General features: G+C 32.0%; 9 protein-coding genes across 11 annotated transcripts; all 9 read right to left on the bottom strand.

The window, feature by feature from the left end:
- Positions 1–704: 704 nt before the first annotated feature.
- Positions 705–4,639, bottom strand: LOC109809216 (Protein phosphatase 2C family protein). The gene is made up of 4 exons (XM_020372464.3): positions 3,949–4,639; positions 2,803–3,173; positions 1,788–2,024; positions 705–1,178 (listed from the first exon to the last, which is right to left on the bottom strand). The coding sequence occupies exons 1-4, from the start codon at positions 4,256–4,258 to the stop codon at positions 966–968; spliced, it is 1,131 nt and encodes a 376-aa protein (XP_020228053.1). The 5' UTR covers positions 4,259–4,639; the 3' UTR covers positions 705–965.
- An 11,655-nt stretch (positions 4,640–16,294) lies between these two features.
- LOC109807566 (peroxidase superfamily protein) lies at positions 16,295–18,091 on the bottom strand. Its single transcript, XM_020370111.3, has 4 exons — positions 17,831–18,091; positions 17,560–17,751; positions 17,060–17,225; positions 16,295–16,941 (listed from the first exon to the last, which is right to left on the bottom strand). The coding sequence occupies exons 1-4, from the start codon at positions 18,074–18,076 to the stop codon at positions 16,547–16,549; spliced, it is 999 nt and encodes a 332-aa protein (XP_020225700.1). The 5' UTR covers positions 18,077–18,091; the 3' UTR covers positions 16,295–16,546.
- Positions 18,092–19,812: 1,721 nt separating this feature from the next.
- On the bottom strand, positions 19,813–20,793 carry LOC109807368 (putative ubiquitin-conjugating enzyme E2 39). Its single transcript, XM_020369886.3, has one exon. It carries the CDS (start codon positions 20,791–20,793, stop codon positions 19,813–19,815), a length of 981 nt encoding a protein of 326 aa, XP_020225475.3.
- A 5,306-nt stretch (positions 20,794–26,099) lies between these two features.
- On the bottom strand, positions 26,100–26,528 carry LOC109807369 (short chain aldehyde dehydrogenase 1). The gene has a single exon (XM_020369887.1). The coding sequence runs from the start codon at positions 26,526–26,528 to the stop codon at positions 26,100–26,102; it is 429 nt and encodes a 142-aa protein (XP_020225476.1).
- A 4,148-nt stretch (positions 26,529–30,676) lies between these two features.
- Positions 30,677–32,220, bottom strand: LOC109807371 (putative ubiquitin-conjugating enzyme E2 38). The gene has a single exon (XM_020369888.3). The coding sequence runs from the start codon at positions 32,061–32,063 to the stop codon at positions 31,002–31,004; it is 1,062 nt and encodes a 353-aa protein (XP_020225477.1). The 5' UTR covers positions 32,064–32,220; the 3' UTR covers positions 30,677–31,001.
- Positions 32,221–37,887: 5,667 nt separating this feature from the next.
- Positions 37,888–40,377, bottom strand: ECHIA (enoyl-CoA hydratase/isomerase A). Its single transcript, XM_020371366.3, has 3 exons — positions 39,817–40,377; positions 39,460–39,742; positions 37,888–38,154 (listed from the first exon to the last, which is right to left on the bottom strand). Exons 1-3 carry the CDS (start codon positions 40,224–40,226, stop codon positions 38,053–38,055), a joined length of 795 nt encoding a protein of 264 aa, XP_020226955.1. The 5' UTR covers positions 40,227–40,377; the 3' UTR covers positions 37,888–38,052.
- Positions 40,378–43,064: 2,687 nt separating this feature from the next.
- LOC109809634 (GDSL esterase/lipase At4g16230) lies at positions 43,065–45,280 on the bottom strand. The gene is made up of 5 exons (XM_020372999.3): positions 44,948–45,280; positions 44,734–44,861; positions 44,313–44,558; positions 43,964–44,219; positions 43,065–43,878 (listed from the first exon to the last, which is right to left on the bottom strand). Exons 1-5 carry the CDS (start codon positions 45,198–45,200, stop codon positions 43,655–43,657), a joined length of 1,107 nt encoding a protein of 368 aa, XP_020228588.1. The 5' UTR covers positions 45,201–45,280; the 3' UTR covers positions 43,065–43,654.
- A 9,167-nt stretch (positions 45,281–54,447) lies between these two features.
- Positions 54,448–55,502, bottom strand: LOC109807372 (uncharacterized). Its single transcript, XM_083075837.1, has one exon. It carries the CDS (start codon positions 55,421–55,423, stop codon positions 54,578–54,580), a length of 846 nt encoding a protein of 281 aa, XP_082931963.1. The 5' UTR covers positions 55,424–55,502; the 3' UTR covers positions 54,448–54,577.
- A 7,735-nt stretch (positions 55,503–63,237) lies between these two features.
- LOC109807789 (uncharacterized) lies at positions 63,238–70,664 on the bottom strand. 3 transcript variants are annotated; one of them, XR_003804955.2, is made up of 13 exons: positions 69,938–70,663; positions 68,995–69,415; positions 68,256–68,913; positions 67,994–68,034; positions 67,604–67,672; positions 66,164–66,264; positions 65,953–66,031; positions 65,571–65,669; positions 65,372–65,440; positions 65,191–65,240; positions 65,004–65,085; positions 64,561–64,666; positions 63,238–63,993 (listed from the first exon to the last, which is right to left on the bottom strand). XR_003804955.2 is itself a non-coding variant. In XM_029273322.2 (13 exons), the coding sequence occupies exons 1-13, from the start codon at positions 70,348–70,350 to the stop codon at positions 63,867–63,869; spliced, it is 2,304 nt and encodes a 767-aa protein (XP_029129155.1). In that variant the 5' UTR covers positions 70,351–70,662; the 3' UTR covers positions 63,238–63,866. The 3 variants fall into 3 exon arrangements, 1 of the variants encoding a protein (XP_029129155.1); XM_029273322.2 differs by having other exon boundaries at positions 64,561–64,655; positions 69,938–70,662; XR_014434244.1 differs by having other exon boundaries at positions 63,950–63,993; positions 64,561–64,849; positions 69,938–70,664.
- Between the last annotated feature and the right edge of the window lie 1,425 nt (positions 70,665–72,089).

Genomic DNA, 72,089 nt, shown 5'->3' on the forward strand with positions numbered 1-72,089 from the left:
AAAATATAATCAAAAGAATACAAAATACCAAACTTGTCCAGATCCAAAATATATCCGAAACTTAATTCGAGAATTCAGTGAAACTAACTTTAAAACTTGGTCAAAACAATATATTAATTTTATGCGAGACCAAGTTAAAGAAACAAATCTTGAGCACCATTCATCAGTTAATTATTAAAAAATAAATATCGTACATAAATATTAAAAAATAAATTTAAATGTAAGATAAGTCCCCGAAACACTCTTTTGAGTGACAAGTCAATTTTACAATATACAAGAATAGATAAATAATAATAATGATGACGAAGAAAATAAGATAAATAGACAATGCATTGTGCCTAGTAAAAAAAAATATATAGATAAAAATTAAGTAAATAAATGAAACTATTTTCAGCACCGTCGTTCGTATGCCGTCCAAAAGTGCCAACTTATTTGTTTGTTAGTCAATGTGCTAACTTTATTTTATATCTTATATTAACAGGCTTGGCAGCACTTGCTAATCACGCAATGTACAATTGAAAATTTATTTTATTTAATTATTTTCGTTGACCCAAATGGCATTTAATTTCAACTAAAAGATGCCTTTTAATTTCGGGTCGAATAACTTGAAGAATATGTTGTGTAATTTGTATTACATATGAAATTTGCATATAATTTGTTGTCAAATAATTTTGAATTGAATAAACATGGTGCTTGATTAGCTATGATCAGCAAAATAAATAAATAAATAAATAAAATCCAGTCTTTCGGGTAAAACTATAAAGTTAGAAAAGGGAACAAGATATTTGATATTTTTATTTTTTCCTCTTCATGAATAAATTTCTAATTTGTTATAACTTAATAAATTCTCGTGCCTGATGTCTGTACCGGAAGCCGAATGTGGCACAGAATGGCATATTGTAGCAAGGCAGGTCCTGCGAATGGCTTATCTTCAAAAACTTGCTTACTATCATCAATCATAAAAGTCAGTGATCGAGTGCGCTTCGAAGTGAAAGTGGAGGGTCTAGCAGTGTGCCTCTGGAAATAAGGTCGTGATTCAAGAATATAACAATAACAGATATATCATCATGAAAATGCCGTCGAACCTTCTTGTCAATCTTGCGCAGGTCTGAATATCGCATTTCTCGTTTTCTTGCTGCTTCGTGGAGGGCAGCCTTGATAAGTCTCTTCGCACTACCCTGCAGTAGCAAGAACAACCAGTTCAATAAAACAAAACCATCGCTGTAGTTCTTCTTATGGATAAGTTCATTCAAACAAAGTCCAAGTATTACGCCTTACGAGGCAAAATTAGCATAAATATTCAAAATCATAACAGGTTACAAAAAGAATAACTTCCTCAAAGGTAAGAATGTAGCAATCAAACTCATCATAGGAATTGTATTAATGAATAAATTACCATATTAAAGGCTACACTGATGATCAAAAGGAACAAAAACAAATAGATATCTGGCAACTTCTTGATAAAGGAACAAACATAACTTGTAAAGTTTATGACTTCAGCAGAAGCACAGACACTACTTACTCCATTCACAAATCATACACTTTACAAACTATCAAATCAACCACAAGCAGTAATGGAATTTTCAAACCTTCTGTGCTGACCAACATTTAAACCACTTAACAAATATTCTAGGTCCTCCACCATATTAATGCAAGAAAACTGGACCAGCCCTCAGCCAATTCCCCCCCCCCCCCCACCTCAAACACAAAAAGAGCCAATCATTTTATGGCCATACGAGGAAAAATAAAACGGGTAACGATACAAACATAGGAAAAAAGAATCTTACTGCATGAGGATTGCTGTTTACGATATCCACAGCCTTTTCATTACTCAGGTGCTCCCATAAACCATCTGATGCAAATATAAGGAAGGAATCATTTGGTTGGAGAGCATGAGAAATTATAGTGGGACTAGCACTCAAGATAGGCATGTTCATAGGTTCAGGAAGTCTGAATTTTGCATTAAGTGGTTCCCGGTTAAATTGTGCATGTTTCAAATATACATCACCTATGGATCTAGAAACCTGCACCAAATACAATCAAGGAAGTATTAATGTGATGTTCTCGTAAATTTGGAGCGGAAGTAAAACAATAATTATAGCATAACCATGGGAGAACTTGTGAACCATTCATTAACAAAATATATGACTTCAACTTTAGTATAAGATGTGTGGAGAATTGAGGGCTACTTTGTATAAACTTCTCTAGAAACATCTATGGGAGAAAAACATACGAAGAAAAATTGACATACACTTCTCCATGAATTAAAATTAGTTTATGCACAAGTTAAAATTAAAATTTTGGAGAAACTAACAAGAGAGAACTTCAACAAATTAGTTGATGCATAAGCTAATTTTTACTTATGGAAAAACTTATTTCATTTTTCCTTTCTATAAGTGTTTATGGAGAAGTTTACTCAGACCCTAAATTGGAAAGCATATATTACAGCATGCATACATATGACGCAATAGAAAATGTACAAGAAACAACTTAAATATATGACTTTGGCTTTACATGTCTTGGGTCTGTTCTGTTGACATATAAATGGATTCAGAAATCATAGACCATGAGTCGCATTAAATTTTAACAGATAGAAGAATGCCCCCTTTCAGAACAGAGTTTAAGTAGATTCCAACACCTCAGTATTAAATAATATATTCATCTCTTCCACATAGCATTTCCAAGAATGGAAGACAATAGAGAATATAATGGACAAATAAATGTTTGGCCACGTTCCTGCAAGCACTGCTTTTCATATGCGGGAGATAAATGTTTCTGAGAGGTCACAAGTATATAAATTACCTGAATAATGCCTTTTACTCTCCACACTCCATGTTTGAGGACAACAATTTGGGGATCATGAGGGTGTAATTCTCTGAGCTCCTGTCTAACAGCCTCAAGATTTGCATTGTGCTCCGTAGACAGCTGAATTGCAGCCATACCTCCAGTGTTGCCTACTCTCTTACCCAATACAACGCGAGAATCACCCGCATTTGCCACAAAGAGTGTCTGCTGAAATATCACTCCAACCAGACAACAGGTCCCAGCACTTGCAATTTGAGGTCGAGCATTCCACAAACTTGACACAAGGGCAGTGTACCCCTCTTCCGTTTGGCGAAACGCCCTTTCAATTGTCTCAGTCGTCACAACCCCGCCTGACTCAGCCAATATTGCTGCACAGACAAGAAATCTAAGACAGCTAGCACAAGAAGCGCCCCTTTAACAAACAGAAAAAGACAACGAGGAACAATCCCCCAACACTCATACCCCATGAAGAAACCAAAATTGAAGATGGAATGCTCCACCAAAAAACAACGAGCCTTCAACACAAAAGTCCACAGTCCAAAACACTTTATTAATTACAACATAATGTGCCAAGGAATCTCAAATCCTCCCCATTAGAGGAAAGCCAATAAAAAGTTACACACAATTCACCTATTAAAATCGATTCATAATTAAAAACCACAACATGGAAAACAAACCAATGTTTAAATCCCCACTCGAAGAGATGTCATATTTAGTGACTTATACAAGATTGCCTCCGCAAGACGAAAGGAACCAGAAAAAAAAAAAAAAAAAAAAAAAAAAAAGAGGAAAAAACAAAAACGAAATTGTACAAACTGTGAGGAGCAGTATCTACCAATTGCCCTGGCATGTTCAACTGTACTGAAAGTCTGAGACTCAAAAGACCAATTAATATAAATAAATAAACAAACAGTAGTTCGAGAAAAAGGTTCACGAAAAGCGAATTGATGAAAGGCACTGATAACAGTTACTACTGCTGCTACTCGTGATTCACGAGTGTGAGTAAACTACGAAGCTAAAAGCGTGGCCGCAATAAATTAAATCCACAACAAGCGGTGAAGATAAATAAAGCAGCGAAAGCATGTATGTGTGTGTGTGTGTGTGTGTATAGAGAGAGAAAGTGAGGGGTTGGGAATGAAGAACCTTGAAAATGGCGAAACAAGTGATCGCAAACGTAGCGGGAGGCGTCGGGGCCTCCGTGACCGTCGTAAATGCCGATGAAGGTGCCGAGAGGACCAGACTCGATCTGGCTCTGGTCTTCGAGGACCTGGTTGGCCTGAACGACGGCCATGGAGAAATCGCCGGAGGCATATTTTCCGACGTCGCGGAACCAGAGCAAGCCGTCCTTGGCGCCGAAGCTGCTTCCGATGACTCCGATAGAGTCGATTCGATCAGCATCGCGGCCAAAGGGCTTCCAACACAGCGAGAAAAGATTCATGAATGCCAGGAGCATACCACATCTCTCGGAAACCCTAACCCTAACGCCCACGACGCCGGAACCGCTCCGATCCTGCGAATCTGAGTGGGAGAGAGGGGAGAGAGAGACGGTTATGAAGGGAGGGGGAAGGAAAAAGAAGGGCGCAGGGTATGGGAAGGGGCGCACGTTAGCGAGAGGTGGTGGCGGGGTGTGTTCGGTGGTAGAGGAACATGGACGGGCTAATTCTCTTGTGGGGAGAGGATGGTGTGGGGAAGACTCTGTTTGCTGATGTTGTTTTCAATGCTTTTCCCTTTTCAAATTATTCACAAACACCTTCTTCACTTTCCTCTCCAGGGGACAATTTTCTTTTCTCTCACCATTTCTTCCATTTTATTTCCTTTCGCCTTAATATTTTAAAACCCTTTTAATTTACTTCTTTTTTTTCATTCTCCTCCTTCTTTTTTTTTAATCATCCTTCTTCTTCTTATAGTATTACTTTTTTAAATTGTAAAAAAAAATTGTCAGGTGTCAAAAAAAATATCACCTTTAAACTCAAAAATGTTTTTTCAATAAATAGTTTTTAGTTTTTTTTTATGTTAATAATTATATATAAATAACGTAAAATAATTTTATAATATCAATTAAGGTATCATAGTTGATATAACTTTTTATTTATGTATTTATTATAAAAACCAATAATTTATATTAAATAATTTGTCACTGGGTAAAAATGTAAATTAATTTAGACTATCACTGGATTTTTTTATTTATTTATGCATGTACTTAAAGATAATTTCGTAATAATTTTACAGTTTTATAAAGATAATAATGACAATATACATTATGTGTAAATAAATTTAAAATATTTAGTACTTATTGAGACCATAAAAATACTTGAACTTTGTTTTTTTTTTTTGTTCTTTCTTCCTTGTACTTATATATATTTTTGGCCTTTCCAATTTATTTATTTATTTTATTGGGGTTTATTTTGCCTACAAGAAAAGGCACTTCTGCCTTTTTTTTCAGCGTTAATAACTGTTGGTGAATAGAGAATGGAAGAGCAGCATCCTCATCCATGTATTGAATTAATTTAGAAAAGGTGGAAACATACAAAGTACTGTAGTATTTAACTTTCATCATTAAGTTTTGCTTGGCTAAAATGATAGTACCAGTAAATGAATTCATTTATTTAGGTTAATGTGTCCTTTACCGTCAATTACAAAAGTTGCAGTATCTTCTATTTGTCACCTTTTTTCTAACTTTTTGTGGGAAAAAAAAAAACTTTATAATGAAATATCTTAAGTACTATGTATCCCTTTAATTTTTTAATATAATATATATTGATAGAAAATAAATAATTTTTTATTAAAATTTATGATGAAAATGTATTAATTAAATTTCTTTAATTTTAATTTATGTCTATTAATGAGATGTATTGGTGATTGTCTTTTTTTTTTTAAGCAAAATTGAATTAAATAAGAGGGAATACAAGGGGTACTTCAACCCATGTACACAATATAACCAAAGTAAGTAGTGGATCTCTGACATCAAGAGATATTTAAAGAAAATAACATAATAAATACATACCTCCTAAAACCAATTTGCAATCATCATATAATAAAAAACCTTACACCAATAGGTGGAACAACCAAACTAGCAATCCAAAAAAAGACTATCAACTACAAAGTGAAACCAATCACCATTTTCAAAAGCATTGCTGCAACTTAGTTAGAATTACACAGTCAGATAGCAATAATCACCATCAAATATCACAATAAAAATTAAGGCATACGAAAGGTGACTCAGCCCAAGAAGAAAATGAGTATGAAAAATAATTATCTCTCGCTTTTAACTATTTTCAAGTGCGCAGTTTTACCATTTCAAGCATATCTAAAGTAGATAGCACCTTGTCAGGAAAAATAAGAACATTTCTTGCTAGTCAAATACTCCAAATTACAGTCAACCAGATCACATGTCATATATACCTCATTTTAGAAGGACAAAGAGGCAACTCAAGAAATTGATCAAAATGAGCAATAAAACTATTGGACAACACAAAAGTGAAACCACACCATTCCAAGAAAAACAGCCAAACATGATATGTAAAAGAGCACTCAAAGAATAGGTGTGAAGAAGTCTTCATCCTATATTGACACCTACTTGGTGATTGTCTTATGCATGATGAAGCTTTCAGAAATTTAGAACTGACTAAAATTCAAATTTTTTTGAAGTGATTTGCTTTCTATTACGAAATATATGCTTACCTAATTAGTTACCTTACCCCTTCTATGGCAATTGGCAAAAAATTTCAATGACATAATTTTAATGTATGGCCTTGGAAATAAATTTATCAAAGGCTCTACATCGATCACAGGAAGTAAGAAGTTCAGTCATAACTGAGAATATGCCTCACACTAGAAAGCTAGTATAGTGTGATAAATTGACTTTTGTTATTTTTAATTTAAAACTTGTGTTAGCCATAAGTGACGATATTATCAGTTACCGGCGCGAAGTCAAAATCTAAAGTCCTCTCTTTTAGAGTGCTAATTGCTAAATACCTCATTCTAATTCCTAATCTAATATTTAAGTGATAAAAACACTTTTCCCAAGCTCATAATGGTTAGTTAGGTATTAAAAAAACAACGTTAAAAGTGTCTTTTTCGTCAATTTTTAGTACAGCTAATTTAGAAAAATCTTGTTTTTTTTACACCATAGAAAATCCTTGTTAAGAATTTGAATGAATAGAAAAAATATCAACATTCTAGCTCAATTATACGAGAAACCAATCTACAAAGTATTTGCCGAATTAGTTATTTTTTCACTGATAAGAAATGAACTGTCCATAAATTTTTAAACTAAAATCTTTAATTAGGCTAAGAAGAAAGTGATTGATTGCATCAGTAAATTATAGCCTACGTTTTCTCTATTAATTGAAATTAGACTTTTTTTCTAACTTATTTTTACTTTAAATTATTATAATAAAAAGTTCAATACAATTAATCTAGGTTACATCTAAATATCTTTAAGAAAGCATGGCAATTATTTTTTAACTAATAGAATCGAACACAAATTACAAGGGACTTTATAACATTAAAACTCATATACTCATATACTATGTTCGACCAATTGAGTAGAAATGATAAAAGAGGTTACAAGTTAAATTGTTTATCCACAAAAAATTGATAGGCCGAATTAGGTATTCGAATAATAATGTATATTTTTACTTATTTTATTAATTGTATGATTTATATGATTAATTGTTATTTTGCTTGTTATTTCTTTTATTTTTAAAGCTCGAGAGTTAAGGGACTCTTGAGAGTTAAGTTGTTTATGAGTTAGTTTTCGTTAGAGTTAAAACAAAGGTATATAAGATTCTTCTTAAGACTTGAACATTATAAATTCATGTTTTAAGAAAAACTACAGATAAACTAGAGAGAAAGTCTTTGGAGCTAGAGAAATCTTTTGTTCCCTCAATCCTCTGATTCTTCCCAAACTCTTCTTACAATTGATCAAAGTTGGTAGATTAGTGATTCAAAGCTTGTTGAGTTGAGAATACCAAGACAGAACCGTGCATATATCGCTTCCTTCTTCCTTTTCTCTTTTCTTCTCTTTTGAGCAACTATAAGTAAGGGAAGTTTTGTGTTTGATTATTGATGAATTGTGGTGCTTAATGGTTACTTATATTCATCACTGGTTGTTTGAGTGGATTCTTGTTGAAATGTTGAGTTACCTGAGTTGGGTTTATGAAAGGTGTCTTAATGTGGAGTATGGTGATCTTGAAGTTTAATGAGTGCATGTTGTTTACGATGATGAAAATGAGTTCTATATGTTGCATATTGTTTTGCATGTTGGGATTTTACTAAGGTTGATTAAGCCAAATGAAGGTTCTACCAAGTGTAGACTTCTTCACCACGTCAGACATGTCTTCATGACACAAATGCGACTCAAATCAAGTGTTCTTAACTTCGATGACGCCAGACGTAGGATTAGTGGTATTAGACTTAGGGAGAGAGAACTATCTTTTACTTAGTCACACGAAACGTGAGTTGAAAGGTGTTGAGCGTGAGGAAAGGGAATCGTCCCTATTTGAATTGGCACTAAACATCAATGGAGTGATGTTGAGTGTGAGTCAAGCAGAGACTCTACCTAAAATGAGATTGAACGTGAATTTTGCTAATGTTAAGTGTGAAAAACTAAGAGACTCTCAGCTTACCCACACTAGATGCAAGTAGATTGGTATCGAACATGGGTAAAACAAAAAAAACTCCTTATCTTAATAGTGTTGGGCACGCAGAGAATGACATCGAGCATGAGTTGTTTGATGAAATGCGATGTTGAGAGTTGATTAATATTTATAGAATGATGATTCAATAATATGATGAATGTCGTATGATGATAACTCATTATGCATTGAGTGGAGATAATGTATGATGATGTTTTTGTTGTCAAGATGTAAGTTGATACACTACAAGAAAAAGTCAAATTTCCGACGGAATTTCCCACGGATTTTTACATGAAGGAATTTCCGACGGAATTTCCGACGGATTTATATCCGTGGGAAATTTCCGACGGAATTTCCCATGGATTTATATCCGTCTGAAATTTCCGACGGAATTTTCGACGGATTTAAATCCGTCTAAAATTTTTGATGAAGTTTCCCACGGATTAAAATCCATCTGAAATTTCTGGCAGAGTTTCCCACGTCTGAAATTATTAAATAAAATTTAAGCCAATTATTTTTCAAATTCAACCAATCCTAATCGCATCAATACACACAACAATGCACTATATAATGTTTTCATTATTATATGGGTGTTTTCAAAATATAAATAAGATAAATATAAATCAAAGTGTGTGAGGTATGACTTATATTACCTATATATAATTATATGTTTAGGTTATTATAAATTATAAACTAATTAGCGTAAATGTGTTTTTTGTTACTTATCTTGAAAAATACCAACACATGATGTTCAAATTTAAGAATAACACACATCTTTTCTTTAATTTTTAAAAATCACTCATCTCTTTAAAAATAACGTTATTAATTAAATAAGGGAGAAAAAGTTAAATTATGTTCTGCAAATCATATATATGTATCTATCATTTATTTCTAAATTACATCCAATACTATGTCATTTTGATGAAAACTTTCATTGATCTTCAATTTTGAAAATAAGATTTTTTTCAATTCATTTTTAAAATTATTACTTAAATTTAATATATTTTTTTAAATCACAGTGTGCATGATATTTAAAATAAATTTCAAAAAAGTTGAAATAATGAAATAAGAGATCAAATCTCATTTAATTATTGATATTTGTATTAATAAATTATTTTCTCTTAATAGTATATAAACAGTATTATCTTATATAAGTAGTTGTATGTGCCTCTTAAATAAATAAATAAGAAAATTAATACTCACTTAAAAATTTGAGAAGAGATATATGTATGACGTTATTGAGAAAAACTTCAAGTAGTGGTTAATGAAATTTTTTCTAGATTAAATCTTCTTTATTTAAAACTTAAAACATTAAAGTTAAAATAATTACACTAAATAATTATTTTTGTTCCTAATAACTGATTGATTTAAAAATCTCTTTAAGTTGTAGTAATTTCTTAAATTTACATTTTATTGATTTCTGAATTTTATATTTAAGTAAATCAGTAAAATATAAAGTAACGAGTATAAATATGAGTATTTAAAACTTCAATGAATCTATATATAGAAAGTAGAGATAAAGACAGAGAAAATGAATAGAAGAAAAATAGTTAAATATATAATTGTTTGATTATCTATAGTAATAGATAAAGGGTAATATACGTCATCTTGTAACTGATTTTGTCTAATTTTATTTGTAATAATATGATTATATATTTAAATAGTTTAATTTTAATAATTTTTTAAGTATATTTTTGTCTTTCACTTAAAATATTTGAATTTCTATATTTTAATTTGAATTATTTTTTAAGTATATTTTTGTCTTTTTGTCTTAAATTTTTGAATTTCTATATTTTAATTTTTAATAATTTATATTTCTATTATTTATTAATTCTTTTCATTTTAAATATTTTATATTAATAAAATTTTATAATTTTAATCTCTCTAATTTTATCTTACTTTTTATTTTATAAATATAATTTAGATTATTCATTTTATAATTAAATTAAATTTTTTAAATTTTTTATGAGTTTACATTCTAAAGAATGTATTGAAATTCCTCAATATTTGATTATTAGATAGCAACAATATAGATATTATGATTATTAGATATTATGTTATAATTCTACTACTGATCGTACTATATGTTATTTTTAAATTTGAACTCCTAAACTTTATTTGTTATGTATGATATTTTATTTTGTATGAATGAATTTGTTTTGATTTACATAATTATGATTGATTTAATATCTTTAAATAGGATAATTATTTAATAAAGTTTTGAATTTAAAAAAAAATAATTTTTCACAGAATTTCCCACGGATTTCCCACGGATTTATCCGTGGGTAATTTCCCACGGACTAATCCGTGGGAAATTACCCACGGATTAGTCCGTGGGAAATTCTGTGAAAAATTATTTTTTTTAAAATTCAAAATTGAGGAGTTTCAATACATTCTTAGAATGTAAACTCATAAAAAATTTAAAAAAATTAATTTAATTATAAAATGAATAATCTAAATTATATTTATAAAATAAAAAGTAAGATAAAATTAGAGAGATTAAAATTATAAAATTTTAATAATGTTATAAAACATTAAAAAAGAAAAGAATTAATAAATAATAGAAATAAAAAATTATTTAAATTACAATATAGAAATTCAAAAATTTAAGACAAAAAGACAAAAATATACTTAAAAAATAATTCAAATTAAAATATGGAAATTCAAATATTTTAAGTGAAAAGACAAAAATATACTTAAAAAATTACTAAAATTAAATTATTTAAATATATAATCATATTATTACAAATAAAATTAGAATATATAAAATAAAAATCAGTTAAGGGTATGATTATCTATTATTTTTTAGACAAAATCAGTTACAAGATGACGTATAACTTTATATTAAATGTTAATTTTGTAAATTCAACCGTTAAATTAAAAATATTTTAGTCTTAAATCATATATACAAAATTTTATATTAATCAAAGATGATTTCTTATAAAACAAAATTAAATCTGTTGAAAAATTTATATTTTCGATGAGAAAATTTTTTGTAGGAAAAACTATATTATTGATGAAATATTTCAGACAAATTTATATTTGTCGAAAATGTAAGAACTGGTTTTAAATTTGATATGAAAATATTAAGATATTATTAGATAAGATTTTAAGTTAGTATTTTATTAATAGTTGATAATTAAAAAATAAAACAAGGATAAATACATTTTTTGAATTTTATATGTTTGATTTAAGATAACTTATAAAATAACTCTTTGGTAAAGTTATTCCGCTCAGTAACTCATGGCGTGTGTTGAAATTTATCGATCTAATTAATTGTTAAATTAAAAGTTACTAAATTTTACTAATAATTAATATAAAAAATTAATTAGTTTTGGAATAAATTATTTGTGAATTAACAATATAATTGAAACATTAATTATTTTAAATTATTTAACTAAAATCTTATTGAAAATTTACTATATGATCTTAATATTTTTGTATAATTAATATCTGGTTTTACTATATGATCTTAATATTTTTGTATAACTAATATCTGATTTTAAATTTGATATGAGAATATTATATATAATTAGATAAGATTTTAAGTTAGTATTTTATTAATAGTTGATAATTAGAAAAAAAAAACAACAAGGATAAATACATTTTTTGAATTTTATATGTTTGATTTAAGGTAACTAAATATATTAAATTAATTAATAATTTTTTTAAAATATTAAAATTTAATTTATAAGTATGTATTAAATAAATATTTATGATTTTTTAAATTATATTATCATTATAAATTATAAAATAAAATAATTTAAATTATAATTTTAAATAAAAATAAGTAGACGTTAATTATAAAAGTAAGTACATATAAATAAATAATAATTAAATATATTATTATTATTAATTATTATTATTTGTAATATAAAATTATTATATATTATTATTATAGTACAAATATGAGATTGTATATTTGAGAATGACTTAAATGAATTAATTTGTACAAGTTATACTGACAACACACATATACATTTCGGTAGCTTACTCATAAGAACTTCACAGTTAAGCGTGCTTGACCTGGAGTAGTACAGGGATGGGTGACCTTCTGGGAAGTTTCCCAGAAATTGCACAAGTAAGGATAAAACACACTAAACAATGAAATATCGTGAAATAGAACCCTTGAGAACCCAAATATAAGGGTTGTTACATTAATAAATTTATTAAAATTAAAAAAAATTATAATTTTTGGGTAATTTCCCACGGATAAATCCGTGGGAAAATCCGTGGGAAAGTTACCCACGGATTAAAATCCGTGGGAAAATTTCAGACGACCAATTTACCGACGGATTAGTGTCCGTCGGTAATCCGTCGGAAATGCCTCATTACCCACGGATTTTGGGCATTTCCCACGGATTTTTGCCGTCTGAAATACCGAATTTTCTTGTAGTGATAATTGATTTAACTGCAAAGTTGTGTGATGTTATTAGTTAAACTACTAGATATATGGTGAAGATACATGTCTTTTTTAATTATTGCATATTAACACATCTTTATTATTATTAAATAAACTTCATGCGTGTCTTATTAAATACAATAAATTAAATTAATGTTTATTGAACCGTATAAAATTCACTCAACAATAAACGTGTTAAAAAAAATTTCTTTCATTTTATACCCTAAGTATATAGGTTGAAGGGGTTAAAAAAGTAAAGATTTTGTTAAGAAAGAGAATTCATCAAATTGGTTATACAAGAATTATTTATTATTATATTGAAAACCTTTTATCTTTTGAGTGAGTGTAAATACAAGGGGCAAAAAGCCCAACTAGAAACCCTAAAAAAATATAACAACAACTGAGTAACCTAGCTAACACCTTTAAGCACATAAAATAAATCATTAAAAAACACAATTAATATTTGAAATTTAATCATTACATAATATCTTAGGTTCAAGTTTTATAAATTAAAAAAAAGCATGATTGAAAAAAAGTCTCACTAAAAATGATTAGATAAAATTTTCACAAAAATTATTGATCAATAATAAATACTCTATACTAGTATTATGTTTATCCAAAGTAGATTATAATGCCAATTCACCAAAAGTTTGTAAAAAATACATATTTATTTGTTACACATTTTAAAACCAAATTTACTTGAATTAATATATTTAGTTTTCATCTATCAATACTCCTATTTTTTTTTCTTGGTATAACTAGAAGATATAACTATTTCTTATTGAACAACCCATTATAAAAATAAAGTGTACTTTTAATTGCAACTTTATATCCAAACATAAAATCGAATTTTGATATTTAGTTAAATGATAGAAATTATTTTTATCGACAATTTTCAATAACACTTCTTCGATCTAAATTAAGAATGATGATGTAAACCTGAATAAGCTAACCTCCATTAGACTCAGAACTCCGGTCCAAGAAATATGTATGGCCATATTTATGGGGATTTGATTGCATGCTGTACTATAAATGTTAGAACAGAAGGTAAATGCTTGTGAAACGTAGGCCTAATATGCATTGGTTAAAAGATGAAAAAGTTCTTCACGTACAGGAGCTGGTTTTGTAGGGTGGTATGGTTCCTATAGGCGGTTTATATATACGAATGGAAGGTTTGATTCTAACTATAGCTAACTGAATTTTGAGACATGATAGCATCCATGTTAATGTTGTGGAGAGAAGCAATGGAACATTTGATGCCAAGTCCCCCACTTGTTACGCATTCACCACTTGGGTTGGTTGCCTGATCATGTTCAGTGGCCATAGAGTATTATTACACGCAATTAATTATACACACAAAACACACCCACACGTACATGTTCCAACTATATAAATATACTAGCTATAAAGCTTAGAGTAGTATGCTTAGAATATATATAGTTACTAATTGTCCTTTTTAACCATTTTTGCTCGATATTGTAAAAAGCTAACAAGGGTGAAAATCAAAAGGAATAATTCATCTAATTAATTAAATGCATTTTGATTTTGAAAATGGGTTATAAACACTCCCTGTTACCCTACAATGACATCCTTTAATTATATTCCTTATATATTATACTAGTGGACATTACATTAATTCCCTTAATTACTTTTTTAAGAAAACCACATTATGACCTTAATTCTACAAGGGAGGTTCAGCTGTAAACATTAAAAAAAAAAATGTATCCATGCAATTTCATGAAATTAAATTTTTTTATATATAGGATTGTATAGCACAATAATTTATAGGCAATTTTGAATATATTAGTAAAGAATAATTTTAACCACTTAATTATAAGTTAATTTTTTCACACACTGTAAATGTAAATTATTTTACACTGTAAATCAATCAAAAATCATTTCAAGTATGGCTTTTAAAATATTATAAAAATCAATATATATATATATATATATATATATATATATATATATATATCATATAGGACAATATACGAGTGAATGTAAAACAATCTTTAAATTATCAGATTTTTATTGAGTTCTATACTTATATATGGAAGAAAAAGATTAAAACAATTTGAAATTAAAATTTTATATTTTAATCTTAATCAATTTAAGTGAAATTTAATAATTAATATTTATTCCTTTTTATTCTTATATATAAAAATACTCCTTTCAAGAAAAAGGATTCTCATATAATCCTTAGACGATTCAATATTATTTTGGTGTATAAAGAGAGCAACAAAATTTAAAAACTTTGCACAAACGACTCAAATTCTTCGCTCTTAAGCTAACCGTAGTGGGTTAGCAATTCAATATTCTAATTGTTTAGGCTTTTGTTTACCGCTAATGTTTTAGACTCCGTTTTTAAGGGGTTCCTTAGGAAACTAATAATGTCTTTATCTATGTGATTTTTATTAATAAAAATGGGATTAAGGTCAATTTTTAGGAATATTCACTTGAAATTTGATCTTTTTTTCACAAATGAAACACGGTTAGTTTGTGCTTCATTTTTTTGGTATTTTACTATTAACTTGTCTGCTCTCATTATTTTTATTCCTGATTTCTACTTTAATTTGGGTAGATGGAGATCCAAATTAATTGAGGACGGTACTTGAATCCCACTGGGCTTGCCAAAGAATCTGGTGAGGCTTCCCCATGGACCTTAGCCTAGCATATTTTTCCCACTCTAGTAAATGAACCAATGGTTCCACCAATTTAACCAGCATCAACTAATTGTAGACCGAAACCATCCACTTTGAAAAGTTCAGCAAAACTATTGTTTTTTGACGACCCCAATAATAAAGGAAAATAAAAGTTTGTTGGGCCTTTGAGCCCCCCTCTTGTACCAAAAAAAAAAAGGAAAAAAAAAAGGTTCAACAATGTTGAAAAACCTAAGGGAACTCTTCTATCAATTTGTTTAAATATAAAACTTATCAGAGTTGACGCTAGTTTAACCTACAAATCAAGTGGGTTAAGATTAATTAAAATATTTGTCTAATTAAACACATGCCTTTTCGGCCTTGTTTGTTTAACTCGCAGGAATAATGAGTTTGGTACACGAATTAATAGGTCAGTCTTTTTTTTTTTTTTTTTTTTTTTTTACATCTATGACATAATTTATGTAGTATCTTAACATTTTAAAGATTATTATGCGTTTGAAAGAAATGATTTCTATTAACTAAATATTATTTTAATATTATGAACAATTCCCATATACTATGGCAAGCCTTACAATATAGGTTAGTGGTGAACTCTCATATACCATAGCAATTAGCAAACCTTACATTATAGGCCGGTCCACATATCAATTATAATGTTTAAATTTTATTTTTATTTTATAACTTATTGGTGTATTTAGATAGTTCTTACGTAGTATTGTTTGATTAGTATATATTGACCCTTTTTCTAGTAACGCGATATTTATTATTTGTTGATGAAAATAGTTAGATAAATTGAATTTTTTAATTTTTATGCTTCATTTAATGGGTTGAGCCTGAGGCGGCACTTACAGACGTGGAGCTCGACGAAGTAATGGCTTTCACCAAATACTTATAAAATTTAACTATGCTCGATTCAAGTAACCAATAGCGTAATAACATAGTTCTTCCTAATAACCGATTATGATGTGATCACCATATTGATTCTACACAGGGCAACATGATCTTGAGAACTAAAATTATTTTGACTTAAAAGGGTAAAATTAGTTAATAGTTCGGCAGTCCCTACGAATCTGGCCATTACTCTTTGGCGATCCCAAGCTTCCCATTTTCAGCATGGAAACCTTGAAGTCCTCGAAGAAAGCTAAGGGATTCTCGACGTAGGTTTCCACAATGTGTCGTGTCTGGTCATTGCCATTAACAAGAGCCTGGTCTGAAGGGAGCAACCCCTCCCCAGAGAGAAGATTAACGAAGTATTGATTATCAAACGTGGCAGGTGTAGCCAGGTCAAGATGTGCAACCGTGTTGCTACCATCGGGTCCCGAGCACAATTGTTGCAACGATGCCAGGAAATCTATGTTGCCACTTTCTGAGTCGCTGTTACTCTGTAAACGAGAGCTGAATGTTCTGCACCGGGCTTTTCCTATTGTGTGGGCACCTGAAAAATAGAGGGTGGCGGAAAACTGGTGTTATTGATTCTCCGTGATGGGAAAGAGAAGAATTACAATGGCACGGGGATAGGGATAGGGATAGGGATAAGGATATTGAATTATGACCTGAAAGGGCAACCATGTCTTTAAGTGTAAGGCCCACGTTCTCGAACTTGGCTAAGAGCACTTCAACAGTGGAGTTTGGGCCTGGGATGTTGTTATTTGCTGCGTCCTTGCTAGCACTCATACCATCTTTTCTTCCCATTTGCACCTCCCAAATTGGACCTCCAGACTGTAACAATGTATTTCAATATGCTTCATGATGTAGTAAGAATAATTCGGGAACAGAAATATAGTTTGTTTAACATAAGAGAGAATTGATTCCACCCCCACAGAATCATAGTGATACTATAGAAAAGTAGAAACAATTAATTGTTATTTTAAAAGTTGACTAATGAAACTGTTACAAACTAGAAATTATCAAGTAATTTAAGATTATTATATGTTTATAGTTTCGATCAATACTTAAATTACATGTCATTAAAGAAATTAGTCAGAGACCACTGATAAGTTTTATGTTCCAAACACACTAATAAAAAGGATCGAGGATGAGAGGAAGGACAAACCAGAAGAACTGAATCTCGAGCAGCAGTAGCCAATATGTCAGCACAGGAAACAGTCTGTGGACACACTACTTCTAGTTCGGATTTGATTTTGTCAATTACTTCGAATCCTCTGAGTGAATTCAAATTTGGAGCAGCAGTTTTCTCACCTACAAAGTCCTGTGTGTCATCTAGCAATACCGAAGCATCGCAACCCTGAAATGGCCACAAAATATTAATTAATGAGATTTTTAGAAAGTTTATAAAAGATAACATCATTTAAAGAATGTCTTGCATTGACAAAGCAATCATGGAAATGTAGCCTAAGCAGTGAGGCTGCCATTCTTGAATCTTCGGAAACTGCTTGCTCCACCCAAGAGAATATGATGGCCTCGGCTTCTGGGCAAGTGTATTGGTATATGTTACTCCCTAATGGACACCCACTATCATCACCATAGCCTTCGTTCAATGTGGTTCTTGCAAGGGATGGAGTGAGATTCAGTATCAGTGCTAGACACAACAGTACTAATTGGGTGCCCATATTGTGAATAATAATAAGGGAACGTTGCATTCTATATATAGGAGCTTAATGGCTTAGTGTTGGGAAAAGACAGGGTCAAGCTTGCATAAGAAGTGGTTAGTAGAGTAAGTAATGTATCACCTAATGCCATGTGCCTTTGTATTCAGTTTAGATTCTTTCCTCTGCTCCAGATATGAACTATGAAGTGGGACTGTGGGAGTAATGTTCAATTAATTACTAATGTTATTTTAATGTGTAAATTAGTAGAGAAAGTAACAATGTATAAACTTATTTTTATCGATCATTGATACTTTTTTTAAAAAAAAAAAACTTATTCTTTTGAAAAAATGTATAAATATTTTTCTATATTAATATTTGTTATCCTCTTTTAATTAGTTTATTATTTTATTTTATTAAATGAACTTATTTTTATTTTACCTAATTGATTTATATTTAATTACATTGACAAAAATTCAATTGATCATATATGTTTTATTTTTGTCAAAGAATTCTAAATTTTATAATCTTAAAAATTTATAGCTTTATTACTCTCTCATATGGTAGTATCTTTTTACTTAACCAATTTATTAAAATTTTCATTAGTAGATTAAATTTGAAAATTTTCACATTACTAATATCTTTGTGTAATTGATTAATAGTTAAATCATGGATAAATATAGTATATGGAAGTGAACTTTTTACATAAGAACACATTTATACTTGAATTACTAAAAAAGTACACTTTATTATTTTTTAATCTTTTTCTAGTTTATTGTTTTAATAATTCAGTATAGATGTAGATATTTTTTTTTCTTTATAGTGTCTTTGCACTCAACGAATATTATATAATTTTTAAACCAAATTTAACTTTTTTACCTAGTTAGTTTATATTTAATTACACGACCCAAATCAAAATGAATTCACATGTTTGACTTCTTTATGTAAAATTAAGTATGGATTACAATTTGCTTTAGTATTTTTATTATTTCTACTTCATTATTATACTAATTTTAATGTATTAAATTTGTATTTTATATCTATTATTCTTCATATGTAAAGAGAATATTATAGACTGCTATATATGTTATTACAACAAATAATTAATTCACTTTCTCATTTAAACTTTTATCTTAGGAAAATCATGTCTTATAAGTGCATATTAGTATTTAAGAATATTGTGTGAATCATGTTTATAAATAAAATAAAAATAAAAATAAAAACAAGGGGTTTGAGACACTACTACTTAGACAAATGATATAATACTACTTAGACAAATAAGGATATATTAGTCTTTAAAATGATATATGTTTAAAATCATTTTTGATTAATTAATAATGCATACAATATTGCTGTCAAAAAATAATAAATCCAATATTTACATTTATCTGAAATTGCAATTTTGACGTTTTACTCAGTTGTTACTCAGAAGAAAAAGGTATAACAAAGATAACTCACTCTATATATATTATAATCCAAGACATGGAATTGTTACTCGGATATTTTCATCCTAAATTTATTCTTATATTCCTCTATCTCATCTATCACATTGTGTATCATTTTTTTTTTCTCTCTTTCCTCCGCCCAATAAAAAAAAAATAGGGTTGAGGTTTACAATTATTCTTCTTGGTTCTTACTTCGATCACGACGTATTTCTTACTTCTATTACACCAATTTATGGGGATACACAACACACTATCGTGAGTACGTAGCAAGTAGCTAGCAACTTCCTCAGGGGACAACAACGTTGATTGACAGCATCATTTTTTTCCCTCAGTCTTCAACTTCAACGTGGAAGCATAAAACTTGCTTATCTTCCTTATCACCTTCCTCGCAATGACCCTGTACTTTTTCTTACCAACATTTTTGGACAACCCACTACACTTCTCCATCTTGAAGCACTCCACATCACTCTCCGAAAGAGCATCGATAGAAAGAAACGTCTCATACAGCTGAGGATACACCTCGCGCATCGACTCCCTGAATTTCCCTGAAACCCTAACCCTAGAAATGGAACCCTCACTGCCTTTCCCAACTCTCACGCGCCCCTCGGCGTAGTCATTACACGCGAGCAGAATCGCGCGCCCCCGGTTCCGAAAATGGCGAACGACGAAGGCGTGGAGGTTCCCCGGCGGTTGGCGGAGCAAGCAGAGCATGGTCTTGCAGTTTAGAATGAAAACGTTGTCGTTGTAGGTCATGGCCATTTTCTCGAAGAGCGCGCGCCCCCCGCGGCCGACAATCTCGGACCAAAAGTCGTTGAAAAACGGCTTGTCGTTTAGGACAAGGGCTTGGAGGGAGAGCAACAACTGAAGAATAGTGGACCCCGCTGGGTCCCACTTTTCATGTTTTCTTCCGACCCACGTGTTGATGAGGCTGAGGCAGACGTTTCCGGTGCTGTAGAGGTTGGGGTTGATCCAGAAGCCGTAGGAGCGATAATGGACCTCGGGGGGTTGGGCCGGGTATTGGGCCGGGAAGGCGATGTCGAAGACGTAGAGACCATCGTGGTAGGGTGTGCCCGCGGCGCCGACGATGACTGCTCTGAGGAGGTCGATGCGGTGCTCGTAGACGCGGACGTAGATATTTGTTTGGGGGAGGTTGTGGTAGAGGATTTTCCACTCTTTCATTATCTTCTTGTACACGTCGCTCCCTGCGTTCGTGAAGCACTCTCGGTACGCGCCTTGGGATTGGAAGTGGTGGTCTGAGTCGTCTGAAACGACGTCGAAGCGTTCCGTCTCTGCCATGTTGAGAATGGATGCATGAGCTTTTCTTTCTTTTGTGTGACTGTGTCTGATCAGTGAGTGAAGCGGTTGTGTTATTATGTATGGGAATGAGACTGGGAGGAAGCGGCGCCGCGTGGCAGTGGATGCGCCATGTGAGGATTGAGTTGAATCAGTCCACATGCCACATGCTCTCTACTAATTAGTAGGATTAGTTGACCAAGTATTTGCTTTAATTTGCTGGGTTTGCAAATTAACTAACTAACTTTTCTTTCGTAAAATGCTTCACTACGAATTTGGTTTCTATGTCTTCAGCCGTCACTCTCCTTTTCCTTGCATGCATTTGAGATGATTGAGCCTTAAATCCCGCTTCTTTCTTTCCTTATCTTATTTATATGTTCCTAATTAGCCAAATCTCCAACGCAATTAATCTCCTGTCTTGCTAATTTACTGTTTCTCTATCTTTCTGATAGTTGTGTATAGTTGTTTTACATAAAATAAATGTTGTTGTTCCTCTGCAGAATCCGAGTGTCGTGCTGTGGAATTAATTCCCTCATTTAGCAAGGAATGAAGGAAAATGTAATTAAGATGTTTCTCGGTGTAAATGAACGTTGGCAGAAATCAAAGTTAATTGGCACATGATTGATGGTCATGCAAAGAATGATGATGATTTAATAACTAATTAATACTCCCCTGAACTTATATATAAATAAATAAAATTAATTTCACACAAATTAAAAAAAATCATTACATATATTTAAATTTTATACTTTTTAAAATATTTTAAATCATATTTATGGTAGATAATACTAATATTTATTATCATAGAAATATTTTTTAATAATGAACATTGGATAGAGTTGACTTTCATAAAATTTGTTTATATTTTAGTGAAAAAATTTAAACATTTTTTGGTTTTATATAAGTTTAGAGGGACTATTAAGTTTTCATTGACTCTCTAATGTCAAAGGTTGTTTTCAACTCCACGTAACTCCTTATTTCCACTTCGTCCCTTGTAAAGCCTACCAGCACACCATTAAAAGGTTGGAGGCAGTCCGAGGGAATTCTCAAACCAACAAATGCATCCCATGATAGGACGGTTGTCAAGCTGCCTTAATCCACCAATACCCTTTTGACATTCCTGCTCATCACCGTAACACAGATTAACATTGAGTCGTCCTATGGGGGATGACCCCTTTGTAATCTTTGTCAAAGCTCTTGATACTCTCGCTGCAACCGCTCATATTCCTATACTCTCCTTTGTGCTTCGTCATTTTCTTGTCTTAATGTTTCTAATGTAGTCGTGATCTCCTATAATGTTGGATCATTATTTGGTGTCTCCAAGTCTTCTCAACGTAGGCACTTTGCTTCATCTGCACTTCGTCGTGCTTCCTCATTCTCACGTCGTAGGGTTTGCATCGCAACCAAAACCTCTTACAATGTTGAACCAATGTCTACAAACCCCACTTGTCATTACCAGCTTCTCCTGCATTGCTCCTTAGTTACCTAGGCATTGTGACCTTCTGATCACACAAGACATCCAAGGTGTGGGATGCAGTTTTACCTGTCCCACGGTGGGCGCCAAAATGTTCCGGTGTTGGAGACCGCTGCCAAAAAATCCTTAGTGATACCATGCTAAGAGAACATGACAGTAGTCTTGACCTAGAACATTTGATGAGAGTAACTTGTCCTCTTAGACCTAATCATTGCTATATATAATGGTGTAGCGTTACAGACATCAATCCCACACTCCTCTTTATGATCCCATAAATCATGCCCGATTATGAACTCGTAACTCTCGATGTTTATGACCGTTATCTTGTTCATCCCACGGATCTTGGAATCTTATTGATTATCTGAGCGAGCAAGTGAATCTTCCCATATTTGGGTCCCTATACGTATAATTCCAAGTCTTGTCGATATACAACATTTCTCATTTATCCAAGAGACATCTTGGTCGATGGGCTCGGCATTTTACCGATGTGCCTCGAGTCGGCCGATGGGAGACCGCCTCAGTACAAAGCCCTCTCGGCTTGAGCGCGATGGAACAGTGTATCAAGTTGGCGTATTGTCGATGTGTCTTGGGTCGGCCAATGGAAGACCATCACGGTACATAACCCTCCATGCTTGAGCACTAAGGTGTGAAGAGCATATCTGATCAACATTTTGCCGACTTGCTTTAGTCGGTCTGTGGGAGACCCTCATGGTACATAGCCCTCCATGATCGAGCACTGAGGTGCGAAGAGCATGTCAGATCGGCATTTTGATAATAACCTACTTTGGGTCGGCTCATGGTAGACCACCACGGTACATAGCCCTCCATGCTCAAGCACGAAGGTGCGAAGAGCATGTCGAATCGGCATTTTGTCGACCTACTTTGGTCGGTCTGTGGGAGACCCTCACGGTACAGTTTTAAACTTGAACAGTCGCTAAGTTATTATATAGAGAAAGTCCTTCATAACAAAATAATTTTAATTAATAATTTGATTAGACAAAAAGATAAATGATATAATAATAAAAATTGAATGATTTATGATTGTTAAAAATATTTATTTATATACTAAATTAGCTCACAAATTAATTCAAAATTCAATACAAGAAAATTGTCATATAGTGACACACACCATATAGTGACATAATACGTGTCACTAAAAATTATTTTTACATACACAATAAATATAATATATGTTGGTATATTGTTAAAAAGTGTAGGTATAGACTATAGTGACTATCGCAACCCGAAAATTTTCGATCTCACGACTAAAGGTTTAGACATCCTTTTAAAGATCTCATTAATTAAGGAATGTCCGGACACCAGACTAATCCTTAATTAATGGTTTTGAAAATAGGTTCATGGAGTCGCCACCAATATTTTACTCAAAACATTGGAAAAAGAAAAGGTTTTTAAAGATCCAACAATGGCCTTGATAACCAGAATTAGGTTCGGGGGTCGGTTACGTGTAGGGAAGGTATTAAGCACCCCTATAACGCCCTCAATCGATACCCTATGATTAAGTTAACATGATAAGAATTAATAAATTAAATATTGAATCCCCTTTATTAATATTTATTTACATATTTAAAATATAAATTAAGCAATTAACCATAAAATATCTACATTATGACGTTTATTATAACAAAAAAGGATAAAGATGAAAAATAAAAGGAAGAGAAGAAGATTGACTGAAATACCTCTTGAACTTTGTGGAGAAGGTACTTTGTGGCGACCTTTCACACTACAGTATGCCTCACAAATCTCAAGAAATACAATAGGAGGGAGAGAGAATATAGAGATGCGACACAAATCTCAAGAAATATAATAAAAGGGAGAGAGATAGAGAATTTTCGTGCTCAAAGGAGTCTTATTCGAAATTTCTCTGGCCGCCTGGAGAACTGTGCCCGAGGCTTCAATTTATAGGGATCAGATGTGGGCCGGAACGGCCCGTGCTGGATTCGGAACGGCCCGTTCCGGATCCGAACGTTATGTTCAGATTATACACCCTGGAACGACCCGTACGTTCTGAAAACGAAACGGCCCGTTCCATAGTAGAAATTAACACATATTTGTCCTTTCTAGAACGGCCCGTTCCAAATTTGACTTGTTTGGAACGACCCGTTCTGGTATTGGAACGACCCGTTCCGGTATTGGATTTTTAGTCGTTTTAGTCACGTTGGAACGACCCGTTTTGATATTGGAACGGCCCGTTCCGAGGTTCGGAACGGCCCGTTCCGATTCTAGAACAGCCCGTTCCGGGCTACTAAAACAACCTTATTTGACCTTTAGGCCTTCTGATATCCTGTCTTGTTATTTGCCTGCTTCGGGAGCTCCTTTCCTTCATGATGTAGGTCCATTTTCTTGTTTGTGTGCCTCCCGGACGAAATTGGGTGTCTAGAGTGACACACAAAATATGTTGTTAAATCTCATTCAAAATCAACACTAAAATTATATGTAGCTATATGTCAAATAGGTATATACCTACATATACTATAGATATAGTGACACTTTTTGTATGTCACTAAATGGAACAATTTTTAGTGCTTCCGAGTATTTAAATCTAATTGATGTATAAATAAATTAAACAAAAATTTTAATGTTAAATTAATAACATTGCTAAAAAATCAAGTGATATATAAGTAGTCTCTCAATTTATTTTAACTCATCAATTCCATATAATAAGTAATTGGCATTGAAATGAATGACTAAATTAATGATGATTATTCAAATATCCATAAGATTGTTTGGAGAGTGAATCCAGTTCAGCATAACTAGTTTTAGAATACAATTTTTATACAAATTAGGAATAATATTCACTATAGAAAGTATAGAGGGTTTGCAATGCTCAATCCTTCTACTTGTTCACAAGAGACACTATTTTTATTTTACCAATCATCTTGTGTATATAAATATATTAATTATGTGTGCATGTATAGTAAATTATCATAATAAATATATACACATTGGGAAATTAGTTTCTATGGTCACTTTCTCTCCTCCTTACATGCATTTGAGATGAACCTTAAATCCAGCCCCTTTGCTGGCCTTCTTTTATGTATCTCCCAAACTAAATCCCCGCCGCAATCTCTTATCAAACGACAAATAGTTAAGACTAGCTAATGTTATATATATCCAAGTGTTGTGCAGAGAATTAATGTGTGGAGCGAAAGATCTATGAATTGTTTTTTTTTGGAGACTCTTTCTCAACAACAATAAGGAACAAAACGGAAAGAAAAAAAAATCCTATCTACCACCAATACAACAGCAAACGCTTTCCCAGACAACATTGCAAAACTAGCTTATACGAATAATATATTGTCCTTTGTGATTGCCTATTTCCACATACAAGTAATAAAGTTGGTTAAAATATTTTTCCAAACATAAAAAATTTCATTTTGGTATCTGTACCGTGGTGGTCTCCCATTGGCCGACCATATTGGCCGACCATAGGCAGGTCGGTAAAATGCCGATCACACATGAGGGACCCAAATATGGGGAGATTAACTGGCTCACTCGGACAATCAATAAGATCCCACGATCCGTGGGAACGGTAATAAATACCGGGAGTTACGAGTCCATAATGGGGCGTGATTTATGGGATCATAAGTGCGATTCATGTCTAGAACGCTACACCGTTATATATAGCAATGATTAGGTCTAAGGCGGCAGGTTATCCTCATCGAATGTTCTAGGTCAATACTGCTGCCAAGCTCTTTTAGCTCGGCTTCGCTAAGGGTTCTTCGGCGGCGGTCTCCAATACCAGAACATTTTGGCGCCCACCGTGGGGCAGGTAAAACTGCGTCCCATACCTTGGTTGCCTTGTGTGATCGGAAGGTCACGATGCATAGGTTACAAAGGAGTAATAAAAAAGATTTTTAGTGGGTGTATTGGTAGTGCTGTAACCCTCGTCCAACACCAAGTTAACTCCACTCACGAACTGGGCCTCGTCGCTGCACAAATAAAGCGACGCACGCGCTGTGTCTTCCACCTCAAGAACACTCCCTTTCAACACCTCAATCTTGCGCAACCCTTCCTGCGTCTCCTTCTTGTTCATCTTCAGCGCCTTGTTCAGCATCGGAGTGGGAACGCCACCTGGACAAACGCAATTCACTCTGATCCCATGCTCCCCCAGTTCCACGCACAGGTTCTTCATCAGCCCCACCACCGCGTGCTTCGAAGTCGCGTAAGCGTGCGTCGTCTCGCCCCCCAGGATCGAGGCAATGCTCGAAGTGAAAAGAATCACCCCACTCTTCGCCGGGATCATAACCCTTGCAATACGATTCAACCAAACTTTAATTCACCGTCTATTTTCCTTAGCTTACCACTACCTGACGCTGACATATCTATTCCAGACATGTCATATTGATACGGCTCTTTGCTAATGATCCACACCGAATGAATCGCGTTCGATTTTCGTTCCAAGAAAGCAAAATCGCGTTCGGAAAATTACTCTGCGTCGTGTTTCGAAATAACAGCTATCTTTGTCTTTGAAAAACAGGAACAGGTAATGGAGAATGCGTGGAGCAACGGCAAGGTGAAGGTCCCGAAGCCGAGGACTTTGAACGAAAACGTTCCTCCGTTGCAAATCGACATGGACGACAAAAGAGGACGCTATCTCCAACCAAACACGATGAATCCGCGGTATCAACCGTACGCCACCGAGAACATCGACATCGGCTCGCCGCTCGCGCGCTAACAAGTATGTATCCAAGACTCTGCGCACTGGTTTACTTTCTTTCTATTTAAAAATTCGTTAGATTTATTGGATTTGAAAAACAACATAAAACACATTGCATACGTCGAATTAAGTGCTCACCACGAATAATCAAAAAAAAAAAAAATCAAATTAAAGCTTATATATGGATTGCATATCAAATAAACGAATCATAAGTGAGAGATGTTAGCTCAATGAAAGCAATTAAGAGATTAGATTATTATACAATTAGGTTGCTTTATATTATGTTTGGCCCTACATGTCCTGCATACAATGTGTTGTAAGCTTGTGGCACAGTTTTAGAAGCAAGCATATGATGTCTGGTTATGAGTATTGTGGCATGTTCAAATCATAAATGCCAATCATTGTATAAATCCCCGTGTAAAGGTGTTTTCCGAGCACCTAGACCCCACATAATGCACCCTCAGAAAATGCATTGTGCAATGCATCGGAATTTTCTACAATCTACACGGTCGGACTTTCTACGAACTACAGCTTGGCGTGAAAAACGCTTTAAGGTCGGCATTTCTACAATCTACACGGTCGGACTTTCTACGAACTACACCTTAGCGTGATAAACGCTTTAAGGTCGGCATTTCTACAGTCTACACGGTCGGACTTTCTACGAACTACACCTTGGCGTGAAAAACGCTTTAAGGTCGACATTTCTACAATCCACACGGTCGGACTTTCTACGAACTACACCTTAGCGTGAAAAACGCTTTAAGGTCGGCATTTCTACAATCTACACGGTCGGACTTTCTACGAACTACACCTTAGCGTGAAGAACGCTTTAAGGTCGGCATTTCTACAATCTACACGGTCGGACTTTCTACGAACTACACCTTGGCGTGAAAAACGCTTTAAGGTCGGCATTTCTACAATCTACACGGTCGAACTTTCTACGAACTACACCTTGGCGTGAAGAACGCTTTAAGGTCGACATTTCTACAATCTACACGGTCGGACTTTCTACGAACTACACCTTGGCGTGAAAAACGCTTTAAGGTCGGGATTTCTACAATCTACACGGTCGGACATTCTACGAACTACACCTTAGCGTGAAAAACGCTTTAAGGTCGGCATTTCTACAGTCTACACGGTCGGACTTTCTACGAACTACACCTTAGCGTGAAAAACGCTTTAAGGTCGGCATTTCTACAGTCTACACGGTCGGACTTTCTACGAACTACACCTTAGCGTGAAAAACGCTTTAAGGTCGGCATTTCTACAATCTACACGGTCGGACTTTCTACGAACTACACCTTGGCGTGAAAAACGCTTTAAGGTCGGCATTTCTACAATCTACACGGTCGGACTTTCTACGAACTACACCTTGGCGTGAAGAACGCTTTAAGGTCGGCATTTCTACAATCTACACGGTCGGACTTTCTACGAACTACACCTTGGCGTGAAGAGCGCTTTAAGGTCGACAATTGAAAGACCCGAACCTTAGTGTAAACTGCGCTTTAAGGTCGGAATTTAGATAACCCAACACTTTAGTTGTGAATAACATTTTAAGGTCGGAAAAAATCAACAAAATGCCTATCTAACATGCTCTTCGCACCTTAGTGCTTGAGCATGGAGGGCTATGTACCGTGGTGGTCTCTCATTGGCCGACCATATTGGCCGATCCAAGACACGTCAGTAAAATACCGATCTAACATGCTCTTCGCACCTTAGTGCTCGAGCATGGAGGGCTATGTACCGTGGTGGTCTCTCATTGGCCGACCATATTGGCTGATCCAAGGCACGTCAGTAAAATACCGATCTAACATGCTCTTCGCACCTTAGTGCTCGAGCATGGAGGGCTATGTACCGTGGTGGTCTCTCATTGGCCGATCCAAGGCACGTCAGTAAAATACCGATCTAACATGCTCTTCGCACCTTAGTGCTCGAGCATGGAGGGCTATGTACCGTGGTGGTCTCCCATTGGCCGACCATATTGGCCGATCCAAGGCACGTCAGTAAAATACCGATCTAACATGTTCTTCGCACCTTAGTGCTCGAGCATGGAGGGCTATGTACCGTGGTGGTCTCCCATTGGCCGACCATATTGGCCAACCATAGGCAGGTCGGTAAAATGCCGATCACACATGAGGGACCCAAATATGGGGAGATTAACTGGCTCACTCGGACAATCAATAAGATCCCACGATCCGTGGGAACGGTAATAAATACCGGGAGTTACGAGTCCATAATGGGGCGTGATTTATGGGATCATAAGTGCGATTCATGTCTAGAACGCTACACCGTTATATATAGCAATGATTAGGTCTAAGGCGGCAGGTTATCCTCATCGAATATTCTAGGTCAAGACTGCTGCCAAGCTCTTTTAGCTCGGCTTCGCTAAGGGTTCTTCGGCGGCGGTCTCCAATACCGGAACAGTATCTTTTATCTTTAGTAATTCATTTTACTCATTTAACTTCTAAATTTAACTTAACCATTTCAAAACAAGTATCATTCGCAATTAATTTGAAAAATATATTGATAAATAATAAAAAAATTAATTAAAATAAATTGATAGATAATTCAAAAGTTATATTTTTTAATATATTGATCTTGCATTCGGTGTGAGCAAGATGGAGGTCCGTTATTAAAGTTACATTCGACACCTTAAAGATGTATTCAACGTAATGGAATACACAACACCCTTCCCCCTAAAAAATAGAAAATTCTTGCATGTATTGCAACATTCTATATGCATACATCTTCCACAACACATTTTTAGTACAAGATAGTACATGTAACAAGACCTATGGTAGAATCATCAAGATCTCTTCAAAATGTTTCAAGCATTCAAAACTCCACATTCATACAATCTAAAAATTTAACTTACACAATCATATCTTGATAGCAATCAAGGGGCAAACAACTCATACATCTCAACCAAAATAAGGTTCTAGCTTCCTTTACCCAAAAAATCTCCAAACTGGGAAGAAGAGGAGGAAGGAAGAAAACAAACTTCGAGCTAACAACGAAGCCCTACACAAGCTCGATTCTCGGTCTCAACAACTTCGGATCACTACACCAAAGATCAACAAGAACCTCCTAAGCCTTCAAGAAAGTTTAGAAAGGAGGAAAGCTTTAGGGTTCCAGAGTGCTACTCTCTAACTTATCATCCTAAGATTCTTAAAAATTGAACTTATGAAACTCACTTCTAAAAAAAAATCTTATATATTCCTTCTTTCAAGGTCAAACTAAATATTTGCCTAAAAAAACTCTCTAAACACCCAAAAAAATTTTAAGAGTTCTTTAACACCCAAAGTCCTTCAACAATATAAACTTCAAAACAACATACACCATATATAATTATTAGTAGAAAAACAATAATTAACAAAAAAGGCATAGTGTTAGATAGTACTTTCTCGAAGATTTAATAATGTTCGAGTAAGGTAGAATAGTTGTAAGTAACAAAACTTTCCATCTAACCCAACACTCAAATTCCATACAATTAAGCATCATCAATCCTTTATCACATGCTTGGTAGTACATAAAAGTTATATTTAAGATAGTTTCAAATTGATTTCCGGTGTAAAATTCTGAGTATGTGAATGGATGCAGGTAAGGACGGTTCCTTTCATTTTCAATGAATAACGCATCTCATTTATGGCGAATTAATACATGGCATAGAGAGATTGAAAAAATAAAAAAGGGAAAATGCTGATAGATGATAGGAATATAATGGGATGAGATAATTAAATTGAAATAAAATAAAAATAACATTATTACTGTTTAAACATTTTATATAACAACACCAAAAACTCTTAAAATTTTGAGACTTCCATATAGAATTTGTCTCATCATGAACTAATCCAGTGGACAGAACAAGAAAAAAGGGAAGCAAGACACTAACCTTATCTTCGTCTCTTCCAATTAATAAAACATCCACTTTTATAAATCGGCCATACTAAACTACGCACCCTACTTGATGAACCATAATAATAATTAAAAAAAAAACGAAAGAACCAACAAAAATTAAAGAGAGACATTGATAGCAAGGTTTATTCCGAATGACATTGATCAAGCCCGCGATATCTCCCCTTCACTCCTCTTATTCTTTCCACGATTTTTCTTCCATCTAAAAGCCTTCTTAATCTTCTCCACAACCTTCTTGAACATCACACTCCCTTTATTGCCTTTCCATTTTCCACTCTTGATATCTTCATATTCCTCCACTTGCACTAAGTTTTGGGACACCTCCCACTTCCAATCCGGGTCCACAACAGAAGCACCGTTCTCTCGAAACGCTTGAACAAGGCGAGGCACAACCCCCATCATCGCCTCTCTAAACCCCTGCGACACTTCAATCTTCGACATCTTGGAACTCTTCGAACTCGAACTCAAATCCGAACCCGACACGCACCCGAAGTAGCCAACCCTCACGCGCCCGTTCATGTACTCGTCGCACGCTTCCATAATCGAGCCCGCACGCTGGCGAAAAAAAGCACTCACGAAATCCTCGAAGTTCCTGGGCGGCTTCCGAAGGAGGTGAGAAGCGATGTCAAGAGTGAAGACAAAGGCGTTGTCGCTGTAGGCACGTGACCTAGTCTCGACGTCGAAAACAAAACGACCGAACGACTCAATCCCAGGCTCGTTATAAAACGGTTTCTCGTTCAGAACGAGTCCCTGGATCGAGAGCAACACCTGAAGAATCGTGGACTCGCAGGGGTCCCACAGCTCCCTCTTCCTCCCGTGCCACGTGTTCAGCAAACTCAGACACACTTTCCCCGTGTTGTACAGGTTCGGGTTGATCCGGTGCCCGAACGAGCGGAAATTCAACTTGGGAGGGTGCTTCGGGTAATCCGAGGGGAACGCGATGTCGAAGAAAAAGAGACCATCGTGGTACGGTGTGCCCGCGGCGCCCACGATCACGGCCCTCATTAAATCAATGCGTTGCTCGTAGACACGCACGTAGATTGATTCGGGTAGGCTTTGTTCGAGAATCTTCCACTCTTTCATGATGGTGCGGTAAACTTCGCCCTTTGTGTTGTTGATGCATTGTCCGTCGTTTAAACCGAGAAAGTCGTGATCTGAGTCGTCCGTGACGACGTCGAAGTTGGCGAATTCGCTGCCACTGTTCATGTGGTTTGAATGCGGGAGAGAGAACTGAGCAAGAGGCTAGGCTAGGGTTGGAAGCTGTGACTTTAGGTTTTCTAATCTATATCAAACTCTTGTAAGGTGTGATTTTAAAAGCAGAATATTTAACAAACAAAATAGAGTAACATTCCACAATCCAGATATCTAGAAAGGACTCCAAAGATTCTATTTGTTATAACAGAACCAATATACGTCGTTGCTGATTTTGTCAAAAAGAAAAAATATAGATTGCTGAAATATAGGTTCCTCATTTAATAATAATAATAATAATAATAATAATAATATATGACAATTCCTTTTGTACAATTTCTATTTGGAGAAAAACTTTACATTAATTACATGTCTTTCACTTATTTCTTTTATTCTCTCTCATAAAAATATTTTTTTTTCTTGTTCTCTTTAACTTTGACGATTTTTAGAAGAAGATTTCAACTTAGATATGAATTTCATTCTTCATTTTTTTATTCATAGAAATCATTTCACCATTCTCTCTCATAAAAGTACCTAGAAGACAAACAATCAATTTCGTCTTCTTTGAAGAGTCATCTTTTTTACCGCTTATAAGACAAATCGTGTTAATTAGCATCTATGAAATTATCATTCTCACAATTTCAGTTACTTCATCCTCTTCATGTTTATGATAACTTCATCTTCTTTACATTTTTCATAAGATCTTCACATTTTTGGGTAACTTCATCTTCTTTGCAAATTTGGTAACTTAATTATCTTCGCGTTTTTGGTATATTCATCCCTTTTGCTAAATGAACTTACTTATAGGGCTTAAGATTTATCATACTTCAATGAATATAAAAATGAACACTTTACATGTTACTCTAATGAATAAAACAAATGAAGAACGAAATTCGAATCTGAATTGAAATCTTCTATTGAAAATTATTGAAATTAGAAAGAACAAGAGAAAGAAATGTTTTTTGAGAGAGAATGGAACTGAAAGGTCAAAAACATGTAAGTAATGTGAAACTATTCTCCAAAATGTAATAAATTAATGAGGAGTTAACCTGCAAAAATTAAAATTTGCTTATAAAATAATAAGTCTGATAAAAATCACACATAACATTATTTAAATGATCCTAGTTAAAAGATGTATTAGTACCCTCTAAATAGAACTTACACCAAAGAAATTGTCATAATATATATTCAAAATTATTACGAGACATAATGGAACAATATGTCAAAACTGAGGGTTAAAGAGTAATTTATACTTACATGTTTCGAGACAGGTTATTATGATGATTTTTTTTTGGTAAGCCAAAGCTAAGAAAACAAACAGAAAAAAAAATGAAGATTACATCCTACGGAACACTGTTCCAGCTGCATCCGCCGTCACAAACGGGTGTAAACCCTCAGGTATGGTATCCAAAACTACTAGGTCAACACCACAATGTGGCCCTAATTTCGACAAAAAATCTGCACTTTGGTTTCCTTCTCGAAAAGAATGGCAAACACAAACACTCCAAGATTGTTGCAGTAACTCCTTAATGTGAGCAATGATAGGAGCATACTTATGCAACACATCCAATGGTCCCAACACCAAATTGACTGCCAGCAACGAATCAGAAACACAAAGTATATTGCGAAAGTTAGCTCTCCACGCCAACTTCATACCATGTAGGATAGCTAATAACTCTGCTTTGAGATTGTCCCCAACTCCAGCATCCCCATAAAAACCCATAAGCCAACGACCAAAGTTGTCTCTACATAAACCTCCATAACCCGCTGGACCCGGGCTACCAAGCGCACTGCCATCCACATGCACCGTGACTTGCCCTTGGCTAGCTTGTAAGCATGTAACGTGACGCTCCTGTCGAGCCACCCTTTCCTGTGGTCCCCATAACGTTCTAAACAGAGATGACATAGCCTAAATACGACCAACCAAAACATGAGGGGGGATATTATACCCGAAAAAACTCGACGGTTGCGTTCCAGCCAAAGTTCCCATAATAAGCTAACAAGCATGACCCCGTACTCGTCAATGTTAGCCTTCAACCATAAGAACCAATTGATTGTACTCCATTGTGGTAGAACCAAACGAGGGAACACAGACTGCCATAGCGACACAGTTACATCACAACCAAAGAAAATATGAAATGCATCCTCAACTGTTTGATGACAACATTGACACAAGGTGTCTAAACCCATGTGACGTGAGACGAGAAACTGAGCAGAAGGGATGCACTCATGGGCTAGCTGCCACAAAAAGAATTTTAGATTCTCTGGTATCTTGAGCCGCCAAATCCAACCCCACACCGAGTCAAGGATGCCATCCTCCCGTGCCAATAGCCACTTATACCCCTCATAAGCCGTATATCTCCCTGACAGTGCTCCGTTCCAGACCCAAACATCCGGTAAGGAATGATGAAGGGTCATGCTAAGCCCTTCAATACGTTGACGTAAAGTATCAGGGATAGGGGTATGAAGAATGTCCAAGTTCCACTTCCCCTGTTGTAATACCTCACATACCTGAAGATTCACATCTCGAAAATGCACATAAGGGACATCTAAACAAAGCGCCGAGTTGCCCAACCAAACATCATACCAGAACCGTACGTGTCCGGCACCCAAGTTGTAGTTGAAAACCATCATGCAATTGAGTATAGGTCTTGGCTAAAGCACTCCAAAAATTTGAACCTTTCACATCTAGGCGATGTTGTAACGTAGCACCAGGGTATTTATTTAGAACGAACTGCACCCATATCTTGTCCTCACGATGACCCACATCCCATAATAACTTTCCCAGAAGAGCTATGTTTTGTAAACGAGCAATCCGGACACTTAGACCACCATGCCGTCGTGCTCTCGTAACTATATCCCAACGTGCAAGGTGGAGCTTACGTGTACCATCCCCACTCCAGATAAACTGACGTGCCTCCCTATCAAGCGCATCACAAATTGTTTGCGGCAACCACTGAAACTGCATTATATAAGAAGGAATAGCAGCCACAACGGAATTAACCAATGTTACCCTACCAGCTCGATTTAACAGTTTTCCCCTCCAAGAAGCTAGTCGTTGTGATACCTTGTCGATAATGTAATCAAAATGAGCCGATGTCACCCTACCATGCACCATGCGAAAGCCCAAATACCTTCCTAGGTTATTATGATGATTTGATAACAAAGTTAATATAGATTACTAAATAAAGCAAAACTAATTATAATTGTTATGATGGTATTTTTTTTTAAGTGTTAAGATGGTTTTTTTTTTTTGTAAAGATAGGAAAGATTACAAAGATGGTCGCAAAGAGGATTGAACGTAGATCCTCATGCTTCTAATTACCCCAACCCCTCCCCACCAAGATGATTTGATAACAAAGTTAATATAGATTACTAAATAAAGCAAAACTCATTATGATTGTTATGATGGTATTTTTTTTTAAGTATTAAGATGGTTTTTTTTTTTTTGTAAAGATAAGAAAGATTACAAAGATGGTCGCAATGAAGATTGAACATAGGTCCTTATACTTCTAACTACCCCAACCTCTCCCCACTCAACCACTAGACTAACCCTAGTAGTTAAGTGTTAAGATGGTTTGATTGCAAAGATAATATTCAAAATTTATTTAATTATTTTGATATCATATTTTAGCGACGATTTTATGTATTTAAATGTCATAATATTTTTTAAAAAAAAATTTGTTTGTTAAAAAAATATAACAAATTCAATCATTTAAAACGTGTATCATTAAAATTAATTTAGTGATGGAAGTAAAAGTAGCATGCACAACAACCTATATTCAAATATTTAATGACATTATGAAATTGAAAAAAAAATTAAAATATAATATTTATAAGAAAAAACTATCCTCACAATTAAAGAGAATATATATATATATAAAAAGATAAATAAAACTTAAATTTCATTATTTTGATAAGTAAATTTTAGATATAAAAATTATTCTAATTATTCCAAATTGAAATATGATATATCTTAAAAATATTAAATCCTTGTTAATTAAATCCCCAAAATATGTAATTTCTACTAATAAAAAAATTAAAACCTTTAAAATTAGGGATGACAACATGGTGGATAGTAGCTACTTGTCACCTATCTCATTTAATGTGAGATATCTACATAGTACCAATGGATATTTAAGAAAATATAAAATTTTAAATAAAAAATAAGGAATAAAATAAAAAATAATTTTAAAACGTATAATTATATCAAAAGATAATTTTGTAATATATATTTCTACTAAAATAAATAATTATGACAAATATATTTAATTTAAAAAAAAACTTTAAATATAATTAATAGTGTGTTCGGATGAAGAATTTAAATAGAATAATCCATTTTTTTTAAGAATTTCAAATGTGAAATATTTTGTTGAGATGAATAATTTGTAATCTTAATATTTGTAAAATCTTTTAAAATAGTAGAAGTTCAAATTCTCCTTTTTTTTTAATAGTAAAATTTTAATATATAAATATATATTATTTATATATATATAAATATTTCAAACATATAAATTATATTTTATATTTATAAAAATAATTTATATTGTGAGATAGAATTATTATTTTTTAATATAAAATAGAAGGCGGAAAAAGCTCTGTAACGTTCTCCAAAACCACCAGATGGAGAGAGAAAACATGATAATGACAAGTTCAACTTTGTGCCTTCTAGATAAAATCATAGCGACACAAAAAAGTTTTTCATTCCATGCATAACAAAGGAAAGATGGATAGCTATTAAATTAGATCTTGAAAAAATCTATGATAGGCTTCAATGGGTCTTTGTTAAAGACACTTCAGAGGATTGAGTTTCCTCCTAACCTTTTTAACTGCATTTCTTATTTTACCATGAGGTTGTTATGGAACGGTGTTACTATGAAAGTTGTTCTTTATGTTACAAAGTTGGAAAGAATGGCTTAAGTTTAATCTAAATAGCAAAACCGTATTTGTTTTGGAGGGCAGAGAGTGGAGCTTAGTGTTTGGGATTATTTTGGATATAATTTGATGGCATAGGAATGAAGTAATACATGTTTGAGTATCAATTTAAAATTAAACGGAATAACACTCGTTCTAATAATAAAAAAAAAGTTTTGTAAGTGTAATTTTTTTTTCAACATGGGTTAAGTTAAACTCAACTGATTTCTAAACAGACCTCTAATTTTTAGACCTGTGTTTTGGCATGCATAAGAAGTGATTAAGATTTCTTATACATGAAGTTACAAGACGTTTAATTGTAAATGATATAAGGTGGATTCCACCCAAACCAGAGAAATCAAAATGCATTTATATGAATTTTCCCTTTTGCTTTTCACCCTTGTTAGGCTTTTAACAATACCGAGAACTTGGTTTAAAATGACAAGAGCAACGATATTCTAAGCATTACTAAACTTTACATTCTTTAAAGTATTAGAACATGTGTGTGAGTTTTGTGCAATCGCAATACTCTATAGCCATTAAACACGAACAACCAACCAACCTTTTATTGCTTCATGCTTCTCTCCTACGATATCAACATGATAATGATGGATCTACATTATAGCGAGAATAATAGATACTCTTTTATTGCTTCATGCTTCTATGTTAACACACAACGATCAAATACTTTGAGTTTGAACTCGAGTCTTGATGAACTTGAGGTTGGCCTATGAATTAAGTATTCGACCTAGAGTCCGAGCTCGAGCCATGATGGACCCAAGATCAACCAACGAAATAGGTATTCAAAGTTCAGACTGTGATGACCTGAGGTCGTCCTAAGAGCTCAGGATAGCCCAGGTGACTAATAAATTTTCCATATTTAAAAGCGTTAATAACATACTTATAAGTCAACAAAAACCAGAAATAATTTATAAAATTTCTTTTCATAACAAGGAACCGCTATCATTTATATAATTCATTATTAAAAACCAATGTCTGGATTTTGTATGGATTAATGCTCGTAACTCCTCAAACTTGGGAAGAAAACATGTACATATTTACAGCATGAGAGATCAGTGTAATAAAGAACCTACAGTTTGGACTGTTTCTTGGAACCTCGACCAGCTATGAATTCCTGCATCTTCCTGAATTGTTCCTTTGTCATTCCATTATAATAATCATGAGCCCTTTCCTAAAAGTTTATACACAGGTAGAGAATTTGTACGTAAGATGATTTGGAGTGAACAACTCAAAGGCTACAGATACATAAATGAGAAGTAAGACTGCCAAAACCCTATCAAGGATTACTGAGACAAGAATGAAATGGATAATACAGAGTGACAGACACAATAAGAAAAGAAATAGTGGCAAAGAGACAGTAAAGAAAAAAAAAATCAGTGTAACACTAAGCCATTCTCTATTCTTTTTCCAATAATTACGAAATATAGAGTATAGTAACCTCTGGTTGATGAAACCCTGAACTGCATTTCATTAATCAAATTAATCCCAATGATACAGCAAACTAATTTAACTTATTAGGATACAACTTCAGAAACGAACTTGAACAACTAAATACTTATTCAAGATCAAGAACAACATCTCCATCATTAAGGGAACTAATTCGATTAACATTGTATCTCACCGAGGCTATTCATTCTAATTCTAACAAGTAGATCCTATCTTTTCCCTTATATATAAGAAAAAAAATATAAGAAACAAATACCTAATATGTAGTCCCCATGATTGGCCTCCGAGCCATCACCACGAGGTTAACCTCTTAATGGTTTGGGATCACCATAAATCAAATATTCTTACAAATGCCTAATTGATAAAAGTATCTCTCCATTAATTAAGCAAATATCATATTCATATCACTAACTGATAAGATATTCCCTTATTTGAGTATCCAAATCTCAAGTTTAATAATAAAAATTAAACACCTATTTAAGAGGTACAAACAGGTATCACTCTAGTCCTAACTCATATTCTACCTCCTAGACCCTGTCTAATTTGAGGGTCAGAGTCTCTTTGCAGGTGTCTCCACCGCTAATGTTAAATAGCTAAGGCCATCATCCCTAGAAGTGTAAGTGTTAGTTGTTCAATAGATGCATTCACTTTCATAGAAAATGAATAGATGACTCCATTAATAGACATAATAAGTTAAGAGTATAAAAGAAAATTATCAATTAAATTAAATATTAATACATTTAAAAGTAATAGTACTAATTAGTAACAAAATAAGACTCTCTTTTCTTAAAGTTCCCTGGCATTTGACACTACAGTTGTGAAGTTCACAACATCGACAGGGAACAGTAATTGATGGCTGCACCTGCACCCCCCATCCAAGTTCAGCATGTCCTATGTCCTACTATTATTTTACCCTATCATCCTACAATATTCTAAGCACAAATCCAATGTCATAACAGACATACTCCGTATTTCATAATTCATAGAATTCAATTTGTAGACACAAAAACGGTACACTACACTCACTCACCTTTTCAAGGGAAAGTGCAGTGCCAAGATCCAGCTTGATGCCATCATTGATAACCTCCTTGTACCTCAACACCAAGTCTTGGTTATTCTTCACAATGGCCTCAGCGATTTCCCTGCTTTTCTTCAACACTTCACTGTCGTCAACCACATGGTTCACGAAACCCAATTTTTCTGCTACCTCCGCAGTCAAAGGCGTGGCCGTGAGAGACACCTCACGGGCTTTATTCACCCCTATGATGCGCGAAAGCTTCTGAGACAAGCCCCACGAAGGAAATATCCCAAACCTGCAACAATAACATGGAATTAACCTAATAAACTTTAGTTTGACCACATTTTCAGTCGATGTGGGATTTCGAACCTGGCATGAGTATCCATGAACTTAGATCCCTTGGAAGCAACTAAAATATCGCAGGCGAGGGCGATTTCGAATCCCGCAGTGACGGCGAATCCTTTAATGGCTCCGATTATCGGTTTGCGGCAACGCTCCATTTGCACGACCGGGTCGCTCTCCGGGTCCTTCACGTCGCCCTTGAAGACGTCCTCTGCGGCGGTGAGATCCACGCCCGAACAGAACGAGCGGCCCGACCCGGTTAGTATGATGGCCCGCACCGATTCGTCCCGGTCCAGTCTCTTGAAGGCCTGGGCCAGGTCCACCATCATGGGCCGGGTGAGCGAGTTGAGAGAAGCGGGCCGATTAATGGTGACCAGAGCGACGCCGTTTGGGTCGCGGCTCACGAGTATGAGATTCTCCGGCGATTGGCGATCCATGTTTGAGGCGAATCGATCTTGCGTGTTCGGTGGCTATTGCATTGATACAGTATGAAATGGGCTTAAGAGGGAGGAGGAGGGTCGTTTTCTGAGGATGGAGTCTCGAAGTGCGTGACGCAAGTTTCAACTTTCAAGCCTCAAACGCAATCACGGTGTCAATACTGTATCATCATTTTTTTAACATTATACCTTCAACTTTTGTCAATTAATCATGAATGTGATTTTTGTTTAAATTAATTATAATAATTTTTCTATCAAAATATTATATGAATGGATTAGTTCTAATTTTATATTTTTAAAATTTAAATATATTATTAATTTTTAAAATTTAAGATAAATTTATTTTTATTCTTTAAATTTAAAATATTTATTTTTAATTTCTATAATTTTTTTAAAAAAATTATATTTAACGTCACCAATAATATATTTAAAAATAATACATTAAAACAGTTATATAATATAAATTAGATTTAATATAATGTTTTTAATAATATAATATCAATTTTTTTGATAAAATTTGGGTATAAAAATTAAAATATTTTTTTAAAATTACAAAGACTAAAAAAATTAATTTTAAATTTAAAAGATTAAAAATAAATTTATCTTAAATTTAAAAGATAAAAATATATTTAAATTTTATTTTTATTAGTTAAGTTAATTGTTATTATTTTATTAAAATTAGTAGGTATTGATTATTATTTTTAGTAATTTCATAATTAATCTTATTTATATTATTTATTTATTATTTTATTACATGAAAACTTAAACAATATAGTCTATGGAGAGAATGAGAATAGGTAATAATGAAACTTGGTAAAAAAAAATTAAAAGATGGTAGAAATGTAATAATGAGGAATACACCAACATAACAATCACCTGCAAATGAGTGAAACAACGATTTTAAGGGACAATAATAATTTTTATTAGGTCCCACAACATTTAAATCAGGTGCCAATTAATTATGGTCTAAATTTCAATATTATTTCTTAATATAAATAATGTTGATTTTAAGTTTATTTATTGTATAACTATTGAAAAAATTAAGTAAAAGGTAATTATGATTTATAATTGAATGTTTACAAAACATCATATATGGAGACATGTTATCTGAAACTATGTGCGTAATTGACACATGTTCTTCAAACTTTGAAAATCGGTATAAATTTAACATGTGTTATATGAACTTGTGCTTAGATTCATAATTGTATTTATAATAATTATATGAATTTCTAAACCATATAGTTTATAATTAAATTATTATCGGTAACAATGAAACCTGGGGAAATTAAATTAAAAAATTAAAAAATTAAAAATGGTAAAATAGAAACGTTAGGTTAGAGAGAGAAATACACCAAAAACAAACATAAAGTTCTCTTCTATATTGGAAAAAAAAACATATTTTCTCCCAAAATATAAATAAATTGTAATTATTTTTATCTTATCTAATAATATTTTTTAAATACCTCTCTTTTAATATATAATATTTCAGTTGTGTTACTTTTTTTTTTTTTTTTACATTTACGACAAGAACAATTTAAAAAGAATATTATGTAATTAATAAAATTTAATGTAAATTACTAATTTTGTTTATATTTGTGAAATTGAAATTTTCTTTTTCTTATAAGAGAACGTAGAGAGCAACAATCAAGAACAAAATTTAAGTATAATTTTTAATATGTAATTAGTGTTGTTCTTCATTTAAAATTAGAGTTTATATATTTACATTTAATATAAAATTTATTAGTATACATTTATATATATTATCAAAATAAAATTTTAATTCTAATTGAAATATAATATCAACTACACTTAAAGACAATGTATCTAAATTTTATCTAAAGTTCAATTAATTGTAATGAGGTGAAATAACAATTTTAAGAACAAAGATGAATTTTAATAAGATTCACATCAATAAAAATATAATTATGATCTAAATTTTAATGTTATTTGATCATTTCATTTATTAAATTATGATCAATAAAAATAAATATGATTTATAATTAAACATCATATATTAAAGTATGTTATTTAAGCTTTTTTGTATAACTATCCGTGTGTTTCAAATCGAAAACCATTGTGAATTTGACGAAAGTTATACTAACTTGTATTTGGATTCCTAAATATATTTATAATAATATATAACGATAAGAATTTGGGCATTAGATCCAAACATTTGCCTTTAGAAAGGTAAACACATTTTAAAAAAATTTAGTATTTTAATTTGTGTATTTTATCTGCTAAATATTTATTATATATAATTAAAATTTATAATAAATCATATATATAAATAAGTAATATATTTAAATATATAAATTATATTTAAATTTATATAAATAAATATTTTTAAATATATAAATTATATTTTAGATTTAAGATAAATAACTTATATTGTAACACACAATTATTTTTAATTATTGATAATTTATTTTTAAAAAAATATTAAAATTTAATTCATAAATAAATATGATAACTAAAAAAAAATGATTTTATAGATGACTAAATTTTAGTTTATTATTTAACAAAAGTGCATTAAGTTTAACTCAAAATATTAGACATAATAAATTTATTTATTTATCTTTCTAATTTAATTTTTTCCTCTTTAAGTTTAAGTACGTAGTATTTAAATTTCCATTAAAATATGTTTTTCATTATTTATCAAACAATTGTTTTTATTATTTTTATTTATTATTAATTTAAATATTCATTTTAATCATTTTTTTTACTTTATCAGATTATGAAATTGTCCTAATAAATTCATCTCCTCGAAATTATGAAACATAAATAAATAATGTTTTTAATAAATCTATTATGAGTTGTACTACCATATTATAATCTTATAAAAGTGACTTACTTTTCAATTCTTAATTTTTTAATCAGTACTTACATATTTTATTTTAATTATTTATAAGCCAATAAAAAATGTAAAACCTTAAAATAATACTGTAAACATATGTCGCAGATGTAAGTATGTAATGTAGCTTTACACTCCTCCATTCTTCGTGAATGGGTAGACAGATAGCATGTGGGTGGATGACTTTTGAGCATGGTGGCTTGAGATATCAGTAAAATCTTTCATCGTATCGGGACATAGCGTTTAATAGTTTATCAAATCCCATTATGTTTTCTAAGCTTGAGGTTTGAGGCACATTACCATTCCCTAGAAGCATGGACATCGTACCAAATCAAATTAACCAAATTGCCGATTCTTTCTTACTATGATGTTTTGTGTCATGAAAATTGAACCTGAGACTCATGATTCTCGTTAACTACTAATTTTTGGCTGACTATATATATAAAACATGTGTTTCATAAAGTTTGTACTAAAGCCTTTCGTACATTAGATTTAGCATGACAAACTAAAAAACCACTCCAATCCGGTTCAATTGTTATGGACATCTATCAATATATTATTTCCCGTGAGAAAGAGGTTAAGATTGAAAGAGTCCGCGAATGTTGACCGGAAAAATATCGTTGGAACCACCGTCTAAGAGTCGCTTAGCGATGATAACATTTACAGCATCAGAAGGATGGTAAGGGTCCCAGAACACATATTTGGATCGGTCCCAGCAAACTCTCGATGTGGGACTACAGGGGATCAAACCTCCGAATCGCCCGGCCACGTGACAGCAAGCGGAAGACGGGTTATCAAAACCTGCCACACGTGTGATTAAATCAAAAAAACACCTTGCGAATTCAAGGTTCTAACAGATTAATAGCCAAACCAAATAGACTCGTACCAAGTACTACATAGTTCAGGAGAATGTCTTCTAAAATTCGGTAGACATCTGCATAAACAAACATTGAACCCTCCAGATTTGAGTTGAGTTCTGCAATAAGACCCTTTAACTGTGTGTTGAAAAGCTGTGCTAGCTGATTAGGGAAAACAACACAGCTATCTCCTGCACCTGGGTTTGCATCTCTCTGACTTGGTATACACCCAATAGGCCCTACATTTGCCACAACAATTTTTCTAGCTCCTAGGTTGAATAACCTCTGCATGCAGCACAAATATTAATAACATTATATACGTAACACCAAAATATGTTGCAGATTAGAAACAAGGATTATATATCATATATATATTACAGTGAGCTGAAGTCTGAGTTTTGATATCATGGTGGTGACAAAGAATTCAGGTGACGCGGCCTTCTGATCCGAAAATGTGAGTGATGGTGTTAAGTAGTTGTTTATGAAATCGTTTGAGCCAATGGTCACGGAAAACAATGACCTTTTGAATAGATTAAGAGCCGCTGGAACGCCAATGCTGCCTATGATGTCTTGTCTGGTATTTGCAAAATTATCTATCTGTGCATCAAAGTTGAGTCTTCCACCCTATTAATCCCATCACAACAACATGCATGCATATGGTTAATTATCATTCCATTAATATGAAACACAATATGGTTTGGTTCAGTCTAGTGTAGTGGTATAGGAGATTAAAATTAAGATAAATACATGTTTTGTAAATTTTTTATTAATAAAAAAATTAATTGAAGCCGAAACTCACAAAGACTTTTCCAGTGAGATTAAGAATTCCACCTCCACCAGAGGCATAATTAACACCCTTCAGAATCACTGGCCCAACTGTGGTGGGTGCCAAATAAGGTGGGGTGAAACCGATACCTAATTCCTCACCTGGTGGAGAAAGAAAAACTCATCAGACAAAAAAATAAAAATAAAAATAAAAATAACTATTAAGGAAATAAGGTGGTAAATCTTGCCAACGATGTCGACAATGGTTCTTCCATTAGTGAACCTCCCCGTTGGTCTTCCAAAATCAATGCCATTGGGTAAATAATTAGCCTTTGAGAGGGAAACAAGATAGTTATTGTTTCCAGCATCAACAAGGGAATCTCCGAATACAAAATTTGCAGGGACATCGTCTGAGGTTGAAAAAATGGTGAACAAGACCAAGACTACGGAAACTCGAAGCAGAATCGTAACAATGATGAACCTGTTCAAATGGATACCCATTAGAATGAGTTAAAGAGTACAACAATTTATGACTGCTAAAATGTACCAAAACACAATGAGCTTTATAGTGCGTCCAAGACAATGGCACTAGCTAATAATAATTAATAATGGAATTTTATAATAACAAATCATGTGAGGGCATAATGTCATGCAGTGAGCCAACATTAATTGCTCTGCCTATAATGCTACAGTGCCTTAACTGTTTGGTTGGAGGGAATAAATGGATTCAAATACAGAAAAAAGCTGTTCACCGATAATGTATGGTGATCCAATCGCGACTTTAGTCTTCCTGAATTTGTTTATTTTAATAATAATAATTTTAAAAATTATATTAACAGTAACTTTTTTATTGATAGATAATATAAAAAGTTTTATATGAATACTGTGTGATCATTAGATCTGTCAAAATAAAATAAAATAGATGCTAGAATAATAAATTTCTTTCTTCTTTTTTTTCTGGGAGGGTGTGATGGAAAAAAAAATACACTCATTCAAAATTTTAAAAATTAAAATTATGATAATAAAAAATGCATATATTTCACCATTAAAGTTCCAGAATAGCCAACTAGCCATATTTCACTAGACAAATCATTAATTAGCATTACGCCTAGCTTTCCCTCAATTAATTAATTGTTCACGAAGTTCAAGCATATTCATCCAACATTTGCTTCAGTATCTGAGATTTTTCATCCAGTTAATATGTAATAAAAAGTTAAATATACACTATTTTTTTTATTAAAAAAGAATGTATTTATTGTTTTAATATATAAAATATTTATGTTTAGATTTAAGAAAAAGATTCTATAAATTTTTTTATACACTATAAGTTTATTGACTTTTACATTAACTTCTTTAAAATATATATATATATATATATATATATATATATACTATAATTTATAATTAATAGTAAAAATTACACTTTAAGTACATAATTATTAAACTCAAAATTTTAATGCATCTAAGGAGGTACTACTTAAGTTTGCACACCATTTTATCTATTCATGATGTACAATTCTTAACTCTTAAACTCAATGACCAATGAATTAATAAAAAATAAATCACTAAATTTGTCTATAAAAATGTGAGGAGTTATCAACTTAGTATCTAAACGGAAAATTGTAAAAGTGTTGTTGAATATGAGTTTTCTTATCAAGTTAATCTAATTATTTATTAGTTGATTAGGAACGTTGTTAATAGATGATGTGATACATTAGATGTTATGTAATAATTTTAATTAGTGTGCGACATAGCGTCCACGTTAGAAGGGGCTATAATGACCTTGACAATTTTTTTTTCTTGCATCCACGTCGGTAGGAACTAAAATAAACACTTAGGAGCCAAAATAAAAACTAAACTAAAACATTTAGGAACAAGAATGCAACTAAAAAGAAACATTCAAGGAGCAAAATGAAACTAAAAAGAAATATTCAAGAACTAAGATGAAAAATTAATAATATTTATTTTTGAATGCTTTTTTTTTCTTCTTTTTTGTTCTTTCATTCTTTTGTTTTATTTTTATTTCTTATCATTTTGGTTTTATAACATTTTGATTTCTATTTATATCCCTTTCTAAATTAGTCAGACATTTATATTTAAAATTATAATAGGAGTTTCATAAAATATACACCATTAGTTTCAAATTATCTAGTACTATCCAAATTAACCAAAATAATGAACAAAACATATCTCATTCTAATCAAATTAACCAAAAATCAATAAAGTAAATCTAGTGGTGAAAGATTTTGATACATTTTTTTAAAATATATTATTAATTTTTCATTTTAATTCCTAAATGTTTCATTTTAACTCAAAAGTTTCATTTAAATAACGTGGGCAAAGAGAAAAAATAAAAAAAACATATTTTTGTTATTAATATTTTTTCTTAATTTTTTTTAAGTTTCATTTTGATTTTTATTGAAATAGTCACCACGTCACGAACTAACAAAGGGATGATACTTAACGAATCATCTTATCATTCAATAATAATAATAATAATAATAATAATAATAATAATAATAATAATAATAATAATAATAATAATAATAATAATAATAGTAGTAGTAGTAGTATCACTATAGATTAACTTGAACAACGAAATGAAAATTGAATTATTCTTTTTAAAAATTTTCTTCTTTTAGAGGTGAATTTTATGGTTCATTTGTTAATAAATAAAAGGCAATAATGGATATGCATTTATAGTTTTGTGATATTAAATATTACATTTTTAAATAAAAAAATATACTTTTAATTTCTAAACAATTACTCAATGCAATGGTTAGCAAAATCATATTTGAAAAATCAAATTTTGAACATCATGTCCAACATTTTAGATTTATCTTTATTCATCACTTAATTTTAATCTTTTTCATGAGTACTTGTTTTATTAAAAAAAAAAAAAGTTCAATTGACACACATCATATTAAAGTAAACATTTCGGCATTAATATAATTTTTTAAGTTAATTATTATAAAAATTTATAAACTTACCACATTCATAAGTTTGTTATTAAATAAAAATATAAAAAATTATTTATATTATCAACACATGTATTATTTATTCTTCAATAAATACTTAAGAAAAATTTCAGAGCTACAAATGTTGTCCTAAAACTATATATTGTACATACAAAATCAATTATTCCTTTTGTTTCATTTTATTTGTCTACTTAGAAAGGTAACTTATATATTAATGGTCCATTTTGATTTGCTAAAATAAAATATATGATTTTGGACAACACAAATAATTTAAATCATGCTTGCTTTAAAAAGAAATCGCAAGACAACATACCCTCACCTCACTAAGACTAAAGCTCAACTTTTATTACTAAAAAAATTATAGAACAAATTTTTTTCTGAGTACAAAATACTCAAAATATAAATGTATCCTCATCTCTCTTATCTCTCACCCACCTTTTGTTTAATAATAATATAAATTGTATTAAGATAATTAATATTAAAAAATTACTTTAGTAAATTTTATCTTATTTAGTTTTTGTTATTTATTATTGATTAGACAATATACACGATAAAAAAAAGTTATATGTAACTCAAGCGAATCATGTGTTTCTGTCTTTGTAATGTAACTTGGTTTATCAAACACATTCTTATAAGAAATAAAAGTAGCATCTTTGTTTATAGTGTAATTATTTTTAACTTTTCAATATTTTTCTTATAATAATAAAATATAATTTCATTCTACCAAAATATTCATATTAAGAGTAAAGAGATATTTTTATGTCAGGATCGAAATCCAAACCTTGAATAAGAAACATACATATGTAATAAAATAACAATTTTCACTACTTTGTTAATATTAATAGAGTGAAATTGTTTAATATATTATAATGTTATTATTTATCTCTCATGTTATCTCACTTATTAATGCAAGTCAATTTTTAGACTTTCTTATAAAAGGATTAAGTTATTTCTATTTTGGTTTCCATAAAAAGTATCGTGTAAGAATATAATTAAGACCTCCAAATTATAACATTTACTAAAAATAACCCCAAATCAAGATTTATTGATTAAGTGGACAGATACTAAAAAATTCACACATTTTAAAGATAATTTGAAGAAAAAAAATATTAATTGTTGATAATTTAATTTTCAAAATAATTTTGTTTGGTTACATTTTACTAAATAAATTTAATAACATTTACTAAAGCCTACTGTATTAATTATCCTCAAGTAAACAAAAGAATATTTGTACAACTTCTCAAATTTAAATTTGTGAAATCTTTCGACTTTCTGTGCTACATAAGGAAATCATAGCATTTATCACGAGGTTCTCAAATTTAAAATTTTCCCCACCTACTAACAATGCAAAACAAGAGGCTGTTCAAACTTCATCAGAGTTCAGAAGCAATGAATTTAATTCCACGCTTTGTAATTAAATGCATTCCTTTAAAAAGAGGGGGACTATTAATGTTTGCAGGGGCGTTGTTCAATTAATAATTCCATTGCTGCTTTTGACGGGAGAAAACCTATACTGTGGGCTGGGCACATCTTGAGCACTGCTACTGATACTGTTTGAGACCCCTAACAGTATTACTATAAAATAAGAAAATAAAAGTTAATCACCTATACATTGCCGGGGTAAAATTTTTTTATATTGGCAACCAATTATATCTTTTAATTGCGTCATGTCACTGTTAAAAATAAATGTATTTATAGTGACATGACACAATTAAAAGATATAATTAGTTGTCAGTGTAAAAAAACTTTACACTCGCAGTGTATAGGTGATTAACTCATAAAATAAACACTTCTTCGCATTTCCAATATAAAATAAACATCTACTCCTAAATATTTAAAGTTCTTTGGCTTAATTGCAGTTTTGATCTCTCAAGTATTGCAATTGTGCAATTTTGATCTCTAAGGTTTTAATTGAGTAATTTTAGTCCCTAAAGAATTGTAATTGTGCAATTTTAGTTCTTCAATTTTTAAATGAACAATTTTAGTCCATCAAATATCATAATTGTGCAATTTTAGTCTATCTCATTAAAAATTTAATAATTTTAATATATATATATATACAATATTTTAAAATTATACAATTATTTGTCTATTCAAGTTAACATATATTATAATTTTCATTAATATATCAAATGATATATATTTATTATTACTAAATAAATAAAATTTATATATTATTATTTTTATAATATTATTAATAAAGTAATATCAATAATATTATTAATATATTTATAGATAAACTAATAATTTGATAAATATAATTTATTATATATTATTATACTTTTACAAAAATATAAGTATATTAATTAGAAATATACATATCTTATCTAATATATTTATATTTTTATAAAATTATATTAATATATACTAAGTTATATTTATCAAATTATTAGTTTATCTATAAATATACTAAAAATATTATTGATATTAATTTATTAGCAATATTAAAATATTAATAATATATAAATTTTATTTATTTAATAATAATAAATATATATTATTTGCTACATTAACAAAAATTACAATATGCGTTAACTTAAATAAGCAAATAATTGTATAATTTTAAAATATTATATATATATATATTAAAATTTTAAAATTATTAAATTTTTAATAGGAGAGATTAAAATTGCACAATTATAATATTTGAGGGACTAAAATTGTCCAATTTAAAAATTGAAGGACTAAAATTGCACAACTTCAATCTTTTAGAGACTAAAATTATCTAATTAAAATCTTATGAATCAAAATTGCACAAATACAATACTCGAGAGATCAAAACTACAATTAAACCAAGTTATTTTTATTTATCATCCTACCAAAGCACAACCCTTGTTATACCATAATAATGTATTCTTAAACTGAATTTTGACATCACCATATAAGTAATTTTTATTTTATTTTTCTCTTTTTAAATATATAAATTTTAATATGATCTCACCTATTTAATTTCTAAAAGAGAATTTGTAAAAAAATAACATGATTATTTTATAACTACATTATTAATATACAAAATATTCATCAATTTTATCGATAAATAAAAATTCTGTAAAAAAAAATCTATTTGATTCGTATTTTTTAATAAAGTTTCTCATTTTTATCACATTTTTTTTATCTAGATATTTAAATTCAAAACCCTGTTATCCACCTCTAGTGAATATATATTATACATACTTTTCTCTTTTTTAATCATGCATAAGCCAATTTTACTAAATAAAAACGTTTTTTCTATACATTTTTTTTCTTCTATGTTTTTTCTCCTAAAATTACTTCTGAAAAAGCTATTCAAATATAACTATCCTTTTTCTATGTGAGTAATTACTAACATAAAATATATATCCATACATGATACACCATTTTCCGCTTTTCTTTTTTGGATCTTAAATGGTGCACAGCATATGGGATCTTAAGTGTTCAACACCTAAGAGGTTTTCCAAAATGGATTGCAGCTAGCAACAGTACCATACCTGTTGATCATGTGTGCATCGTGTTCATAACCGCGTAAACTATAATGGGGGAAAGAGTTTGACTCAAAGCTTGCCTCATCATGGAACTCAACTACCTTAGTTAATGGAGTCAGATATGTAACACAATAAAAACAACACCGCTTTCGGCTTTTTGACTTTTTTCCATTGACTTTAGTTAATTTATTATTTTCATTTTTTAATAAATAATATGGACACACATTAATATTTTTACAATAAATAAAAATATTAAATAAACTGAATCTGAAAATAATTGTAAGAAATTAAAATTTGGTATCAAAGAAATCTCAACTATTAATTTTAAACTTCTAATACAAATATTAGAAGAAACAATTCTCTTACCACTGCTCCGATGTCATATTATATTAGAATGTTTTTAGTAGAAGACTTAAACTTTTTTCCAACAATATCAAATTCATCCATATATGTATAACAAAATAAGACAAAAAAAAAACCTAATTATAATTAGATAACAACATATATATATATATAACAATAATTACACATATAAAACAACAACAATTATCATTGATTACATTTATAATAATCAACATATATTAGGTAAGATATGAAAAGACTTATGTCACACATCTAAACATTTAATTATCCAATTCATAATTTAAAACAATGAATATGTTATGATGCCACGTCTCACAGCCCCGTCAGTTTGGCAATAAATTGTTTCAGGTAAAATATTTTTTTTAAAATTTTATTTTAGTATTTAGGTTTTTATTTATTTATTTAGGCTGAAAAGCCTCACAAGTGGGCGCGGCATAAAACATTATTTTTGTACAGAGGATAGGATTATAGGAATAATTGAAAACAAAAGAGTTCATAACATGATAATGGGCCTATATCAAAAACATAATAAGGTTGATGATATATACACCTCCTTTTTTCTATAAGTACACCTCTTTTTTTTAAAATAATTAAAATTTTAAAATATTTTTTATTTTTTTATTTTGTATTTTGTATTTTTGTATTTTTAATTTTTTAATTTTTTAATTTTACATCCACAATATTTAATTCAATATTTTTTTTACACATTTTCTCTTTTTTTTTCTCAATTTTTACATGCACCCCCTTATCTTTCTTTTACCCCACCTATTTTAGTAGCATGTAAAAATTAAAAGAGAAAAAAAATATGTGAAAAAGAAGAAGAAAGTAACAAATTAAAAGTTAAAGGTACAAAATTAGAAAATTAAAAAAATTATAATATTTTATAATTTAAAAAAAAAATAACAAAGGAGGTATACTTATTAAAAAAAAGAGGTGTATATATCATGAGCCACATAATAATAGGCCAAATCCAACGGATATATTTGGGAGCCTATTTCACGGAGGCTTTAATTTTTTTTTAAAATATACATTGTACTTTTTTCAATGTAGCAAGTTATTGGGTTGGTCCAAACTAGACGGCGAATACCAAAATAGAAAAATAAAAGGCTAAATAAAAAAAAGTAGATTCATTTTGAAAAGAAAAAAAATAATGTAAATTAAAATGAACTTTTTTTATTTTTGTAATCACTTTTTTAAAATTGTACTTGTTGATAACGATTAAATTTGGAAAATATTTCTTTTTACAAAATTGATCATTTTTTAAATACTAGCTAAAAACCACTAATTTGTATTATATGCCTTTATATTACTTCTAACATTTTTTCATGCAATTAGGAATATTCAAATTGTCGATTTCTTTTCGTCTTAGTTTTTTATCTTTCCAAAACGAAAAAAAGGGAATCTTTAAATATATAACTTTTTTTACATCATTTTATATGTATCATATAGAAAATATTTCTTTTGTGCATCAAAAGAAATATGTATCGTGTAGCTAATTAATTGAGTTTGTTAAATACTTTCGATTCAACCATTTGGATTAAATAAGTTTTCATTTTAAATGTGTCAAAAAAAATTTCATTTTTAACAAATTAATTATGTTAAACATAACTTTACTTTTATTTTTCCGTTATTTTATACTAAAATAATATTATATTAAATGAATACACTTTCTTTAAAGTGACGGACTAATTAAAATATTTGATTCATTAAATCTAAAAAATTAATTTGGAGATTTACTCGCTCGTGACTGAGCATGTTTGGCGAGGTTTCATCTAATCATACAAAATCTTTAATTTTGTATTTTCTTATTATTTTAAAGAAAAAATAGGCGAAGAGAATTTTATATCCAATCTACATGAGACTTGTCAATATTAAACATATAATTATATAAGAGTTAGTGACTACAATTATTATTTTGTTACCTATATAAAAACATGGTGTAATTATTTTTTACACATTTTTCATTTTTAATATATTGTATTTTTTGTTTATCTAAAAAAAAACCTAAATGTGTTCGGGTTCGGGTTGACCGTATCAAGGAAGGGCCTCAGGATCAGGATCTCCGAAACATACTTCACATGACCATTATGAGATGGGTTATCTAAAGGAGTCCATGTCATCGGAACATCGCATGAAAAGATCCAAAAGTACATATTTAGATCAAGTTATTTTATTAAAAAAAAAAACTCTAAAGCATGTAATTACTTTTTTAAAAAACAATTTATAATATTAAAAAATTTAAATATCACGTCAACTTCATATATGATTAATATAAAATATCGAAGTGAAAGATAATTTTTAATTTATAAACCGATTTTGTAGAATCTTATTTAACTCAAATTCACTATTTAATATAACATCAAAATTATTTATATCTATTATAAAGAGTTACTTACCATTTATTTGTACACCAAGTTTTATAGTATTTAATGTGAAAAAAAATATAAATCTCACATTAATTATAAATAATATGAAATATATATATATATAAGTAAAATATATCGCTCATTTTATTTCAAAAGTTGTGTCTTGAACTTGAATCACATGTTTTTGATCGGAGCACGGCATGTAATCTTGTGTTATTGACGAAAAGTTGATTGCTTCCTTATTGTCTATTGAAGATATACGATGGAAGATTATGGCTATAATCACATTTTGCATTCTGCACAAGCACAAGCTACTATGCATGTGTTGAAGTAAGCTACGTAATTCAAGCATGTTTTTTGTTTTACACTTATTATGGTCACAATTGTATAGTCTTGATACAATCCAAGTTGTTAACTGACTGTTTCAAGAGCACGTATATTTGCACAGTTATCACAAGTGGCATATGCCATGTCTCTAACTTGTGCTTTAGTTTGTTAATTAAAGTTGATTCGTATAAAACCTGAATGAAATATGGCAGCTTGTACATTGCTTCCATAAAGGAGAAAAATCAGAAGAAGATGACGAAAACTTCCATTATTTCATTAATCTATAAATATAGTACGATTACACGTACTTGCTTCATAAAAATGAGAACTGCATTAATGCATTGCATGGTATAGTGTACATATTTTTAACAACATATTTAAATTCAAAAACCTCCATCACCACCAAAGCCACCGCCCCCACCAGCACCACCTCCAAAACCGCCACCAGCGCCCCCACCAGCACCCCCACCTGCACCACCACCAAAGCCTCCACCGGCACCACCACCTGCACCTCCACCACCACCAATGCCTCCTCCTACACCACCACCCTTGCCACCTCCAAAGCCTCCACCAGCACCTCCACCTGCGCCGCCACCTGCACCACCACCAATTCCTCCTCCAACTCCACCACCGTGTCCACCTCCTAGACCACCACCAGCACCTCCACCACCACCAATTCCTCCTCCTACTCCACCACCAGCACCTCCACCACCACCAATTCCTCCTCCTACTCCACCACCGTGTCCACCTCCAATTCCTCCACCAGCACCACCACCAGCACCACCTCCAACACCTCCACCACCACCAACTCCACCACCATGTCCACCTCCAATTCCTCCTCCTACACCACCACCTTTACCACCTCCAAATCCCCCACCAGCACCTCCACCTGCGCCGCCACCACCACCGATTCCTCCTCCTACACCACCACCATGTCCACCTCCAATTCCTCCACCTACACCACCACCTTTACCACCTCCAAAACCTCCACCTGCACCTGCACCACCACCACCTCCAATGCCTCCACCAGCACCACCACCAGCTCCTCCTCCAATGCCTCCACCGTGTCCACCTCCAACTCCTGCTCCTCCACCAAAACCTCCACCGGCACCAATTCCCCCAAAGCCATCATCTAACTCATTCTCTTTTACTTTTCTGCATTCTGTCACTGCTATAACCAACACAAATGCCAGAGCAAGTACTCCAACATACTTTTGTAGTTTTCCCATATTTGCACAAAGAGAGAAAATACAACTCAAAATGCTTGCTATGCTTGTAATGAGAAAGCTTGAGTAGGTCTTATTTATAGAGTGAACAAGAACATACTACCATTAATACACGTAGACTTATGCATCAAACACCGCCAAAAATTCAAACTTGTTTGGAAGACAAATATATTGGCAGGTGAAATCTTAATTGCTATGTCCCAACTATCAACTACTTTATTTTAGTGTTTAACAACAATAGCAGTAATAACAATTAACAAATTAATATGTTAATCTGTTGCCAAGAACAAATGAATGGAGCTTAGCCCGGGCCATTGTCGGAATTGTTTAGCTTTTTTTGGGTTTCTATAATAGTAATGCTACAGTATAATAAATCGTAGAATAGGGAATTAAATATAAAGATAAAAAAAAATATTTATTCAAAAATTTAATATATTAAAATAATAATTAATAATACTTATATTTTTCTTTTATTTTCATACCAACGTCTTAAGACATCATCTTATACTAATTTAATTCGATAAAAAATAAGTAAAATTTGATAAAAAAATTATTTTTTTTCGAAGATCAAATTTAATTATTGTCCAAATAAATTGACTTTAAATTCAATACATTAATAAATAATACTTATTAAAAATTCAAGTTAGAAAAATGAGAATATTTCAATAATTAGAGGTTCAGAAAAAGTCATAAGTTTTTTATCCTTGAAAAAAATTAGAAAAGGACAATAAGAATTTGTTCTCATACATCTATTTTGAACTCTTCTCTATAATAAATTAATATCGTACTAACATCTCTTTAAAAGAGGAGATTTTATTTATTTATTTTTCAAATCAATTAAGCAATGTGTTTTTTAAATAATAAAAAGGAGATATTCAAATAATACTTATCATATAATAAATATCAATAATATATACGCGCTGTATTTATTGAATGCAACAATTTGATGCATGAAACATACTCCTTATTTTATAGTCAAGAATCAAGATCTAGAAAGAAAGAAAAACAAAATGTGCATATACAGTTGCTTGTGTGAAGATCTAGAAGTTAAATAAATCGAATGCTCGACGTAACTGGTCGAGTGGTCAAGGATCCAGAGCGATTACGTTTCTCCTATTTTGCGGTCTGAGTAAAAACTGTACGTAGAAAAATTTTCTACAAGTGACTGCGATTGGCAGATAGCAATTATGAAGTGTTGAAGACTCAAACGTCTTTATACTGCTTTTGTCATCCAAAACTAGCAACCTTTCCCTACCATGTGTTTTATTTGTCGGTACAAAACCATATATGGGATTAGCATGTGATGTGAGCTAGATTTTCAGCCATCTCAGTATCAAAATAAAGTTCACAACTGTAAGTGTTTAGCCTAGTTTTAGGAACACAGCATTCCTCGACGTTTAGCTACCCCAGCACATGCAGAAGTCGCTTCATAAATACATAGTACCAGGCGCATTAATTACGTTTAGATATTCCACAAACTTTAATATTAAAAAGCAGCTTATCTTAAAGTCAAATTTGATTCAAATTTTACTTGATTTAACTCTACGCGAACAAATATTGAAATAATGGATTTTAGAAGAAAAAAAAACTAATCTATGTTTGAAATGATCATCCAATCGCTTTTAGATCTGTAGTTTGTTTATTTGCAATTACTTTTCTTGTTATGGCTAACTTTGGTTAGTTTAATTAGTATCATCTTTTTACCTTAGTTTCCTATTCAATAAAATCATTCGTATATTATATATATAAAGCTTTTAAATTGTCGAAAACTGAACAATTTGAAATCATAAATTCACATTATATAATGAATTATTGTGTATCTCTATTTTTTTTTCTCCCTAAAACTACGTGGAGTTATATTTCTCATTATTTTTCTTCCTAGGGACAGAGGATATGGGACATGTTTAGCGAGATAGTCATTTTATCAGTGTTTTAAAACCCGGACCGACCCGGCCGGTCGGACCGGTTGGACTGGGAACCGGTGGTCCAGCCGGTTCGAATCTGAAGTTGGATCGGTTATGCAGTCGACCCGTTTCAAACCGGATTGAACCGGTCAATTTTCCGGTTCAACCGGTGAACCGGTGGGTCAAACCGGTTCAACCACTTTTTTTTTATTTTTATTTTTAATTTTTTTAAGAGACCATAAATCACAAAAATAATAATAATAATTGAATCTTTTAATGAAAAAGCAAGGAGTCTTATAAATATAACAATGACTACTTGTTCTAATATATTTGTTTGCAATATATACAACTTAAATAACTTTTATAGTATATTATTAATTTTAAATTATATATTTAATAATGCAATATCTATGTAAATATTACATATATTATTTTGTGATATTAATTGCAAGCATATTATATATGTACATATTATTTATATTTTTAATTTGTATTAATATACCGTTTAACATGTAATTTTTTTATGTATTTTTTTACAAAATAAAAATAAAAATAATTTTAAATAAGATAGAAAAATTAAAATTTAAAATAAGATATGAATTTATTAAAATTTATAAGTATAAAATATATTTAATATAAATATTTTTTAATAAAAATCGAGTCATGCGGTTCAACTAGTGACCCACCGGTTCAACCTTTGACCCACTGACCCAGTACCTTAACCGGTTCGATGACCGGTCCGGTTTTTAAAACTATGCATTTTATACGAGTGAGAAAAATAAGTGAGTCATGAAATTACATATAAATAATTAAGATAAAATTTTATGTAACTACTTAAAAAAATCACGTGACTTTTTTTTTTTAATAATACTCTTAATTTGTGTGCTTTAATTTAATCACTACTGATGATATATAATATTTGATGATCAATATATATATAGATAATAGAGTTAATTATTCATACACTGTTAATATAAAAAAATTTTACACTGGCAACCAATCATATCTTTTAAATTATTTTATTTTTATTTTATTAAATAAGCAACTGACATGACACTATTAAGATATATGATTAGTTTGTCAGTGTAAAAAAACTTTACACTAACAGTGTATAGGTGATTAATTCTAGATAATATTTGATGATGAATATTTAGTTTTCTTACTATGATTTGGTTTTTCTTTCTTTCTTGGCTCTGGCTTCTCATAAAATAAAAAGATTGTAATGATTTAAGTTTGTTAGTCGTGATTTTGTAACAATAATTGTTTATCAAGTGTTTAAGGTGTGTGGAGTGACTCTGAGAGCTACGAAACTCTTACGAGTGTAGTTATTTTTTAGGGTCCTTGGCTAAAGGTTCAATTGACCCTGAAGATAGGAAGTATATAAGATTTTTGTTGAGAATTAAGTCTCATAAGTTTACTTCTCCAAATTATAGAGAGATAAACTAGAGAAAAGTACTTTGAGTCCTGAGTTTTCTCCTTCTCCCTAAACCTTCTCTCGCTCGAAGAATACTTTCCTTAAAATTGTTAATCAATTTGTGTGATGTGATTCAGGTTCTGAGAGCCTTGAATCTTAGTTGCGCAGTGTGTGAACTCTGTTGGGGAGCTCAATTTTCTCCATATTCTTCTCTTTTCTTCCTCTTGGTGCTTTGGGAGGTAAGGGAAGCTAAGATTGATTTTTGGTGTTTGATTTGTTGAAGGCATGTTCTTACTTTCATCTAACATGGTTGTATGGTTGAGATTTTCGGACACTTGGATGGAAGTGGGTTAATTTTGGTGTTTTGAACTATGAAGGTGATTTTGAATGATTGGTGTTACATGTTATTATTCGACTTACAAATGAGTTGTATGAAGTGTCTATGATTATTTGGTATTAATTATTGCATGTTTTGTTGAGTTGATTTCAGGTGAATGAGGCAAATTTTCCAGTTTTGCGATTGTAGATTCCTGATATCGCACCGAATGTACCTTCACAACGTCGAGCACACCCTTAATAGAGGGTCTTTGTTTTTCTCACGTTGGGCACAAGATGGGTGACTTCGAACATAAGGAGAAAGAATTGTTCTAGATTAAAATGGCATCGAGCGTGGTTTGAATGACATCGGGTATGAGGTGAGAAAATTGCCTATACCAAGAATGACACTAGGCACCAAAGGAGTGACATTAGAGTGAGGAGAAAAAATCATTTTGGGTTGATGTGAGGTCATATGTGGGATTTTGCCACGCCAGACATGAGGTTCTAGGGATTCCCTATCTCAAGCACGTCAAATGTGAGTTGAATGGCACCGGGCGTAGGCGAGATAGAAAACTCCCTACCTTATTAGCATTGGGCATGAGGTAAGTTGTATCGAGCGTGGGTTGTGTTATGATTTGCATATTTCCTTATGAATGATTTGGCAAATATGAATAAAATATGTTTCTATTAAATATTATATGATGTATGATATTGATGAGTATTGGTATGCTATAATTGTATAATTGAAATTGGCGATGAGCATTGATATGTTATATATGATCGATATGTTATAGTTGAATGGTTGGAGTGTTGAATAGGCATTCATATGTACTTAATTAAGATGTTGAGCATTGATATTCTTGAATGAGTTTATAAGTATTGGTATGCTATAATGGAATGATGTGATTTGATCTCTATATGCATTGATTTAGGGTAATATTTATAGATGATGTATGTTGAAGTATTGATACTAAGAATGTTGTGGACATTAAAGTATGTCGATTGATTAAGACTAGAGGAGAGATGTTGTTTTTGAAAGTTGAAGATCCCATGTATGGGATCTTTTTATGGTGTTCTAGGAGGCTATTTGTTGAAAACCTTCTCCTTGAGAAGATTTTGTTGAGTCTCATCTAGGTCTTTAGTTAATGTTATGAAGTCGAGGGCTACAAACCCTTAATTGATTACTGGAAAGGTTGTGTGGTTCCTTAAGGATAACTAGTGGGCTAATTACATATGTATCTTGGGAATGCATGTCAAGGTCATGATATGCTTATGTCTATACTAGTCATAATAGTAGAACCAAACTTTCTTAGTGTAAATGGTGACACCTAAGAAATCAAAGGAGGGATATTGGTATCTCATTTTAGTTGTCAATCTAGAGAATGCATTGGGCATAAAAATGATTAGGTTGATTCAATAGAGTCAAGTTATTCAAATTGTTCAGGTGTGTTAATAGACCTCTCTGTAAATGAATGTGTGAGGACACATTAGTTGTGGTATATGCATGTGATGCGGTGAGTTGATTGTTGTTCATATGCATTATATTAATACCTTGATGTATGTTATAATTGTGGTAAATGTTTGAATTGCTTAGGTGTTTAGTTTTCAAACATGTTGGTTGTTTTGCTAAATTGGTGACTGGTGTGAACCACGAGGCTTATGATTGGTCTACATGTGGATGTTGATAAAAGTGAAGATGTTTTCTTTCTATATTTGTATATATTTTTCAAATCTAGTCTATCCTTTCATGTTTTCCTTATAATTGAAATTACAATGATCATGGTCTTCATTGGAGTAGGACAATGCTAGCTATAGTTGAGCTGTTGGACCATTTGTTGGTGATATAATCTTAAACTACTTTTGATGATCTATATAGATCTTATTTAACCAATAACTTAGAATTTATACTATGTCTTACTGAATTATTGTACTATATAAACTTGTAGAAATTTTTTTAATTACACTTATATCTATATACATATTATAGTGTGCATATCCATATATCGCAAATATATAATCTTAAATATGCTAGATACTCTACAACTAGTTGTATGTGATTCTTAAGTAGTATGATCATAATGAATCATTATAGAAATCTCTTGTGCAAAGCAATGTGGTGCATCCACTGCCATTACAAGAAATATATATTTATGTGTATTTTTTCCATTAAATTTTTGCCTTAATTATATAGATATGTCACATGTATTTAATTTAATTTTTGTTTGCGAGAAACTTTATGATAAATCATTTGTTAATTAACCGTGTTTTTTTTAATTATTTTGGTGTGAATGGATTACAAATAAGAACTTGGTAGAAAATTATTGCTTGATGTTTTATTTTTAGAATTTCTCTATTTTTATATAAACTAGGGGGAAAAAGAAATTTAGATGAAATTACGAAATGACAAATAATTTATTGAATAATTTTATTTAAAACTTATTTTTCTCCTCCCGTGCATTTATCTGTTCAAACTCCACCTCTCATTGGATATTTAAAAAATAAGTTTGTAGATATTAATCAAATGGTCAAGCAAAATTATATACACACATATTAAATTTAATTAATTAATTATATAAGTTTTCTAAAAATTATTGTATTTATGTTTTCTGTGGGCGCATGTATATATATTTAAATCATTTTATTAAAATTAAATATCTACCCATTTCATATAATATATATATATATATATATATATATATATATATATATTATCATAACTTGCGTGCATAAAAATGAGAAAAACAATATCTATCCAGTAAATTTATTAAATTTTACCATAATTAATTATATCAATAAAAACTTTTCTTCTTATTATTGATTGAGAATGTAATATTTATTTTACTTATGTACGACCATCAAAATAAACGAATAATTAAATAGATAAAATATGAGTACTCACTTATTTTTCAACAAAGTAATATTAATTCAGAATAGGTGGACGGCAGTATCATGCATGTGATCAACTACCAAACTTTTGGTCCTGAGGATAACCTGAGCCATAATTGAGCCAGCTAGCTGTTCAGCACTTCACCAAGAAGGACGAGACCGCTAACAGAATTGAAATCTAAAACAAGAAGATATCATTATTAGCACATATGGTAAAATTTATATCAATCTACGCGCATCATAACAGTACTTTTTCATCGCATCATCTTTCGACAAACTTTTCTAAAAATAATTCATCTGATTATCCCAAAAGTCAATTCTTTACAATTTGCTTAGTTTTTACTTTTTTTTAAAATCATTTTCCTCCCTTAACAAAATGTTGAGATTTAAATGAAATTTACAATCTATAATACTGTAAGTTGTAGAATATTATAATTATTTTAAATTATTTTGTATTGTTAAGTTGAACAATTATTCAGTATTGAGAGATTCTAAGATTGAGAAGATCTTTTAGAAAGTTATAAGACTTTTTTTTATGAAGAGAAAGTTATAAGACATAAAAGTTGTTAGAGATTTTTTCTTTGTTATCTCATTTATTTTTTTCTTATCAAATACTATCATTCTATGTCACTTGTAATTTTATATAGTTAAATTTTATAAGTAAAAGTGATCTTTAAAAAAACCCAAATCAAATTGGGTCATATTGCTGATATAATTATTTAGCAAACCCAATAGGAATATAGGATATAAACCATATAAATAATAACTAATATCTTACTCATAAATCTTACAACTTATCATCTTCGTAAATAAATTGACATGCTATGAAGAAGAAAAAAATGGTGCATTTGAGAAAAAAAAATAAAAAAGCAAAGTCGTAAAAAATTCAACTTGTAATAGCATTCTAATCATACCACCATCATCGCTACCAATCTTGAGAACATAAATACTTTTTTTTTGTGCAATTGAGAAAGTAAATACTTTGGACATTATAGCATCAACTAGGAAATAAGAATTTTAAAGTATGAAGAGTGGTTAGTTTGATAGAATAATTTATTAGTTATTATTAGTTTGTTAGAGGTTTTTTTTTTTTTTGAGAATTAGTTTGTTAGAGCTAATTGCTAGTTGTAATTAGCTCACAACATACAGAGCATATTGTATCGTTTATCAACCATACAAATTGATTTTCTATAGTTCTCTTGAGGTTTTTAATGATGTATAATCACAATACGTTGGTATTACTTATTTTTCCACAAATCTCATTTCTGATATAAAAAAAAGGGCAACTAATAGAATGCAGATGTAATTGAAAATTACCATATATACTTGGAATTCTTGTCTATACTCGTTCGATAAGTTGAAACGGGCCAATCAAATTCTGAATGGTTACTTTAAAAAGGCTGTCTGACGTGCTAAGCTGCACTTTTTGCTTCAAGTGGGTACAGATAGAGACCCAACATTAACAACACTGAAGCACACTAACTTTTTGATTCTAATCTATGTAGTCAAATGAACATTTTCCCCCCCTCCTTTTGGCTACCTTCTGTACAAATAAAATAGTGGCGCAAACATTTGCATATAAAATTACAATGCAGGTGGTAATCGATCCGATTGACTAGAATACCAAACATACAAAACCACCAATCAATTGAAGAAACTTTAGATGCCACTAGAGAAAAATAAGATGACTAACCCAATCACTATCCAAAGTTTAGCAATCCCCATCTTTCTTTTTATCAGTCTATCCCCCTTCTATGTAATACCTTGGCAAATGTTGGTGAAGGACTCGGATCAGCTATTCTACATGCGTTCCAAAACCAGCTGTTTGCACTAACTCAATTACTCTGGGAGCTTTGGTAAAATATATGCAAAAAAATCATTAAGCATCAGCCACATGTGACAGAAAAAATAGCTCCACTGTTGTTTAGGAATCCTTTTGGGTGCTTTCCTTGGCAGTGGATCGGGTAGCCTGGAACTGAATGGCATACCATTTCTGCAGCTCTCTAAGCCTTTCAAGCAGTTCCGGGAATGTTGGCCGGCAAGCTGGATCGCTGATAGGAATAGACAAATTTATAAGTTAGCAAAAGATGTTTGGTAACTCCACAACATGGTATCAATATCGATGAGTAAAACTACCAAAAGGAGGTAAAAAGATATATGGAATCGGGTGTAGATTAGATATAAAGAATGGCTTAAATACGTTTCGTCTCTTTACAATGAGTGCGTTTGTTTTCACTCCTCAAAACTGAAATAATATATATATATATATATATATATATATATATATTATAGGAGATAAAACGTATTTAAACCTTAAAAAATATTAGTAGCACATGCAACCCAACGTCCGCTATGCAACCGCTAATTTTGTATTCACTACAATACGAAAATGCAATAAGGGGCTACATCAAGTACGTTTACCTAATAATATTAAATAAATAATTTATCCAAATAATTCCAGTGGGAAACAGCAAGTAATTGTTACAGTAAGTTGGCCAACTACTAGGGCAAGTCACTTCTATGTTCGTTTGGGTGATAACATCCATGATTGGATATTCAAAGCTATTTGGGGAGTTGGGATTCGGGTACAAAAGTTTAGAAGAGATGAAAATGCACACCTATGCCAACAGCTCTCAATTATAGAAGCCCACCGTGGATCAACTTCTTTGGGAATTTCTAGCCGTTGATTCATGAATCCTACAGCTCCAATAACCTGCAAGATTCCTAGAGGAATAGTTGTTCATATATGCACCCACAGTGATCTATATAACTATATTCCATAGTTTCATTTAAAAATAATAATAAAAAAGCCTCACATCAGAAGGAACTGGGGAAAAAAATATGATATAAAATTTCCAATCACCCTGGCATTGCACCCTCGATGGTATAATAGTTCGCTTTCAAGCACTGGAATAACAAATAGCATAAAAAAGCAAATGCTTGATCAAGGTTAAAACCACACTCTGCAGTGGATTTCCATTCAATAGACTTTACTACCATTTCAGGCTGCATGTATATATTTTCAAAGGTTCGTGACTTCATGAACACGTGAAAGCAATACCTGCATTGAGTTGAGATTATCCCAAGGTATCTTTTCAGTTGCAAGTTCCCATAATATTACTCCAAAGCTGTAAACGTCAGATCTGATGCCCCCAAGAAGCAGCAAAAACAGATATTCAAAGTCAGACATTTGTTTAAAAACATCACTGGAGAGAAAGAGTAATTGAGAGCATAGATTTTGGACATACTTCTCATCGGAGGGTTCATTACGAAGAACTTCTGGTGCCATCCATTGAGGCTACAAAGCAAAATTAATGCTGGAATCAGTAAGATGTTTTGAGACTCTTTAGTGTTAAAAATGTAAAGAAGGAAACAATTGCAAACATATAAAAAATATTATGGCCACGGGGAAAAAGAATATTAGCCTACCGTGCCCCTTCCTGTCTTGGTTGTGAGATATGTTTCGTGCTTAAGACGTGAAAGACCAAAATCACCAACCTGTTTCAGTTAACACGTGATTATGATATTGTCAAGGTTAACAAAGATACTGCTAGAAATCTTTAAGCAATCAAGGACAAGCTTCCAACCCAACATTGTAGAATAAATAGAAGAGTGACAAGTGGCAGACCTTCACAGTCCAGTTCCTATCAACTAGAAGATTTGAAGACTTCAAATCTCTGTGGATGATAGGTGGGTTAGAATGATGAAGATAATTTACGCCTCGTGCCTGTAGAAAGAGTAAGTTGTAAGCATGCAACATGCTTCAAACATTATGAAAGAGAGATGCTTGCTAAGATATCAATGGAATTTATATTTCCAATAGCAGAGTCAAAATAGTGTTTCAGGAACAGAAACCCCAAATGAATTAGTAATACCAAAAAGAAAAGGAAAAAAATCCGAATAACCCACTGTTCTACCAAAAAAACAGCATCATAAAAATGATGCATCTTTATTTAGAAGGACAAGAGATAGACATCATATGCTCCATAGTTCTATTACTAAATACTCACAATATCCAAGGCCATATGAACTCGCCGTCTCCAGTCAAGTTTTGATGTGTTTCTGTGTAACAAGCGGCACAAGCTTCCACTGAAGCCATAAAATACAAATAAACACAGCAACGATCAGCCCCGGAAATTACTTTGTGGTACATATAGCATAATAAACTAGAATCATAATGCTCCTGATAAAAAGAGGTCAAAAGCAAAGTCCAGAACAGACCGTGGGAGAAACTCTGTCACAATGCAGAGACGTTGAGGTGAAGTCACAGCCCCCATGAAGAGAAGAATATTTGGGTGCCGAAGTCTTTTCATGACAGACACCTTCATACAACAAAATGTTGTCAAATCTATGTTAAACAAAAGAACTTTTAGGGGGCTTCCAAGCATTCTAAAATTAAGAAAACAATTATCAAAGCAGTAAAATGAGAAAGTGGAAGAACAATGAACAATTCCATATTAGCTAAAATTCTAGAGAGTGCATTAAATCAAAGCCCCAACAATCCAGATAGCTACGGCTCCACTCAATTACTAATAGTTTCTACACTAATCCAAAACAAATCCAATTATTTTAATTAACATAATATCGGAATTGTTGCAAGTATAATGCAATATAGGTCACCATAACAGTATTTTGTATCCATATTACTAAGTAGAATATACACGGGTCATATCAAATCAACATCAGTAGTTTATTAGATTTTACGAAGAAAGTTGTGGCAAATAACAAGATGTTGACTAACCAAACAGTATGGTACTTGAAGGATAACTAATGAAGAGACATAAAGCCATCAAATCAAAAGGGACACCAAAGCCAACTTTTTCTTTCCTTTTATATAAAATAACAGATTATATTAAATAATGATGTAGTATGCCTGACCCTGGAATGGGGTGATAAGAACTGTTGGGAGAACTGTACCTGTACCACACTAAACTCCCATACCTTACAGTTTGATCATCCCACCACTCTGCGTAAACTTTTTTATTGTCAAAGAGATTAAGATAAAAAGTAACTATCTGCCATCTAATTATCCTAATTTGTATCATTGACTAATTAGACTGAACTTTACGAAAATTAAACATTTACCATTTACACTAAATGCATGGATGTACACTATATTTGGCTAATTATATCCACTCTAATGTAGTCTATGTAGATGATGTACCCTCCCTCTCCTCTTTCCTCCCAAAAAATATTTTAGGCTGATAAGGATCTTGGGCTATTAACCACACCACAAAAGCCAGTTGTTGTAGTTGGAGAGCCCAAGGCCTTATAAACTCCCATACTAGAATCTCATACTTCCAATATAGAACACAAGTCCCATACCTTACATGCTAAATTCTGAATCATATCAATATTCACCCCAATCATGTACTTCCAATTAAGAGTTTGATCTTTTTCATAAGCTTAGCAAATTCACAATAATGCTCATTGATCCTTACTTAAAATAACCTAAAGTAATTAAGAAATCTAACACATATTAGAGAGACACCCAACTTACATGTGGATTGACGTGTCACATAAGCAACAAGTATAACATTTCCCTCCCATTTGTGCAACAAATTAAGCAAACATCAAAGTAAAATCCTCAGGAAACCTCTCATTTTCTAAAACTATATCACTTCCTCACTGATCAGCAAATTAGGCTACAGGAAAGCATACCTCTTGTCTGAAGGACAGTATCACATCATCTGAATATTCTTGCTTTGAGAAAACTTTGACAGCAACATCCTACAAAAAGATGAATATAAGTTGACATTAGAATTACAGGCAGAAAAATGTAGGTTGCAACCTATAAAAGACATTCTAACATTGTCAGGCTCAGAGTTGCCATCTTTATTTCACAGGCCAACCATAAATCCTATGATGTCTTAACTCAAGAATGTTGAATTAGCACAATAAAGGACCTCAGTATACTAAATGCTAGTAATTCCAGTTGCAAAACAATCACAATTTGCATAATCAATATATATATATGAAAAATTCAAATATATACTTACACTCCAAAAAGACTAGAAGGAAAAGAAATTACAGGAAGAGAAAAGAACATACTGATCCATACCACAGAGCATGATATACAGTTCCACAAGAACCTGCAAGTTAGAATAGGAAACAAGTTACGGGTAAAGCATAAAATGCATAATAACCACCCTTAACTAGATATTTGGGTTAGCAAGCATGGGCTTTTTAAATTTTAAGAGCTCTAGAAAGAAGAAAACAACATTTCAAACATGAAAATAATTTTATTAAAGCATAGATATTGTCAAAAAGACTATGTTCTCAAGCTTGCCCCTTTAGTTAAGAATGTGACTACCTTGTCCAATTTGTTCTCCAATTGTCAGGTCCTCCCACAAAATTTCGTAATCCAAGGAATCAGTGTCCACATCCACTTTATTATTGACAGCACAACTGCCAGCACTCCCACAGCTGCTGGCACTACTTGTGCTGTTAATATTAAAGGAGGAGGACCAGGACCCTGAAGCCTCGTTGTTACTAGGGCGATTATTTTCACCTGCCTGGCTTTCTTGCTTCAAGCTAGAAGAAAGAATTTTCTGATTAACCGAGTCATTTTCTTGATTCCAGGGCCCAGCAACACCAACATCCGTTGCCTCTGATCCTACTCGATCCTTTGTTCTCCATGGCCATGATAATGTTTTCCTTTGAATCCAGGCTTCAGCCTTAGCAGGTATGATTTTGTGAATAGATTTTCCTTCACTCTCATCACCAGACTCTCTCAGAGATTTTCCCTGAGATTTTTCTTCGACATGAGAAAATACACCAAAATGGGATGGTGGCACATCACCTCTGGGGGTGCTAGCTCCACTGGAATTAGCATCCTCTCTCTGGTCCGAAAGAACAGATTCCGATAAACTATGTTCAGATTGATGACTTTCACCGCTCCCACCTTCGCGATCAACATTATTTTCTCCCGTCCAGATCCTTGACTTAACTTTGTTACTCACCTTTGATGCCTATTTAATGATTAAATGTCAAGAGTCAAGACACACCACGGTATACTAAAATTATAGAAGCAACAAAGTTATGGCACAAACCAAATTTGAAATTTTCGATGCGAGAGCAACTTGAAGCGGCTGTTGAGTGTCAATGCCAAGTTTATTCGACATGGTACTTCTAGGTCGGGTTCCACCCGAATCTGAATCTGACTCAGTGTTCCTTACACCAGACATCGGAACTTTCATTTCAAGAAAGGGCCGTGAATCACTAGAGACACAAATAATCCCAACTAAGCTTCCATCATCATCATAGAAAGGTGTATTAGTCGCTACAGCTAAAAACTTCTCTCCCGTTTTATCCTTAACCGGAAATTGCCCTGTCCAGCTCTCTCCCATCATGACACGGTTCACTGTATCATTGGCTAAGGCCAAATCTATAGGGTCTACAAGCAGCTCAATCCCATCCTTCCCTAAAGCTTCCTCTGCTGTATAACCATATAGATTTTCCGCACTACGGTTCCTGCAAAATTACTCCCTAATTACATTCAAAAATAACTTTCACAAACAAGCTTCTAATGCAGGCTCCCTGAATTCATGCAATCGGCAATTCAGCACCATACAACATTACATACTCAACCGGCAACAAATATCAATCCTCAAACACAATCGGCACATCCATTTCAGCAATCATAAGGTCTTACAAGCATCGCAAGAAATTACAAACAAAGAAAATAAGAAGGTAAAATAAACTAAGCTACTCTCTAGCCCCTAGTAAGCTAAAATCAACTTAATGCAAATCGGCTTTCGAATGAGTTCAAGAAAATTTCTACAGAAAATAAGTATATAAGTTGATTTTAGCTTACGTCAATCCATTTTTCTTTCTTATTTTCTCTTCCTTAATTGCTTGCGAATTCAAACAGATACGAAATATCCATAGCTTATCTTCATTAACTATCTCCATTACAAAGTAGACAAAAACATACCGAAATTAATAACAAAGCAAATAAATAAACAATGTGAAGCACCTAAACTAATGACTAACCAATATATTATGCGACAATTAAGATCCAATATATGAACAGACTGTCCCATTGACTGCAAAATATTGAGATACTGCCGTTCCGTGAAATTCACAGCGGAAGGACCACAGCGCGGAGCAGCTCCTCCTCCTCCTCCGCCGTGAAATTGAGCATCGCCGCCGCGACTCTCCCTCTGCAGCGGCGACGACTGCTTGAACGAACACGCGCCTCTCTTCCACGCCGGCGGCGCGTCGCTCCGCCTCTTCGGCGGCGCGGCGAACCTGGAACGCTGCGGCGACACGGAGTGTGACCTCTGGCGGTGGCCGTGCCTCGCATCGGAGAGTTTGAGCTTCGACATTTCTTGCTTCAAGTGCGCGTGCCCCTCCTCCAGCTCCTGGATCTTCTTCATCAGTTCATCCCTTGGTGGTGTTCCCATTGCAACACTCTATCCTCTCTCCTTTTCAGATGTTTCCACTAATAACAATTACAATAACAACATTCATCTCTCCCTCTAGAACCTACCAACAAATAAATTGATTAGACCAACAGATTGCATAAAAATTGAAGGTCTAATCTCTCACTATCTCTACAACAGTCAATAGAGAAAAGAAAAAAACTAACTCTCTTGCTATCACCACTCCTCACTCTTACTTTTTTTTCTTCTCCCTATAATGCTCTTCTCTTTTACTTCAAACTCTCTCTCTCTCTCTCCACTTTTTATCTCATTGTTAATATCTGCATCCAGCTGCTTCATATTTGGACCAAATGAAAAGTTATTAATTATTATTACATCATAAAAGTATAACAGAATAAACTCACGCGCGTGCCTGCAACCGCCCATTGTCTTTTCGAGTTGTTAATGTTTGACCATTATCGTGCGAGCGTGTTCGACACGCTCCTCTCCGCGACTGGTTTTGGGCTGCGTTAACGTATTCTGTCTTTTTGGATTAAAAACCTTTGAGTCGCCTCATTCATATTGGTTCATTCATTCTCACACCAGCACTTTTTTTTATTCCGTGGAGCATGTTATTTTTTCTCTTCAAGAAGACTCCACTTGGTTTAATTTCGTTCAGAAAAATTATTTTTGCCTGCTTTTTCCCGTTTGCACAATTTGTGATAAGTCATCATCGGAAAGTAAAATGATATGAAACCTCAAATAAGCAAGCAATGGGATATTTTTCTTTATACAATTTGGGTATGTTCATTGAACTGACACATTATAATTGAATCTGTTCCTCGGTGTTCATAATAAAATAATTGGTATATTTAATAACTTTATAATTATATCATCTATAAATTTAATATTCTTATAGTTTATTTTATATGAATTTAATAACCCTATTATAAGAATGATAAATTATTATAAATTTAACTAGAGTTGTATTCATGTACAATATCATAGGCTACAAAATTTTAAGATGGTATTCTATTTTTATTTTACGGGTCAAATCTCAAAACACTACTCTTTTATATATTTTTCTTTTTCTTTTTTAACTGTGTTTAGGAATAAAACTAAAAATAAATTGAGGTGATAATGATATATACAGCCGCCATTCAACTAAGCTAAGTAATACTAAAAGGGACAAGCGTGTTAAAAGGAGACTAGGGCTTCATTGCCATAACTTAACAGTCTAAATCGAACACAGTTCCATTTATTTTTTATTTGGTAGGCAAATCTAACTATCAAGGAAGAATTGTGTCATTTAAAGATAAAATTATCTGCTTTTACTTTCCTATAAAACTAGATAAAGAAAACTAACTTTTATTTTTCAAATGATTGAATTTTTTTTTTTTTTTTGATTTATCACTTTTGATCAGTATCCAGTTACATTAAAAATACATAATAAACAAATACATAAACTAACATGAATAACTTACTTGACTCGTATCGTAAATGAAAAAATGTATTGAAAAAATAATTTCATTAAAAATTTATTATTTAAGTTTCCTCCGTAACATAAATTAATTCTCGATAAAAAAATAATAAATATTTTATATTAATAATATGATCACACAAAAATACATTAAATTGTTTATTTTCAATGTGGTGATTGTATAATACTTGTTCGACATTAACAAATTTTCTTCTAGACGTTGGAGAAATTGCGTTTTTATGAGTGCATATGTATTTTACAAGATAAAGACTTTAACACACTTTCCACAAGAAAAAAAAAT

The sequence above is a fragment of the Cajanus cajan genome, chromosome 5, assembly GCF_000230855.2.
Source record: "Cajanus cajan strain Asha chromosome 5, NIPB_CcT2T_4, whole genome shotgun sequence".
NCBI classification, from domain to species: domain Eukaryota; kingdom Viridiplantae; phylum Streptophyta; class Magnoliopsida; order Fabales; family Fabaceae; genus Cajanus; species Cajanus cajan.

Excerpts from the sequence above, each read along its gene's own strand:
- LOC109809216 (XM_020372464.3), bottom strand. The coding sequence starts at position 4,258 with ATGCTCCTGGCATTCATGAATCTTTTCTCGCTGTGTTGGAAGCCCTTT. Across the intron at positions 3,174-3,948 it reads CTTGTTTCGCCATTTTCAAG|CAATATTGGCTGAGTCAGGC; the intron begins GTTCTTCATTCC and ends TTGTCTGTGCAG. Across the intron at positions 1,179-1,787 it reads TAAACAGCAATCCTCATGCA|GGTAGTGCGAAGAGACTTAT; the intron begins GTAAGATTCTTT and ends TTGCTACTGCAG.
- LOC109807566 (XM_020370111.3), bottom strand. The coding sequence starts at position 18,076 with ATGGGCACCCAATTAGTACTGTTGTGTCTAGCACTGATACTGAATCTC. Across the intron at positions 17,752-17,830 it reads TCCATGATTGCTTTGTCAAT|GGTTGCGATGCTTCGGTATT; the intron begins GCAAGACATTCT and ends TGGCCATTTCAG. Across the intron at positions 17,226-17,559 it reads CTCGAGATTCAGTTCTTCTG|TCTGGAGGTCCAATTTGGGA; the intron begins GTTTGTCCTTCC and ends ACATTGTTACAG.
- LOC109807368 (XM_020369886.3), bottom strand. The coding sequence starts at position 20,793 with ATGGCAGAGACGGAACGCTTCGACGTCGTTTCAGACGACTCAGACCAC.
- LOC109807369 (XM_020369887.1), bottom strand. The coding sequence starts at position 26,528 with ATGATCCCGGCGAAGAGTGGGGTGATTCTTTTCACTTCGAGCATTGCC.
- LOC109807371 (XM_020369888.3), bottom strand. The coding sequence starts at position 32,063 with ATGAACAGTGGCAGCGAATTCGCCAACTTCGACGTCGTCACGGACGAC.
- ECHIA (XM_020371366.3), bottom strand. The coding sequence starts at position 40,226 with ATGGATCGCCAATCGCCGGAGAATCTCATACTCGTGAGCCGCGACCCA. Across the intron at positions 39,743-39,816 it reads TTCATGGATACTCATGCCAG|GTTTGGGATATTTCCTTCGT; the intron begins GTTCGAAATCCC and ends TTATTGTTGCAG. Across the intron at positions 38,155-39,459 it reads CTGCACTTTCCCTTGAAAAG|GAAAGGGCTCATGATTATTA; the intron begins GTGAGTGAGTGT and ends ATAAACTTTTAG.
- LOC109809634 (XM_020372999.3), bottom strand. The coding sequence starts at position 45,200 with ATGGGTATCCATTTGAACAGGTTCATCATTGTTACGATTCTGCTTCGA. Across the intron at positions 44,220-44,312 it reads AACTCAGACTTCAGCTCACT|AGGTTATTCAACCTAGGAGC; the intron begins GTAATATATATA and ends TGCTGCATGCAG. Across the intron at positions 43,879-43,963 it reads CCTGAACTATGTAGTACTTG|GTTTTGATAACCCGTCTTCC; the intron begins GTACGAGTCTAT and ends CACGTGTGGCAG.
- LOC109807372 (XM_083075837.1), bottom strand. The coding sequence starts at position 55,423 with ATGGGAAAACTACAAAAGTATGTTGGAGTACTTGCTCTGGCATTTGTG.
- LOC109807789 (XM_029273322.2), bottom strand. The coding sequence starts at position 70,350 with ATGGGAACACCACCAAGGGATGAACTGATGAAGAAGATCCAGGAGCTG. Across the intron at positions 65,670-65,952 it reads TTCATATGGCCTTGGATATT|GCACGAGGCGTAAATTATCT; the intron begins GTGAGTATTTAG and ends CTCTTTCTACAG. Across the intron at positions 65,441-65,570 it reads ATAGGAACTGGACTGTGAAG|GTTGGTGATTTTGGTCTTTC; the intron begins GTCTGCCACTTG and ends TAACTGAAACAG.